Below are 55,886 nucleotides of genomic sequence, written 5' to 3'. Positions count from 1 at the left end.
ATGTCATCTGAAAATAGCGTTTTACTTCTTTCTTCCCAATTTGGATGCCTTTTATTTCTATTTCTTGCTTGATTGCTGTGGCTAGAACTATGCTTAACCGAAGTGGCAAAAGTTGGCATCCTGATCTCGTTCCTAGTCTTAGAAAGAAAGCTTTCAGTCTTTCACCATTGCATGTGATAGCTATGGGTTTCCATATACGATGATGGTCCTGTATCATGTTGAGGAAGGTCCCCCCAACTTTTTTTTTTTGAGACAGAGTCTCACTCTGTCACCCAGGCTGGGGTGCAATGGCGTGATCTTGGCTCACTGCAACCTCCACCTCCCAGGTTCAAGTGCTTCTCATGCCTCAACCTCCCAAGTAGCTGGGGTTACAGGCATGGGCCACCACACCTGGCTAATTTTTGTATTTTTAGTAGAGACAGGGTTTTGCCGTGTTGGTCAGGCTGGTCTAACACTCCTGGACTCAAGCAGTCTGCCCACCTTAGCCTCCCAAAGTGCTGAGATTATGAGCCACCACCATGCCCAACTGGAAGTTCCCTTTTAATCCTAGTTTCTTGGATATTTTGTCTTGAACTGGTGTTGAATTTGTCAAATGCTTTTTCTATGTGCAAGTACAACTTTTTTGTTGTTGTTGTTGAGATGGAGTGTCGCTCTGTCACCCAGGCTGGAGTGCAGTGGTGCGATCTCAGCTCACTGCAACCTCTGCCTCCCGGGTTCACGCCATTCTCCTGCTTCAGCCTCCCGAGTAGCTGGCACTACAAAGGCACGCTGCCATGCCCAGCTAATTTTTTTGTATTTTTAGTAGAGATGGGGTTTCACTGTGTTGCCCAGGCTGGTCTGGAACTCCTGAGCTCAGGCAATCTGCCTGCCTTGGCCTCCCAAAGTGCTGGGATTACAGGTGTGAGCCACCATGCCTGGCTGCAAGTACAACTTTTTAAAGAATTAGAAACAATACTCAGAGGTTGTCTTGTCCCTTCTCCTATTTCATGCTCAAACCATGCAGGAAAGGGAATCAAGTGTTATTTTCCACTGTGATTAACCGTAATTAGCCCTTCATGAAGTCATTAATGAAAATAATAGTTAATATTTGCCCAAGAAAATGTTTAAAGAACAACAGAGAATTTCCAGAATTCATCTTGGAAATTTGTCATGACAGAGTGAGGGTTGGGGCTGGTTGTGGTGACTTCCATCACCTGTATCATTTCACGCAGGATACACTAGGCGTTTCATATCTTGTCAACTGGATATAAATGTTACTCAAAAAAGACAATAAGGACTAGCATTTCTTTTGACTAGATGAGTTCAACTGTCAAATGGCTCAGGAAACAGCCAAATCTCCACTGGACCGTACAGGCAAACACAAGAAACTTGAAAAAGAAAAACAGAGAAAACAAGAAAATCCTCCATGACAAAATCATCTGGGAGCTGAAAAGCAATTGGGATGTAGTGCTTCATAACACAAAACATAAGCTCCTTTAAAGCAGTGAAAGTCCCATTAAGTCTTTGTGATATTTTTTCATTTCTTCGCACATGATTTAAAATTCACCTATTTCCAAAAAGAGGTACAATGAAAAAAGAAGACAATAAACAATAGAAATAGAGATAATTTATAAAATTATTACGAAGGGAAAGATATATGCAAATAATAATTAAATATGAGCCACAGTGAGATACAATGAACACTGACTGAGATGGCTATAATTTAAAAAGAAAAGAAAAAATGGAAAATAACAAATGTTGCAAGGATGTGAAGAAATTGTAACCCTTATACATTGCTGGGGGAGTGTAACATGGTGCAGCCACAGTGGAAAATGGTTAACCAGTTCCTCAATAAGTTAAACATAGAATTGTCATATGACCCAACAATTCCACTCCAAAGGAAATTAAAACAGGGACTCCACCAGGTACTTGTACGTCTATGTATTTGTAGCCTTATTTACAATAACCAAAAGATGTAAACAGCCCAAGTGTCCATCAACAGATGAATCCAGAAATAAAATGAGGTTTATATATTTCAACTGAAGATGAAAAGGGATGAAATGCTACAAGGTGGATGAACCTTGAAAACACTTTGCTAAGTGAAAATAGCTGGACACAAAAAAACAAACATTATACAATTTTACTTAAATGAATTATCTAGAATAGGAAAAACTCATGGAAAAATAAAGTTAATTAGAGGCTACCAGGGGTTGGGAGAAGGGAAAATGAGGAGTTATGGCTTCATGGTTAGACAGTTTTTGTTTGAGGTGATTTTAAAAAAAAGTTTGGGAATAGTGGTGGTGGTTGCATATGTTGTAAATGTAATTAATGCTACTGAATTGTACACTTTAAAATTTTTAAAATGACAAATTTTATGTTTATAAAACATAATATGTGTATATATATATGTGTGTGTGTGTGTGTATGTATATATATGTAAAACCACAATAAAAAATTAGACAAATTAAATACAGCTCTAAGCATCCTGACACCCAAGGCAAAGCAGGGAAATGAGGCTTCCATGCTAACAAGTTCAAGGCTGCTGGCTCTTGTCCATATGGGCTAGATACCCTCCAACTGAGGACAGTTCTGACACTAACTGTGTCGCACACCAGATCTGTAGCCCTATTCACACCCTTTGGTGACAAATTATAGCAACTGTGAATGGCTCAGGGCAAACCATTTGCCTTCATGAGAAAGAAACTCAGAGTGAGGGGGTGTGGCCTCCTTGTTGAGGTCAGTTCATTTTCCCCAAAATATGTGAAGTGGGATAATTTGGCGAGCAACAGTGAAAGCAACAGATATGCTCTGGGCCTTACCAGGCAACAGCACTTTGGGTCCACTGGAGGGATGGGGTCTGGAAGCCCCTGGAGCCTCAGGTTCCAACTCCCCACTCCTACACCCATCTTCCCTGTTTAAAAATTCCATCAGGCAGAATTGAGCTCTCTTTGGCAATTCCAATTAATCTGACCAATTCCCTCGAAATGGTTGTTCTTGTCCTTCCCCGTTGCCCTTGCCTGGGTCCTTGTTCCTTTCACTCCCCCCTTGGATCTGTGGAAATTGTCACCCAAAAGGTTTCCTCCCTTCAATGTAGTCCCAGCACTAACTCATCATATAGACTGCTGGTAAAATAATATTCCTACACATACAAATGCAAAAGGAAAATTCTGGTGCCACCGAGCAGCCTCTCTCCAACTCCCATTATAATGTGCCAACAGCCGGGAGGGGAAGGCGTCACTGCAATGGAGCTGTCGACAGTTGCTACAACAGTCACACACCTTGTGAGACTTGAGTCGCTGTTCTATTAGGTTGGTGCAAAATTAATTGCTGTTTTGCCATTCTAATAGCAACACCACAATTAATTTGCCACCAAGATGTTATACTCTACAACCAAATGAAAATGTAGTAATTTTTTTAAAAAATAAGTAAAATTAAGAGTGATTGTTTCAACTACTGGTATCAACTATGATCATGAAATCTCTGCCACCCAGCCTAAACAATTATTCAGCGTCACCTCCACCTAGATAACATTCAAGTCCCTCTTCCGCACCACTATGTCTCATTGTTCCTCACTGCTTGGGGAGCTCAGTCATTTCAACCTGGCTGTCAAAGTTCTTCCAAATCTAACTAACCACCATCTAGCTTATCCAAACCACGTGTCTGCTTTGCCCACATAAAACTCACTGTGTCACAAACTAGGGATGTTCATTCTCAAATTACTTAAGCAATTCCCTTATCTAAAGTCCTCAGCATTGTTCTTGCTCCTTTTCAAGTCCTACTACCCATGAACAACGGTTCTCACTCTACCTCCTCCAGGAAGCCTCCCCTGACTACTGTCTCCTATTGATTTTTTTCCTCATTGATTTTTTTCCTCGTAAATATGTTGTTTGAATGGAATGCTAAATTATGACCTTTCATTTGTCACGATCTTTTATCACAATGGACCTGTTGAGTGTACATTTCTTTTGTCCATTGAATTGTGTCTTCTTTATCCTACCTCATCATGATTCTTGTAGGTCAGGTTCCCTAGGACACAGACACTGAGATGGGGATTGGTATGCAGGGAATGAAGGAAGATGTGGGCCAAGGGGGAAGCTGAGGCATGACAGTTTCAACAAAAGTTGCAGCTAACCCCACTGGGAAGTTCTGAAGCTGATCAGACCCTTCTGAGCCTTAAGTTGGGGCTGGGACCTGGGCCTTTATATGCTGTGTTGATTATGTCTGAGGGCTGCTCCTGGAACAGGCAGTAGCCTTGTGTGAAGTGATTCCAAAAGAGGCTGTGTGGTGAGGTGAAGGCTGTTTGTGGAAGATTTCCCAGCAGCCAAGAAGGGGAGTGATACAGTTTGCCTGTGTCCCCACCCAAATCTCAACTTGAATTGTATCTCCCACAAAGGGACCCAGGGGGAGGTAATTGAATCATGGGGGCCAGTCTTTCCTGTGCTATTTTCAAGATAGTGAATAAGTCTCATGAGATCCTATGGGTTTATCAGGGGTTTGCACTTCTGCTTCTTCCTCATTTTCTCTTGCCATCGCCATGTAAGAAGTGCTTTTCCCCTCCTGCCATGATTCTGAGGCCTCCCCAGCCATGTGGAACTGTAACTACAATTAAACCTCTTTTTCTTCCCAGTCTCGGGTATGTCTTTATCAGCAGCATGAAAATGGACTAATACAGGGAGGGAGGGACAACACAGTCCTTCAGTCCTGAAAGGGGGATCTTGGTGTCAACTGTGATGGCCTTGAAAGAAAGAGAACAAAAGAAAAGGAGGAGAATGGATGAAAAAGAGGAAAGAAAGGAAAACATCCATCACACTTGCTTGTCAGGTCTTATTTGAAACAGAGTGTGCCAAGGCAGTCACTCCCTATAGGACAGAAGTGAGCTGCAAGAAGGCCATGGGAATAATGTGCAGAGCAATGAAGCCTCCTGCCCACAGTGACTGCACCAGCAACCTGGTGGTGACCAGGCAGGCATTTGCACCTGCTGGGCTCCAGAGCTCCCCTTCTTTCTTCACTCAGTGACAGCAAACCAAGCCTTGGGTCACATCATGGCTGGGTAAGTCTGTGGAGATGCTGAAAGAACAGTGGGAGCGAAAAGAACGAGGACCTTGAAAGTCTTCTGTGTTCTCTATAACCCTTAGAAACCAAAAGAAAATTTCACAGTAGGAAAATAATCCATTGCACAAACTGCATTTTTAAAGATGAAAGCTGGCCGGGCGCGCTGGCTCATGCCTGTAATCCCAGCACTTTGAGAGGCCAAGGCGGGTGGATCATCTGAGGTCAGGAGTTCGAGACCACCCTAGCCAACATGGCGAAATCCCATCTCTACTAAAAATATAAAAATCAGACGGGCATGGTGGTGCACGACTGCAATCCCAGCTACTCAGGAGGCTGAGGCAGGAGAACCACTTGAACCCAGGAGGTGGAGGTTGCAGTGACCTGGGATGGCGCCATTGCACCCCAGCCTGGGCAACAAGAGTGAAAACTCTGTCTCAAAAGAAAAAAAAAAAAAAAGTGAAAGGTAAGTTTGCTCAGAGGAAGGAGATCCAGAGACTGGATTTCTATAAAGTCCAGAAAAAAAGTTCAGATTTTGCAAGATAAAAAGCATGTACGTGGAATGTGCTGGAATCAGAAATTATAAACATCAAAGAAACTCTGAGGAGGAGGCGTGGTAACGACTCTCTCCTACCACCCATAGGAAATCAAATTCCAGCAAAGAGAAAGATCAATACAGGAGAAGAGAGGCTGGGCGGAGAAAGCGAGGGAGCACTGAGGGAGCCTGGGCAACTTGAAAGTATTACTCCCTCCTTCCGAATTCCAAAGTTCATTTACAGCTGCCAGTCAGCACACCAGGGAAACAGGAACCACCAGAACCTTTCTCTGCAGCTGGAGAATTTGAATTCATTTCAGAAAATTTCTAGAGGAGAAGAAAGGCAAGGGCTTCCAGAAATCAGAATACCTTCTGCCCCAGGGTCTTGGGCAGAATTGGAATTTTCATCACAGAACGTGAAGTAAGATAGTGAGTGAGGGGTTTTTCTTAGAATCTATACTTAAACTCATGCATTTTTTGAAATATTTCGTGCTTTTCTCTAAAACTTCATAGCTATCATTCACCGACAAGCAATACATGAGTAAGATATTTCTTTATGGCCCTCTATAGTCATCCTGTTAATCTACACATTAAACTTATAAGTATCATCTTATCTTGATTTATTTTCCTAATCTATACTTTTCTCAGTGATGTGTTTCTTAATTGACATTTCCAAATTACAAGCCTTGGGGTTCTTTTAATCATTTTGGTTTTTAAGCACTTTTTTATTTTGCTTCTCCGAAGTTAGTTAGAAATTGCAACTACTGGTTATTCCAGGCCTGATGGTTCAGTTACAGAATCTGGGGACTAAATTCCCTGGTACTGGCTACCCTGAACCTCACGCAGCTCTGAGTAGGGGAGTAAATTAGCCTGCAGGAGGAACGTGGGTAATTCTCCACCTCATTATAGGCCTCCTTCCCAATTTCGCCTTCCTATAAGCAGCTTAAAATGCAGGAAAGATCAGCTGAGACACATACTCTTCACGTGCTCCTCTCCCTCCCCACCTTATCCTGCTTCTATCCCCTCACCCCTCCTGATGGGGGAGGGAGGAGAGCCCAACAGGTGGAAAGATGAGCCAGTAAGAATTTCAGACCCAGGGGAGTCCCCTCCCCTGGGATGTGACCTGTTTGTGCAGGATTCTTGCAGTTATTGGGTGGTCTTTATTATCACTGCTGACTCTGGGAAACTTTTCATTCTTGACCCAGAGTCTTCATTAGAGATCTTTTCATAAGAAAAAGGGCATTTTTAAGAGCTGAGATTTGAATGCATGGAAATTTTTTAAAAACTACCTTTGGTCATGTGAAAAGAAAGCAGCTGGCAAGGTGGTGAGGGAAGGAGCCCATCTGCTAATTAAAACTCCAAGAGTAGTAGGAGGAACAATTACTCTAAGGCACTATCTCTCCCCACGTTGCTGCAAACAAATTAGCTTCAACACCCACACACAATAGGAAAACAAATGCCAATTATGCCTCGATGTTTCCTTGAACCTCTTTTCTCTTTCCTATCTCCATCTGATCCTTAACAATCCTTTGATAGTGGGTTGGAGATAAGCCCATTGCTTATCTGGAGAAATGATTTCCACCCACTTTTATTCTAAAGCAAATCCGCGGCAGTGAGGAGACTGGAACCAACATCAAACCCAGATCCGTTTCCGCACATAGAGCAAAACTCTTTTGCTTGAGTACCAACAATAGTAGTTTATAACATAGGAGAGGAGTGTGCCTTTAACTATTAAATTTCAGTGTAAAATATAATCAAAGGTTAAAACAGTTTTATGAAGGCAGATGACATTATGGCCTGTATTTATGTATAGAGGATGTGCATCCATTTATTTCCAACTGCAGATATAATGGAGCACCTGATTAAGACTAGATCAAATGATTTTGGTTTTATTCTTGGTTGCTTCCAAGTTCTGGCAAGTATGCAATTATGAATAAATGTGCTATAAACAACCATGTACAGGATTTTTTGTGTCTATAACTTTATTTTTCTCCACATGATTTTCTAAAATCTCGATGGAGACAAGCAGTGGGTGAGGAAGAAAGATGGCTAAAGTTGGCAGGCATTTTTTCAGTTTCTCTGGAGGCAGAGGTCTGAATTTCACCTGTGATGTCAAGCAATTTCTTTGTCTAAGCCTTTTGGTAATGCTAAAGTAAAGCAGCAATCCCTTCTGGAACAAAGAGGTTTAGGAGCATCAAGGAAGGAAAATGGGCTGCTTGGCCCCATAAAAGAGCATGTTTCTATATGTGGCATGCTTCTCTGCTCATCACTTTCCCTTTAGGGGAAAAAATTTATCTAAATGCGGACTTAGACTATCCCTAAAAAATTTTTGCTTGTTCCCCAGAGGTGTGTGTAGGTGTGCATGTGTGTTGGTGTGTGTACACAGCCATTCTTGTTCAGGAACTTACCCATCTGTGTGGTTAGGAGCAGAATGAAGCTATGATGGGAGTAGGAAGGATGCGGTGGTGTGTCTTCATCATGTGCTTTCTTTTTTAAACTTCGCACCAGGTATCCTGGCAGATTTAATAACTCTGACTTCAGGAAAGGTCCCTCTTTGGGAGGTTTTGCGTTGTCTAGGAAAGGGGAAGAACTAAGGCAAGGCCTTAGAAGGATCCTTTGTTTCTGATGGGAGTAGACATTCTGCGTGCCAGAATGGCTCAATGTGAGGTCTGGAAATGGGCTCAAATGTGAGGTCTGAGGAGTTGAGGCTCAGTCTTCAGGGTGGAGAGAAATCCTCCAGGGCCTTTGTGTTGAGGAGATGTTTAACCCTCTTCCAAAATTGTCATTTGGAACAGCCATAGCCAGTGTCTGGTGGTTTTCTCTGATTCCTTGTAAAAAACATTGATTCTCACATAGGCCACTAAGGCAGGGCCCGGCTGGTGCTGCAGACCTTTCTCTGGGAAACCACAGGAGGTAGGACTAAGACTTCCTGGTTGAACGGGACATTTAAGAGAGGACATGCCAGCTAGAGACATCTGAATTATCTACATCAGTCATTCTCAACAGGGTTGAATCTGCTCCTAGGAGATAACTGGTGGGGTCGGGGGTGGCTACTGGCATACAGGAAGTAGAAAACAAAGATGCTGCTAAACATCCTACAACATACTGGATAGTGCCCACCACACCCAAAACAAAGAATTATTCAGCCCAAAATCTCAACAGTGCTTACGATGACAATCCCTGACGCAGGAGGAGGTAGTAAAAACATTTAGATGTTCATACATAAATACAATAAAAGCTGAATCTCAAAAGTATGAATAACGTTGATCTAAAAAGAAAAGTTTACCTGGCAAAACACAACCCAAGGGATATTTATTGAGAGTCTACTGTGTGCCAAGTTTTCTTCCAGTTTCTAGCAACCAAGACAACTTCTCATGGAATTGATGTTCTAGTTGGGAAGGAAGACCTTTAAGATATCATGTATATTTCAGATCATAATTATAATAACAGCCCTTGTGAATTGAGTCACTTAATCCTCCCAACAACCCTACGAGATTTGTGCTGTTATAATCTCCATTTTAGAAGACACTGAGGCAGAGGTAAGTGGCTTGTCCAAGGTCCACAACAGATAGTCAGACCCCATCTGGCTTCTTCAGAGCATTTAAAGTTCCTCTTATGGTCAACGGACTTTAGAGTTTAACTAGCTACATGATGTGGGGGGTATGACTTAATTACTCTTGATTCTTCTTTCATGTGTGGCATGGAGGTAATAAAAGTGTCTCATAAGATTGTGTAAAAACTGAGTGTTTTGATTTACAGAGAATGCTTAGAACAGTGTTTGGCATTGAGAGTTAATAGGTTATATAGGGAAATGGAAAGTAGATAGAGAATGACTGAGAACCCTACTTTACACCCATGGTTCCCAAAGCATGGTCCCTGGATCAGTAGAACCAGCATCCCCTGGGTACTCATTAGAAATGCAAATTGTTGGCCCCTAGCCCATATAATGAGAAAAACCCAGAATCATACCGAAAAACCATCCCCCAAACTGAGAGGAAACATAGAAACCAAAAAGTGGCTCAAACAAGTACAGCTTGGTGAGTAGATGACTTTATTAAGACTTGCATGCAAGGCATTCCTGGGCAGCAGCAGGGCAGCTCCAGAGATACGTGCCCTCTCCCATCTCTTTATTTTTTATTTACTTTATTTTATTTTATTTTTTTTTTTTTTTGAGACGGAGTCTCGCTCTGTCGCCCAGGCTGGAGTGCAGTGGCCGGATCTCAGCTCACTGCAAGCTCCGCCTCCCGGGTTTACACCATTCTCCTGCCTCAGCCTCCCGAGTAGCTGGGACTATAGGCGCCCACCACCTCGCCCGGCTAATTTTTTGTATTTTTTAGTAGAGACGGGGTTTCACCCGGTTAGCCAGGATGGTCTCGATCTCCTGACCTCGTGATCCGCCCGTCTCAGCCTCCCAAAGTGCTGGGATTACAGGCTTGAGCCACCGCGCCCGGCCTGCCCTCTCCCATCTCTAAGCGGTTTTAAGCTAATTTTTCTGGCTGTTTGCCTACTGTGTGTGTGTGTGTGTGTGTGTGTGCGCGCGCGTGTGTGCGTGTGTGTGTGATGGGACTGTTTTCCTTAGTAGGGTCTCAGATACTCCCTGGGATGTTTGAGTTACCAGGGACACCTGCCCCTCGGTGTGGCACCATGGCCTTGGCTCATCACCTCTAGAGTTCCGGCAGCAGACACATACCCTTAAGTAATCTGATGGGGGACTCATCACATTACAGCCCAGATATGACTCTGGGGTGGCCCCAGCAATCTGCTTTAACAAGCTTCCCAGGTGACTCTGATGTTGGCTGAAGTTTGAGAACCCATGAATTAGGCCATTCTGAGGAGGTGATGTTTGGGCTATGCTACAGGAGTTTGTCTTGACCCTGCCCTAATGCCTTCCCTGACTACAAACCTTTAAAAAGAACCAAAACTCTGTATATGCCCTTCCTTCTCTTGTGCTGTTTCTTTAATTCCACTTGACTTTATGCTTAGATAGCTTCTTCTCAGCTTCTAAAACCAGATGTCTTCCCTGATATCCTTAAACACCCTCAACTGTTCTCCATCCTGAGTAAGCTGGTTCTTGGTTCTCTTCATATCTTTCCTCATTCATTCATTCATTTGAGTTTATTAAGCCTGAGCCAGGTCTTGGGTGAGGTGGAAGTGGGGTGCATGGCAGGAAAAGCTGAGAGACGCTTGGTGCCCAGCCACATCCTTGGGGAGCCTGCCATCTAGTAGAGAGGCAGAAGTGCTTCCCTGTGTCAGCACCGGCTTCTGGGGTCAGTCACAGCAGGGGCACCAGCTAGGACTGGGACGGGGGCAGATCAAGACCACCTTTTCAAAAGGGGTAACACTTGGTCTGAGACTCAATGAGCAAATAGAAATCAAAAAGCCCTGATAAAACAATATTAAAAATCATCTGGAAGAACACACAAGGGAAATAATATCGAAGAATGAATGTTTTTTAATAACAGCAAAAAAGGTAACCATGGGAGATACATGGAATTACTAAAGGCAAAGAATCAGCTGAGTGAAAATGATAGAAATGTTCTATGTATACTTTCTTTAAAATCAAAAATTGACAAGCCTGAAGTGAATGAACAGCCATCTAGTCAGCACTGGGTACTCCCTGATTATTTTTGGGGTTTTGTTTTCTTGTTGTTCTTTTGCCTCCAGGCATTGGCTCACCCTCCTCCCGCCAAGTATGCCTCCTTCCCCTTCTCCCCATACTTGCTGGTGAAAATCTTCCTCATATTTAAGGTTCAGATCAAAAGTTGCCTCCCTCAGAGGCCTTCTCTGATCCTCCTCATTGGAGGTGATTTCTATCCCCAGCAAGGCCAGAAACCCTTGTTGGTACGCTAATCAATGGTTAGCACACTTTGCTGCATTGTGAATATTCAGTAAATAGATTTTATTCTGTGATAGATGAAAGAACCTCTGGGATCAGGATAGCATCACACTTGTCTTTGTATGACCAAGATGTCTAGCCCTCAGTAACCAGTCCCTTCCCTGGATAAGATTATACACAACATGGCCAGGCACGGTGGCTCACGCCTATAATCCCAGCACTTTGGGAGGCTGAGACGGGCAGATCACGAGGTCAAGAGATTGAAACCATCCTGGCTAACACGGTGAAACCCTGTGTCTACCAAAAATACAAAAAATTAGCAGGCTATGGTGGCGGGTTCCTGTAGTCCCAGCTACGTGGGAGGCTGAGGCAGGAGAATGGCTTGAACCTGGGAGGCGGAGCTTGCAGTGAGCCGAGATCCCACCACTGCACTCCAGCCTAGGCGACAGAGCAAGACTCTGTCTCAAAAACAAAAACAAAACAAAACAAAAACGATTATACACAACATGCAGGTGAGAGGGCCAAGCCACCATCTCCTGCTACATTCAACAACCACCTCAGGTGGATCAAATAATTACACTTTTAATCTAGTCATAAACTTTAATAACACAAATGGAGGATAGGAAAGTGATTTATGATTACTAAGTTGAAGACATTAATGGAGACAAGAATTAATGTGTTTTATTATGTAAAAACTTATTCAACAAAATGTAATAAACACGAAGAGTAATAAAGAGAAATTATGTGACAAAAAACTTATTAAAATATGTTATCTAAATGCATTAAAGTTGATAAATAGTCATTAAATCAACACCCATATTCCTTTATAAAGTAGTTTAAAGTGAATAAACAGCTTTTACGCAAGAATACATAGATAATAAACACCATATGGAAATATGTAGCATTTTTAGCAATTAAAAATGCAAATCAAACCAGACAGAGTGGCTCATGCCTGTAATCCTAGCACTTCAGGAGGCCAAGGCAGATCGATCACTTGAGGTCAGGAGTTTGAGACCAACCTGGCCAATGTGGTGAAACCCCGTCTCTACTAAAAATACAAAAATCAGCTGGACGTGTTTGTGTGCGCCTGTAATCCCAGCTACTTGGGAGGCTGAGGCAGGAGAATCGCTTGAACTCGGGGGGCAGAGGTTGCAGTGAGCCAAGATCGCGCCATTGCACTTCAGTTTGGGCAACAAGAGTGAAACTCTATCTCAAAAAAAAAAAAAAAAAAAAAAAAGCAAATCAAAACAATCAAAATACATCATTATACACCAATTAAACACTGTTTTTAGTGATAAAAATTTGCTTTAGCAAGGCTGTTCATTTCTTTTTTATTTCTCTAAAGCCAGGGCTAAGAAAGCTGACACCATTAAATTTTTCTGAGGTACAATTTGAAAATGCATAAAAAGAACAGTTACACCATTCCTATATTTTAACTACATAATTAAATTCGGGAGAAAACGTATCAAGAAAACAAACCCAGGCAGCGCACCTGTAATCCCAGCACTTTGGGGGGACCACGTAGGCGGATCACTTGAGGTCAGGAGTTTGAGAGCAGCCTGGACAACATGGTGAAACCCATCTCCACTAAAAATACAACTATTAGCCCAGCGTGGTGGTGCATGGCTGTAATCCCAGCTATTTGGGTGACTGAGGCAGGAGAATCACTTGAACCCAGGAGGTAGAGGTTGCAGTGAGCCAAGAAGAAGCCACTGCACTCCAGCCTGGGTGAAAGAGGGAGAATCCATCTCAGAAAAAAAAAATAATAATACAAAAAAAGAAAAGAAACCCAAAAGAGAAAAAAATCGCGAATTGTAATTTTTAAAAATCAGTAAACTGGGAGGCCGAGACGGGCGGATCACGAGGTCAGGAGATCGAGACCATCCTGGCTAACACGGTGAAACCCCGTCTCTACTAAAAAAAAAAAATACAAAAAACTAGCCGGGCGAGGTGGCGGGCGCCTGTAGTCCCAGCTACTCGGGAGGCTGAGGCAGGAGAATGGCGTGACCCTGGGAGGTGGAGCTTGCAGTGAGCCACTGCACTCCAGCCTGGGTGACAGAGCAAGACTCCGTCACCAAAAAAAAAAAAAAAAAAAGTATGTGGATAGGGACAAAAGATGAAAGTAAAAGCACTGATACATCTGGCTAGTGCAATATGCATGTTTTTACATTTCTAATATTCTTTGCTCTTACTATAATGTTTGTTCAATAAAATGGAGAGATATAAAATATTTCAAAGGCTAGTCTTCCTTTTCTTCTAACACATTCTCTTCATCAGGTCAATTTTCTCAAAATGTTCTCAATTCCAGCTTTCTCCATGATCAAGTCCAAACTTGCTTCTTGGAGTTTGCACCTTGTATGTTTCATAGCCCCTTTCTCCCCCATTCCCAGGTCATTCAGGCACCAGCCAGGTCAGCCTGCTTGAAGTCTAACCCTTCTCACCTTGACAAGAGAAGGGGCGGTTTGGGCTCTGTGTTATGTTTCTATTCTACTCCCGGGAACACAGATTGAGATTGAGTTAATAATGATTGAAGTATTTTTTAAGTGTGAGAGGCTGGGGGAATGTCGCTTTTCTAATTGGTTCCTGCTTTTGCCCAAGGCTCAACAAAAATAACTCCAGTTTGAACCTGGATGTGAAGACATATAGTCAGGAATGTTAGAAACTGAAAGGACAGGGCTGGCTGGAGAGTGCGCGTATGTTGGAGGTAGGGGGACATGATGGGGGAGGTTAGAGTTGGCGAAGATGATGGTATAAAGGGTCCCTCTTCCAGATCTCCGCCAGATTGCTCAGGAGCCGCGTTCTTTCCGCACAGAGCCAGCGAGTGAACTTCTCAAGGCGCTACCAAGCCCTCGCCGGGCGGACTGCTGGAAACGAAGCGGCAGGATCGGGCTGGGCTTAGGAGCCTTCTGTTTTGTAAACTCCAATACCTGGGTTTCCTATTTCAGGTATAGGTAGAATCGAGATGACAGGAAACCAGAAGCCCCTGGCTGGGGCAGGGCGGTACCCTTGTTTCCCAGTGTCAAAACCGCGCCACCAGCAGGTGCGAGGGGTCCGCGGGGGTGACGGCAAGGAACTTTCTCCCCAGTAGTAAACCTTTCGCGGAGACTACCTCAGGATTCTCTCTTCTTCGCAGAGGCAGGGAAACCAGCTGGGACAGAGTTGAAGGCCCGGCTCCTATTGGTGGGTTCTCCAGCCACCCCCGGCTTCCGCCCACCCCCGCCCACTCCAGGTGCAGCTCATCTCCCGCCGCCGCTGGGTGGGGGAGGGGGCAACTCTCCAAGCACAAGCTGCGCTGGGTCACTCGGCCGCGCTGATTCCCAGCCCCCTGACAGTCGGTGGCACCCGGGACCGCTAAGAGAGGTGGTGGGAGGGACTGGTGAGGGGGAGCTAGACTGAGGGGTCCTGCTCTCTTTTACTCTTTCTACTGGAAAAGAGGGTCTACGGGGACTGCAGGCATAAGTGCCAGAGGTGGACTGTTGCCCGCAGGAGGGACCAGGGTAGGACGACCTGGACCCCTCTCCTACCCTCCCCCAGCAGGCAGTACCCCCTCCACGCCCCCACCTGCCCGGTCCACGCCGAGCTCACTGACAACTCGTGCGCTCCCTGCCCTGGAGCTTCGACCCCCAGCGCCATGGAAGCCGCTAATCTTTCAGTGGCCACCGCCAGCGTTGCCCTTGCCCTGGGACCCAAGACTTGCAGCAGTAGCCCAAGCCCGAGTGGGATACTCAGTTCGACCCCGGGTAATGCCGTCCTGCCGGGTCGGGAGCCGCCCTTCTCTGTCTTCACGGTGCTGGTGGTGACGCTACTAGTGCTGCTGATCGCAGCCACTTTCCTGTGGAACCTGCTGGTTCTGGTCACCATCCTGCGGGTCCGTGCCTTCCATCGCGTGCCGCATAACTTGGTGGCCTCGACGGCCGTCTCGGACATACTAGTGGCAGCGTTGGTGATGCCACTGAGCCTGGTGAGTGAGCTGTCTACCGGGCGACGTTGGCTACTGGGCCGGAGCCTGTGCCACGTGTGGATCTCCTTCGACGTGCTGTGCTGCACGGCCAGCATCTGGAACGTGGCGGCCATCGCCCTGGACCGCTACTGGACCATCACGCGCCATCTGCAGTACACGCTGCGCACCCGCCGCCGCGCCTCGGCGCTCATGATCGCGCTCACCTGAGCGCTGTCTGCGCTCATCGCCCTCGCGCCGCTGCTCTTTGGTTGGGGCGAGGTGTACGACGCTCGGCTCCAGCGCTTCCAGGTGAGCTAGGAACCCTCCTATGCCGTCTTCTCCACCTGCGGCGCCTTCTACCTGCCGCTTGGCGTGGTGCTATTCGTCTACTGGAAGATCTACAAGGCAGCCAAGTTTCGTTTCGGCCGCCGCGGGAGAGCTGTGCTGCCGTTGCCGGCCACCATGCAGGTGAGGGGTGGGCTGCGCAATGTTGCTTGGGGAAGGGTTTGCTAGAGAAGGAGGCAGCTTGACGAATGGGAGAGTGGGCGGAAGCTTGTACGATTGGAGCGCGCGCCTACCTGGGGCACACGAGGAAAAGTTTGCCATCAGTTCTTCTGAAGTGTACACCGAGGGGCTAGTCACCGGCGCATCTGGCACGCAATCCGGGGCTTCGCCAGCTGCGTACTTGGTGCGCGCAGAGGAAAAGGTTTCACCATCTGCACATTAGGGAGCTCGATGTGACACCGACCCACGGCGCACGATATGGCCGGTGGGGCTTGTAGGTTCAGCCTGTCTCAGTAGCGATGAGGGCACACCCTGTTACCTGCACTATCTGTTGTTTTCCCCCTGAAACGCCCCTGTCCACGTGAGTCCTGGAGCCGCGACTTCCTGGTCCCAACTAGACCTAGAGGGGATGCAGTGGACTGGGAATTCGTCTTGCAGAAATTCCTGTGGCCAATCACGCCTTATTTTCTGTCTCTACGGTACCCCAGTCTATCCCCTGCAGTTCAGAGACTATTCCCCAACTCTATTAGCCAGCACCCTGCCAAGGGGAACAGTGAGGATTTTAAAATATAATAATCGGTGTCACTTTACTTTTCTTATCTCAACCCCAGAGCTATCCTCTAGTGATTTAGGAAAGAGAACCATGGATTCAAATCCCAGCTTGGGACATTGGGACAGTTGCTTAATATCTGTGGGTCTCATTTCTTCATCTTTAAACATGTTCATTCCTCATTCATAGGGCTCTTAGTGAGGATTACGTGAGATGAAGAATGTAGAGCCCCTTGCATAGTGGCTGGCATACACTGGGTGGCAGACTGGCTGGAGAAAGAAGGGGTTCAATAGGATATTGCCCGGCAATCCATAAGGAGCAGGAAGACAATGCTAGAAATGTAATGAGATGAGCAAAATTGCAATCGGCAGATCTTCTCTCACCGTATTTATTATTCTGTCTGAAGCTTTCTGCCTTTTGGCCAGGATCTAATAGGTGCTCAGCATCCTTCTCACTCTGGAAGCCTCAACTTTCTCTTTTGAGGGTCTCAGGTATTTGAATTAACATGCTCCCAGTCCTTTAGATTAACAGGATTTGTTGCCCTTTGCAGATACAATACATGGGGGAGGGAAGCGGTGCATAGAAGAGGAAAAAAAACAAGGAAAGTTTTTTGTTGCTAGTTTTGTTTTAATTTTGGAAAATTAACTCAGGTACTTAGGCTACCAGACAAATATATGCGATTTTAAAAGTAGGCCTTTTTTCTTCTTCATTAAATGGCAGAGGAATTTTGCAGCATAAAATAGGAATGTCAAGACTATAATTGGAAAGTGTTGGTGAGGGAGAGCTTTATTCAGAATTAATGATGTTCTTTGAAAGGTCCCTTGGAAATGCCTGGGGTGATTATAGCTTTTCTGTCTGATTGCCAAGGTAGGGCTGACTTTTAATAGCTGCATCAATCCAACGTGCAGTTAGAGAAATTACAGTGAAATGGACGCCGGAAAAGCTTGCCAAGCCTTATTTTATTTTAGTGTTCATTTTTGACAGCTCCCATTCAGGCAGGTGACATAAGGAAGAGGTGACTGGATGAGAGGCTGGACAATCTGGAGTGTCTGTTGGTGGATAGAGAGAGCACAGAGAGGCAGAGGAAGTACTAAAATGTAGCCACTCCCAGCAGGAGGACCTGGGGTAAGCCCTTCCCCACTTTGGGCCTCAACTACTCTAGCATGCCGTATTGTTCTAAGTCATGTCTAAGGGCCTCGAATCACAGGATGCTGAGATTGTAGATGGAGTAGTATTCAGTTGCATGCTGCTTCTTTGGGTCGCAGCAAGCCCTCACTCAAGCTTCTAGGTAATGTTCCTGAGTCCACGTTGGCAAGCCTTCTGGCAACAAGACACCTAAACAAAAGTGTAAAACACTGTGCCAGGAATACTTTCTCTCTACTTTCCCCCACCTGCATCTTTCTACACTCCAGGGGAAATGAGTTGGATTGAGTTTAGGCTCTGCAAAGTGTCTGTACTGTTTGCTGTAGGGAACAGGAGTCTATATGAAGCTTGAAGGCCTCTGTTGATGAGGCTGTGTAAAACCTTCATCTTTTTCAGAATTCTGTGTCTAGGTCCCAACACTAAAGTATTATAAGAAAGGGGTCTTGGCCGGGCATGGTGGCTCACGCCTGTAATCCCAGCACTTTGGGAGACTGAGGGGGGTGGATCACGAGGTCAGGAGATCAAGACCATCCTGGCTAACATGGTGAAACCCCCTCTCTACTAAAAATACAAAAAATTAGCCGGGGGCGGTGGTGGGCGCCTGTAGTCCCAGCTACTCCAGAGGCTGAGGCAGGAGGATGGCGTGAACCCCAGAGGCAGAGCTTGCAGTGAGCCGAGACATCACGCCACTGCATTCCAACCTAGGCAACAAAGCAAGACTCTGTCTCAAAAAAAAAAAAAAAAAAAAGGGGGGGGTCTTATCAGAATGTACTTTTTGGGCAATGATTAATCCTTTGGGGCAAAATGCAGTTTTTGAAAGTTGAGAGGGAAAAAAAAAATGTTTACTGAGTGAATTGTCTCTTCCAGACACATTTCTGATGCTTTACATTCACCCTTTCATTTCATTCCCACAATTCAGTAAAATTGGTATTAAGTCTGTATTAGTCAGGATAAGCTAAGGCATGCTGTGGTAACATGTAACCCCAAACCAGAAGTTTATTTCACTCTGACTTAAAGTTCAATGTGGGTCTGGTGGCCTACCTGCATAGCTCTCTTCCAGGCAGTCTCTCATGAATTTGGGCCATTTATCATTTTTAGCTATGCTGTCTTGCACATTTGCCTTCCCGATATACTGTGGGAGAAGATCTACATATGGAGATATACCAGCTTTTCACTGCCTTACCCTGAACTGGAAACATGTCACCACTATTTGCAGCCCATTGGCCAGCCATTGGCAGTGAATTGGAGCAGAACATGTGGCTATCTGGTGAGCACTGTCTTTGCCAAAAGGCCCTCATTTTACAGATGAGAAAACTGCAAGAGAAAACTGTGGTAAGGCACCACAAACCTAGTTCATCCAAAACCACACAGTTACTGGGTAGAGAGGCTGAAGGTTGTACCAGATCTAAGAATCACTGTTTTCAGCCAGGCACGGTGGCTCACGCCTGTAATCCCACGCTTTGAGTGGCCAAGGCAGGCAGATCACGAGGTCAAGAGATCGAGACCATCTTGGCCAACATGGTGAAACCCCATCTCTACTAAAAATACAAAAATTAACTGGGCATGGTGGCGCACACCTGTAGTCCCAGCTACTCGGGAGGCTGAGGCTGGAGAATCCCTTGAACCTGGGAGGCAGAGGTTACAGTGAGCTGAGATCGTGCCACTGCACTCTAGCCTGACGACAGAGCAAGGCTCCAACTCAAAAAAGAAAAAAAATCACTGTTTTCATTACTCTATGCTGTCTCCAGGGACTTGACTTCTGAGGCCTGCCCCTCTGCTCATGGGTGTCTCAGTTTGAGAGGAATGAGGCAGTCATAGCCCAGTCAAGGTGGGTCCCATGAAGCAGGATCTCAAAACTCTTCATGTGAACTCTCCTTTCCAGGAGAGCTGAACACAATTGAGCACAAAAGCCTTGCCTGCTTCTGTCAGGGGACAAGTTTAATTCCTGCCCTGGTGTCTTTTCTTTCAACATGTTAAATTGAGACTCTGAGCATCCCATGTACAGTATAATCTGCTCCCCACCCCAAAGCAACCCTCATGGGTTACAATTACTTCCTACTGCCCTTTGCCCTTTACTGTTTAGAAAAGAAGAAACATTATTTCTTTGGCTTTTAAAATGTGACATCAAAAGGGTTTTGTTTTTGTTTTTGTTTTTTTTTTCTGTCTCTCTTTTCTTTGCTATTGCTTGTTTGACTTCTGTGTGCAATTTGATGCTGGGACCTAGTTATCCATCAGGCGTAGTCATACTATTGAGAACCAGAATTCTTTTAGGGACCCATAGAAATGTTTTAATTTCTTTTAAAATTAGAGGAAAAATGAATATAACACTAATGAATATATTATAATGAATCCAGTCTTGCTTATACTTGCTTATACTAGTCTTTAAATGAACATAATTTTAAGTATTTCTTAATGAAGGAAGGGATACATGAAGGCAAAGATGTCTAGGGACCACACAAATTATAATGAAACCTTGGTTAATATCTTGCCCTCATTCTTTTTTTTAATTGTACTATTGCCTTCTTTTAAAAGTTTTTAAATATATTTTTTAATAGCTTTTGGGCTACAAGTGGTTTCTGCTTACATGGATGAATTATATCATGGTTAATTCTGAGATTTTAGTGCAGTTGTCACCAGACTAGTATCCCCTTCTAAGTCTCCAAAGCCCATTATATCACTCTGTATGCCTTTGCATATATTCATAGCTTAGCTCCCACTTATAAGTGAGAACATATGGTGCTTGGTTTTCCATTCCTGAGTTACTTCTCTTAGAATAATGGCCTCTTGCTTCGTCCAAGTTGCTGTGAAGACATTATTTCATTCCTTTTTATGGCCAAATAGTATTCCATGATGTGTATCACATTTTCTTTATCTCCTCATTCGTCGATGGGCACTTAGGTTGGTTCCATATCTTTGCAATTGTGAATTGGGCTCCTGCACTCATTCTTAATCCATACATACATATTGGGAGATAATGTACACAGTGGTTAAGAGCATGGGACTTGGAAACAAAGAGACGTGGGTTTCCATTTTTTCGACTGCCACTGATTAGCACTTCAGCCAAGTGACTTAATCTACACCTACAATTCTGCATATGTAAAATGGAAATATTACCACGTGTCTTATAATAATCTTGTGAAGAGCAAATGAGATTCTAGCATATGTGGAGTCCCTCAAATAGTAAACCATAAATAATAGCTACCGCATTACTTTCGTTGTTTTTCTATTTCTCTTATAAATAATAAGAAAAGTATGATTTTATTTCTCTTATTGCTATTCCTTATAATCATAGGTAGATTATTTATTGCTTGTGTAGAAAATTATCCCACAGTTTAGTGGCTTAAAAGAACAAACATGTGTTAACTCACAGTTTCTGTGGGTTGGGCATTGGGAATGGCTTAGCTGGGTGGTTCTGACCTGACATCTCTTTTGGCTGTAGGCAAGATGTTGCATGGGGCTGCAGTCATTCGAAAGCTTGACTGGGGCTGGAAACTTTGCTTCCAAGATGGAGCACTCACATGCTTGTTGACAAGAGGCTTCAGATCCTTGAGAAAAGGACATCTCCAAAGGGCTATTTGGGTGGTACCACATGATAGCTGACTTTCCCCAGAGCAAGCCATCCAAGAGAGTGAAACAAGGAGGAAATTGCAGTGCCTTTTATGACAGTCTCAGAAGTCACATATGATTATTTTCTACTCATTAGCAGTGAGTCACTAAGTCCAGCTCACACTCAAGAAAAGAGGAATTAGGCTTCATCTTTGGGAGAAGTGTTTTCCAAAAAGTGTTGAACGTAGTGTTCAAAATTACTTGATTGACTTACTGATCTTATGTATCAGGCAATGTCCTCTGAGGTTTCTAAGAATGAATAAGCAGTTTCCTGATCCCAGTGGATTTTTAGTAGATTATAATTATAGAATTATGAATGCAATAAAGTCTTATAAGTGCTCTGCTAGAAAGCTGTCCAAAGCACAATGGTATTTGAAAGATTTAATAGTGTATGGGAAAGCACTATGTAAGTTGTGAAGAGCAAAGTAAATGTGAGGTATTGAGCTTTAGGGTTTATGTCAACTTGGAGCATAGATTTTAGATAATGCTGTATTACAAAAATTTGACTCTCTAAGTCAAATATTTTTGTTGACATTTTGTTTGAACAATGACACACTGACGTAAAGGTTACGTGCAGTAGGCCCCGAGTGACCCAAAATCTGTACAGAGCCATTTATGTTTATATATTTATTTTAAACTGACAAATAATAATTGTATATATTTATGGGATACAATGTAATTTTTAAAAATTTTGTATTTTTAATTTTTGTGAGTATACAGTAGATTTATATTTTTATAGGGCACGTGAGATATTTTGATACAGGCATGCAATGTGCAATAATTACATCAAGGTATATGGGTTATCCATCACCTCAAACATTTATCCTTTTTTGTGTTACAAACAATCCAGACCAGGTGCGGTGGCTCATGCCTGTAATCCCAGCACTTTGGGAGGCCAGGGCGGCCAGATCACAAGGTCAAGAGATCGAGACAATCCTGGCCAACATGGTAAAACCCCAAATCTACTAAAAATGCAAAAGTTAGCTGGGTGTGGTGGTGCGTGCCTGTAGTTTCAGCTATTTGGGAGGCTGAGGCAGGAGAACTGCTTGAACATGGGAAGGCGGAGGTTGCAGTGAGCTGAGATCATGCCACTGCACTCCAGCCTGGCAACAGAGTGAGACTCTGTCTCAAAAAAAAAAAAAAATCCAATTATACTATTTTAGTTATTTTTAAATGTACAATAAATTATTTTTTACTATATTCACCCTGTTGTACTATCAAATGCTAGATCATATTCATTCTATCTAACTGTATTTTTGTACCCATGAACCCTTCTCTCTTACCACCTCCCACTACCCTTCCTAGCCTCTAGTAGCTATCATTCAACTCTCTATCTCCATGAGTTCAACTGTTTAAATTTTTAGCTCCCACAAATAAGTGAGAACATGTGAATTGTGTCTTTCTGTGCCTGGTTTATTTCACTTAACATGATGACTTCCTGTCCCATCCATGCTGTTATGATGGGATATCATTGTTTGTATGTATATACCACATTTTTTTTATCCTTCATCTATGAATGACCACTTAGGTTGTTTTCAAATCTTGGCTATTGTGAATAGCACTGAAATAAACATGGGAGTGCAGATACCTCTTCTATGTACTGATTTCTTCTCTTTTCAATATATGCCTGGCAGTGAGATTGCTGAATGATATGGTAGCTCTATTTTTAGTGTTTTGAAGACCCTTCAAACAGTTCTCCAGAGTGTCTATACTCATTTACATTCTCACCAACAGTGTACAAGGGTACCCTTTTCTCCACTTCCTCACCAGCATTTGTTATTGCCTCTCTTTTGGATACAAACCATCCTAACTAGGGTGAAATGATATCTTATTGTAGTTTTGATTTGCATTTCTCTGATGAGCAATGATGTTGAGCACCTTTTAGTACACCTGTTTGCTATTTGTATGTCTTTTTTTGAGAAATGTCTATTCAAATATTTTACTCACTTTTTAATCAAATTATTTGATTTTTCTCTATAGAGTTATTTGAACCCGTTATATATTCTGGTTATTAATCCCTTGACACATGGATAGGTTGCAGATATTTTCTACCATTCTATGGGTTGTCTGTTTGTTGATTGTTTCCGTTGCTCTACAGAATCTTTTTAACTTGATGTGATCCCACTTGTCCATTTTTGCTTTGGTTGCCTGTACTTGTGGGGTATTACTCAAGAAACCTTTGCCATATCAAATGTTCTGGAGAGCTTCCCCAATGTTTTCTCGCAGTAGTTTCATAGTTTGAGGTCTTAGATTTAAGTCTTTAATCCATTTTGAATTGATTTTTACATATGACAAGAAGTAAGGGTCTAGTTTCATTCTTCTGCATACGGATATTCAGTTTTCCTAGTACCATTTATTGAAGAGACTGTCCTTTCCCCAGTGTATGTTCTTTGAACCTTTGTCAAAAATGAGTTTGCTGTAGATACATGGATTTTTTTCTGGATTCTCTATTTTGTTCCATTGGTCTTTGTGTCTGTTTTATGCCAGTACCATGCTTTGGGTTACTATAGCTTTGTAGTACAGTTTAAAGTCCAGTAATGTAATTCCTCCAGTTTTGTTGTTTTGTGTTTTTATATAAATTTTAGGATTGTTTTTTCTATTTCTGTAAAGAATGTTGTTGGTATTTTCATAAGGCTTGCATTGAACCTGAAGATTGCTTTAGGTAGTATGAACATTTTAACAATATTTATTCTTCCAATCAATGAACATGGAATACCTTTCCATTATATTGTGGAAATTTCTTTTTCTTTTTTTTTTCTTTTTTTGAGAAGGAGTCTCACCCTGTTGCCCAGGCTGGAGTACAGTGGCATGATCTCGGCTCACTGCAACCTCTGCCTCCTGTGTTCAAGTGATTCTCCTGCCTCAGCCTCTCAGGTAGCTGGGACTACATGTCATCTTCAATTTCTTTCATTAGCCTTTTATAGTTTTTATTCTAGAGATCCTTTACTTCTTTAATTCCTAGGTATTTAATTTATATGCAACTATTGTAAGTGGAATAACTTTTTAAATTTATTTTTTCAGATTATTTGCTATTGAAATATAGAAATGCTACTGATTTTTGTATGTTGATTTTGTATCTTGCAACTTTACTGAATTTGCTTTTTAGTTCCAATGGTTTTTCAGTGGAATCTTCAAGTTTTTCCAAATCTGCAAACAATGACAATGTAATTGGACTTCTTCCTTTCCAATTTGGATGCTCTTTATTTCTTCCTCTTGTCTGATTGCTCTAGCTAGGTCTTCCCATACTATGTTGAATAACAGCGGGGACAGTGTCCTTGTCATGGACACTGTCCTTGTCATGATCCAGTGTCCTTATCATGGACAATGTCCTTGTCATGTTCCAGATCTTAGAGGAAAGACTTTTAGTTTTTTCCCATTCAATATGATACCAGCAGTGTTTCTGTCTTTTATGGCTTTTATTGTGTTGAGATATGTTATTTTCTATACCTAATTTTTAAAGGGTTTTTATCATGAAAAGATGTTGAATTTTATCAAATGCTTTTTAAATATCAATTGAAATGATCGTATGGCTTTTGTCCTTCATTCTGTTGATATGATGTGTCACATTGACTGATTTGCAGATGTTGAGCCATTCTCGCATCCTGGGATAAATTCTGCTCGGTCATGATGAATGATATCTTTAATGTGTTATTGAATTTGATTTGCTAGTATTTTGTTGAGGACTTTTGCATCAACATTTATCAGGGATATTGGTCTATAGTTTTTTGTTTGTTTGTTTTAATGTGTGTTTGTCTGGTTTTGGTATCAAGATGATACTGCCCACCACAGAATGAGTTTGGAAGTATTCCTTCCTCCTTTTTTTTCAGAATAGTTAAAAAGTCGGTTTGGTATTAGTTCTTCTTTTAATGTTTGCTAAAATCCAGCAATGAAACCATTGGGTCCTGGGCTTTTCTTTGCTGGGAGACTTTTTATTATGGCTTTGTTCTTATTACTTGTTATTGATCTGTTCAAGTTTTGGATTCTTTATGGTTCAACCATGGTAGAAGGCTATCCATTTCTTCTAGGCTTTTCAATTTATTGGCATATAGTTGCTTATAGTAGCCTCTAATAATCCTTTGAATTTCTGTGCTCTCGGTTGTAATGCCCCCTTTTTCATCTCTGATCTTATTTATTTGGGTCTCCTCTCTTTTTCCTTTATCTGGTAAAGGTTTGTTGGCTTTGTTTATCTTTTCAAAAGACTAAGTCTTCATTTTCTTGATGTTTTTATTGTTTTCTTCATTTCAATTTCATTTATTTCTGGCTAGATCTTTATTGTTTATTTTCTTCTAATTTTGAGTGGGGTTTGCTCTTGCTTTTCTGGTTCTTTAAAATGCATCATTAGGGCTTTTTGTGAAAGTTTTTTTTTTTTTTTTCTTTTTTGATGTAGGCGATTACACCTATAAATTTTCCTCTTAATACTGCTTTCACTGTGTTTCATAGGTTTTGGTATATTGTGTTTCCATTATCATTTGTTAAATTTTTTTTTTTTTTTCAGACAGAGTCTCACTCTTTCACTAGGCTGGAGCGCAATGGCGGGATCTCAGCTCACTGCAACTCCATCTCCCAGGTTCAAGAGATTTCCCTGCTTCAGCCTCCTGAGTAGCTGGGATTACAGGCATGCACCACCATGCCCAGCTAATTTTTGTACTTTTAGTAGAGACAGGGTATCACCATGTTGGCCAGGATTGTCTCGATCTTTTGACCTCGTGATCTGCCTGCTTCAGCCTCCCAAAGTGCTGGGATTACAGGCATGAGCCACCGCACCCAGGGTATAAATTTTTAAATTCCTTCGTAATTTCTTCATTGACCCACTGGTCATTTGGGAGCATATTGTTTAATTTCCATGTGTTTGCATAGTTTCCAAAATTTCTGTTATTGATTTCTAGTTTTATTCCATTATGGTCAGAGAGGATACGTAACATAATTTCATTTTTTAAAAAATTAATTAACACTTGCTTTGTGGCCTAACATACTGTTTATCCATGAGAATGATCCATGTACTAAGGAGAAAAATGTATATTCTGCAACTGTTGGATGAAATGTTCTGTAAATATCTGTTAGGTTCATTTGGTCTATAGCACAGGTTAAGTCCAAAGTTGGTTTGTTGATTTTCTGTCTGGATAATTTGTCCAATAATGAAAGTAGAATGTTGAAATCTCCAACTAATATTGTTTTGTGGTCTGTCTCTCTTTTTAGCTCTACTAATATCTGCTTTATGGATCTGAGTGGTCCAATGTTGGGAGCACATAGATTTATAATTGTTATATCTTCTTGCTGAATTGAACCCTTTATTTTATATAATGACCTTTTTGTCTCTTATAGTTTTTGTCTTGAAATCTATTTAGTTGCATATAAGTATAGCTACTCCTTTTTATTTGTGTTCCTTTATTTATTTATTTATTTATTTATTTATTTATTTGAGATGGAGTCTCACCCTGTCACCCAGGCTGCAATGCAATGGTGCAGTCTCGGCTCACTGCAACCTTCACCTCTTGGATTCAATTGATTCTCCTGCCTCAGACTCCTGAGTAACTGGGATTACAGGCATTGCCACCCCGCCTGGCTAATTTTCTGTATCTTTAGTAGAGACGTGGTTTCACCATAGTGGCCAGGCTGGTCTCGAACTCCTGACCTCATGATCCTCCCACCTCGGTTTCCCAAAGTGCTGGGATTACAGGCATGAGTCACTGTGACTGGCCTCCTCCTCCTCCTCCTTCTTCTTCTTCTTCTTTTTTTTTTTTTTTTTTGGTTTCCATTTGCATGGGATATCTTTTTCCATTTCTTTATGTCTATGTGCGTCTTTATAGGTGAAGTGTATTTCTTGTGGGAAATAGATTGTTGGCTCCCGTGGTTTTTAAAAAATCATTCAGCCACTCAATCTCTTTTGATTGTAAAGTTTAGTTTATTTACATTCACTTATTATTGATAAGTGAAGACTTACTTCTGTCATTTTGTTACTTGTTTTCTGGTTGTTTTGTGGTCTCTTTTCCTTCCTTCTGGTCTTCCTTTTAGTGAAGGTGATTTTCTTTGGTGATATGTTTTAATTTCTTGCTTTTTATTTTTTGTGTTTGTGTTATGTGTTCTTTTACTTGAGGTTACCATGAGGCTTGCAAATAATATCTTATAACCCAATATTTTAAACTGATGGCAACTTAACACTGATTGCATAAGCAAACAAATAAGCAAAAAGAAAATGAATAAAAACTTTACACTTTAACTTTGTTCCCCTGCTTTTTAACTTTTGGTGTTTCTATTTATATTGTATGGTACTATGTCTTATAAAGTTGTCATAGTTTTTTTTTTTTTTTGGTTTATCTTTTAGTCTTTCTGCTCAAGATTGAGTCGTTTATACACCACAATTACAATAATATTCGGTGCTTTTCTATGTACTTAAAATTACCAGTGAATTTTGTGCCTTTGGGTGATTTCTTATTGCTTATTAACCTACCTTCCTTCCTGCCTGCCTGCCTTTCTTTTCTCTCTCTCTCTCTTTTTTTTTTTTTTTTTTTGAGGTGGAGTCTTGTTGTGTCACCCAGGATGGAGTGCAGTATCTTGACTCTCTGCAACCCCCCACTCCTGGGTTTAAGCGATCCTCTCACCTCAGTCTTCCAAGCAGCTAGTGTGAAAGGGTATCTTGGGGCCCCCAAATCACTAAACTAAAGGGAAAAGTCAAGCTGGAAACTGCTTAGGGCAAACCTGCCTCCCATTCTATTCAAAGTCACCCCTCTGCTCACTGAGATAAATTCATATCTGATTGCCTCCTTTGCAGAGGCTAATCAGAAACTCAAAAGAATGCAACCATTTGTCTCTTATCTACTTATAACCTGGAAGAATTCTCTCCACTTCAAGCTGTTCCCCCTTCCCAGACCCACCCAATGTTCATCTTACATATGTTGATTGATGTCTCATGTCTCCCTGAAATGTATAAAACCAAACTGTGCTCTGACCATCTTGGGCACATGTTGTCGGGACCTCCTGAGGCTATCATGGGTGCACATTCTCAACCTTGGCAAAATAAACTTTCTAAATTAACTGAGATCTGTCTCAGATTTTCTGGGTTCACACTAGGATTACAGGTATGCACCGCCACTCCAGGCTATTTTTTTTTTTTTTTTTTTTTTTTTTTTTTTTTTAGTAGAGATGGGGTTTTGCTATGTTGGACAAGCTAGTCTCAAACTCTTGGCCTCAAGTGATCTGCTCACCTTAGCCTCCCAAAGTGCTGGGATTACAGGTGTTTGCCACCATTCCCAGCCTATCCTTTTCTTTCTGATTGAAGAACTCCCTTTAGCATTTCTTATAGGACAGGTCTGGTGTTGAAATTTCTCAGCTTCTGTGTGGTAAAGTTTTTATTTCTTCATCATGTTTGAAGGATATTTTTGCTGGATGTGCTATCATAGGATAAAACTTATTTTCCTTCAGCATGATAAATATGCCATGACACTGTCTCCTGAACTGTAAGTTTTACACTGAAAAGTCTGCTGCCAAACGTATTGGAGCTCCCTTGTAGGTTATTTCTTTTCTCTTAATGCTTTTAAGATCTTTTCTTTATCCTTGACTTTTGATAGTTTGATTATTAAATGTCTTGAGGTAGTCTTATTTGAGCTAAGTCTGCTTGGTAATCTATAACCTTCTTGTACTGGGTATTGATATCTTTCTCTAGGATTGGGAAGTTCTCTGTTACCTCTTTGAATAAACTTTATACTTCTCTCTCTCTCTCTCCCCCCCCTCTTTCTCTCTGTGACTCCTTTTGAAGGTGAATAACTCTTAGATTTGCCCTTTTGAGGCTATTTTCTAGATCTTGTAGGTATGCTTCATTCTTTTTTATTTGTTTGTCTCTTTTGACTGTGTATTTTCAAATAGCCTGTGTTTAAGCTTACTTATTCTTTCTTCTACTTGATCAATTCTGCTGCTAACATACCCTTACATTCTTTAGTATGTCAGTTGCATTTTACAACTCCAGAATTCTGCTAGATTCTTTTTAATTATTTCAATCTCTTTGTTAAATTTATCTGATGAGATTCCAAATTCTTTCTTTGTGTTATCTTGATTTCATCGAGTTTCTTCAAAAGAGCTATTTTGAATCATCTATCTGAAAGATCACATATCTGTCTCAACAGGGTTGGTTCCTGGGGCCTTCCTTAATTGATTTGGTGAAATCATATTTCCCTGCATGGTCTTGATGCTAGTAAATGTTTGTTAGTATCTAGACATTGAAGAATTATTCATTTATTGTATTCTTCACAGTCTGGGCTTGTTTGTACCCATCCTTCTTGGGAAGGCTTTCCAGGTATCCAAAGAGACTTCAGTGTTGTAATCTAAGTTTTCAGTCACTACAGCCATATCTGAATTAGGAGGCAATGCAATCCCAGTAACGCTGTGGCTCTTGTAGGCTTGTAGAGAGGTATCACCTTGGTGGTCTTGGTTAAGATCTGGAGGAATTCTCTGAATTACCGGGAAGAACCTCTTATTCTCTTCCCTTTCTTTCAAACAAACAAAATCGCTCTGTGCTGAACTACGTGGAGGTAACACAAGTATCCCTGTGGCCACCAGCACTGGGATTGTGCTGGGTCAGACTTGAAGCCAGCACAGCACCAGGTCTTGCCCAAGGCCTGCAATAACTATGACCTTGGCTACTGCCTAGATTCAGTCAAGGCCCCAGGGCTCTGCAATCAGCAGGTGGTGAGGCCAACAAGGCTTGAGTCCTTCCCTTCAGGGCGGCAAGTTCTCCTAGGCCCTGGGCACATCCAGAGATTCTGTCCAGGAGCCAGGGCCTAGAGTCGGAAACCTTAGAAATCTACCTGGTGCTTTAATCTACTGCAGCCAAGCTTGCACCCAAGCCACAAGACCATGTTCTTCCCACTCTCCCCTCCCCTTTCCACAAGAGGAGTCCCTCTCCATGGCTACCACCACTTCACACCTGTGGCGAGTACTGCCTAGCTACTATTAATATTCACTAAGTGCCAAGGGCTCTTCAGTCAGCTTGTGGTCAATGCTGTGACACCTGTGACCCTCTCTTCAGGGCAGTGGGCTCTCCTCTGACCCAGGACAGGTCTAATAATGTTGTTCAGGAGCCAAGGTCTGGAATTGGGGACCTTAAGAGTCTGCTTGGTGCTCCACCCTACTTCGGCCAAGCTAGTACCTCAGCTGCAATACAAAAACTCCTTTACTCTTTCCTTTTCTCAATCAGAAGGAGTCTCTCCTCATAGCTGCCATAGCTGGGAATGTGCTGGGTCACACCTGAAGCCAACACATCCCTGAGTCTCATCCAAGGCCTATGGCTTGTACTGTCTGGGTATCACTCTTGATTATTCATGGCCCAAGGGCTCTTTAGTCAGCAGGTGATGAATCCTGCCAGGATTGGGTTCTTCCCTTCAAGGCAGAAGCCCCCTTCTGGCCCAGATGTGTCAAGAAATGTTGTCCAGGAGCTAGAGTCTGGAATGGGGGCCTCAAGACTCTGCCTGATGCCATATCCTACTGTGGCTGAGTTGGTATCAAAATTACAAGACAATGTCATCTTTACTCTTCCCTCTCCTCTCCTCAAGCAAAGGGGAGTTTCTCCTGAAACTGTAAGCTGTGCTGCCTAGGGTTTGCTGAGGGGTGACACAAGCAGTCCCTTGGCTGCCCTGGCTGGTGTCTCACTGGGTTACTTGCCCCCAAAGTCCACTGGCTCCAAGTCCAGCAAAGCACCAGGACTTGCCCAGGAATTAGAGTCCTTGTGGCCTAGATTGCCTTTTAAGTTTGTTTAGATCCCCAGAGCACTTTAGGCCTGCAGTGGTGGGACTTGCCAGAATTCAGGTTCTGACCACCGGTATGGGCAGTTCCCCTATGGCTAGGCTAGGGTTGGTCTAAATGCTTCCTCTGTAGGCATCAGCTGAGTTCTGCGTGGCATTGCTTTCTGCTGTGACAAGGCAACACTGAGTTTTAATGCAAAGTCTCACAATCACTGCACTTTCCCTCCAACAAGCACACAGATTCTCTCTCCACACCACATAGCCACTGCCAGGGGACACCGAAGGGGTGGTATCAGCAATTCCAGACTGTCTTTCCTATCCTCTTCAGTGCCTCTTTCAGTGATATGAAGTTAAAACCAGAAACTGTGATCACCCACTGTGATGGCTAATACTGAGTGTCCATTCGATTGGATCGAAGGATGCAAAATATTGTCCCTGGGTATGTGTGTGAGGGTGTTGCCAAAGGAGATCAACATCTGAGTCCGTGAACTGGGAGAGGCAGACCCACCCTCAGTCTGGGTGGGCACCATCTAATCAGCTGCCAATGTGGCTAGAATAAAAGCAGGCAGAAGAACATGGGAGGACTTGACTCAATGAATCTTCTGGCCTTCATCTTTCTTTCTGTGCTGGATGTTTCCAGCCCTCAAACATCTGACTCCAAATTCTTCAGTTTTCAGACTCTTGGACTTACACCAGTGATTTACCAGGGGCTCTTGGGCCTTCGGACACATCCTGAAGGCTGCACTATCAGCTTCCCTACTTTTGAGCTTTGGGGACATGGGCGGGCTTCCTTGCTTCTCAGCTGGCAGGTGGCCTACTGTAGGATGTCGCCTTGTGATCATGTGAGTCAATACTCCTTAATAAACTCCCCTTCATATATACATCTATCCTGTTAGCTCTGTCCCTCTAGAGAACCCTGACTAGTACACTCACCAAATTTTTGGTTCTTATGAAGGTGCTGCTTTGTGTGGATAGTTGTTCAATATGTTGTTCCTACAGGGGGGACAATAAATGAAGACTTCTATTTGGCCATCTTTGCTCTGCCTCTGAATGAGCAATGCAATGTTTTGGGATATATATATATATACACGTATATATACACATACACACACACACATACACAAACACATATGGATATCAAGAAAATTAACATATTTATCACTTCACATGTTTTATTTTTTGTAGTGACAAAATTTAAAATATATTGTTTTAGCAATTTTTAAATATTCATCACATTATTATTAACTATAGTCACCTTGCTATGCAACAGATTTTGAAAGTTTTTCCCTTTGTCTAACTGGAACTTTGTAGCATATAGTCAAAGTCTCTCCATTCTCCAGTCCCCCTACCCTCCACCCTCCAGCCTCTGTAGCCGCCACTCGATTTTCTACCTCTATAAGTTTGATTTTTTTTAGATTCCACATAAAAATGAGATCATGGAGTATTTACCTTTCTGTGCCTGGTTTATTTCGATTGGCATCATGTTCTCCAGCTTCAACTCTATTGCCAAAAGTAACAGAATTTCCTCCTTTTTGAAGCTAAATAGTATTTTATATATATACACACACACACACACCATATATATCATATATATACACCATATTTTTCCTATTCATCTCTTGATGGACACTTAGGTTGATTTAATATCTTGGCTATGGCGAATAATTCTGCAATGAACATAGGGGTGAAAATACCTCTTCAGTATACTGATTTCAATTCTTTTGGAATTGAAATACCCAGAAGTAGGATTATTGGATCATATGATAATTCTCTTTTCAGTTTTTTGAGTAACCTCCACACTGTTCTCCATAATGGATGTGCTAATGTAAATTCTCACCAACAATGTGCAAGCATTCTGTTCCACATCCTACCAACACTTCTCTTTCATCTTTTGATAACTGCCATTCTAACAGACATGATGTGATATCTCATTGTGATTTTAATTTGCATTCTCTGATTAGTGATGTTGATTTTTTTTTCCATAAACCTCTTGGCCATTTGTATATCTTCTATAGCAATTGAAGTCTTTTGTCCATTTTTAATCAGGTTATTTGTTTTCTTGCTGTTGAGTTTTTCAAGTTCCGTATGTATTTTATTTTATTTATTTTTTCTTTTTTTAAATTATACTTTATGTTCTAGGGTACATGCACACAACATGCATGTTTGTTACATATGTATACATGTGCCATGTTGGTGTGCTGCACCCATTAACTTGGCATTTACATTAGGTATATCTCCTAATGCTATCCCTCCCCGCCTCCACCCACCCCACAACAGGCCCCGGTGTGTGATGTTACCCTTCCTGAGTCCAAGTGATCTCATTGTTCAGTTCCCACCTATGAGTGAGAACATGCGGTGTTTGGTTTTCTCTTCTTGCAATAGTTTGCTGAGAATGATGGTTTCCAGCTGTATCCATGTTGCTACAAAGGACACGAACTCATCCTTTTTTATGGCTGTATAGTATTCCATGGTGTAAATGTGCCACATTTTCTTAATCCAGTCTGTCATTGATGGGCATTTGGATTGGTTCCAAGTCTTTGCTATTGTGAATAGTGCCACAATAAACATATATGTGCATGTGTTTTTATGGCAGCATGATTTATAATCCTTTGGGTATATACCCAGTAATGGGATGGCTAGCTCAAATGGTATTTCTAGTTCTAGATCCTTGAGGAATTGCCACACTGTCTTTCATAATGGTTGAACTAGTTTACAGTCCCACCAACAGTGTAAAAGTGTTCCTATTTCTCCACATCCTCTCCAGCACCTGTTGTTTCCTGACTTTTTAATGATTGCCATTCTAACTGGTGTGAGATGGTATCTCATTGTGGTTTTGCTTTGCATTTCTGTGATGGCTAGTGATGATGAGCATTTTTTCATGTGTCTGTTGGCTGCATAAATGTCTTCTTTTGAGAAGTGTCTGTTCATATCCTGTGCCCACTTTTTGGTGGGGTTGTTTGTTTTTTCTTGTAAATTTGTTTGAGTTCTTTGTAGGTTCTGGATATTAGCCCTTTGTCAGATGAGTAGATTGCAAAAATTTTCTCCCATTCTGTAGGTTGCCTGTTCACTCTGATGGTAGTTTCTTTTGCTGTGCAGAAGCTCTTTAGTTTAATTGGATCCCATTTGTCAATTTTGGCTTTTGCTGCCATTGCTTTTGGTGTTTTAGACATGAAGTCCTTGCCCATGCCTATGTCCTGAGTGGTATTGCCTAGGTTTCCTTCTAGGGGTTTTATGGTTTTAGGTCTAACATTTAAGTCTCTAATCCGTCTTGAATTAATTTTTGTATAAGGTGTAAGGAAGGGATCCAGTTTCAGCTTTCTACTTATGGCTAGCCAGTTTTCCAGGCACCATTCATTAAATAGGGAATCTTTTCCCCATTTCTTCTTTTTGTCAGATTTGTCAAAGATTAGATGGTTGTAGATGTGTGGTATTATTTCTGAGGACTCTGTTCTGTTCCATTGGTCTATATCTCTGTTTTGGTACAAGTACCATGCTGTTTTGGTTACTGTAGCCTTGTAGTACAGTTTGAAGTAAGGTAGTGTGATGCCTCCAGCTTTGTTCTTTTGGCTTAGGATTGTCTTGGCAATGTGGGCTCTTTTTTGGTTCCATATGAACTTTAAAGTAGTTTTTTCCAATTCTGTGAAGAAACTCATTGGTAGCTTGATGGGGATGGCATTGAATCTATAAATTACCTTGGCAGTTTTCACAATATTGATTCTTCCTATCCATGAGCATGGAATGTTCTTCCATTTGTTTGTGTCCTCTTTTATTTCATTGAGCAGTGGTTTGTTGTTCTCCTTGAAGAGGTCCTTTACATCCCTTGTAAGTTTGATTCCTCGGTATTTTATTCTCTTTTGAGCAATTGTGAATGGGAGTTCATTCATGATTTGCCTCTCTGTTTGTCTGTTATTGGTGTATAGGAATGCTTGTGATTTTTGCACACTTATTTTGTATCCTGAGACTTTGCTGAAGTTGTTTATCACTTTAAGGAGATTTCTGGCTGAGATGATGGGGTTTTCTAAATATACAATCATGTCATCTGCAAACAGGGACAATTTGACTTCCTCTTTTCCTAATCGAATACCGTTTATTTCTTTCTTTTGCCTGATTGCCCTAGCCAGAACTTCCAACACTATGTTGAATAGGAGTGGTGAGAGAGGGCATCCCTGTCTTGTGCTAGTTTTCAAGGGGAATGCTTCCAGTTTTTGCCCATTCAGTATGATATTGGCTGTGGGTTTGTCATAAATAGCTCTTATTATTTTGAGATACATTCCATCAATGCCGAATTTATTGAGAGTTTTTAGCATGAAGGGCTGTTGAATTTTGTCAAAGGCCTTTTCTGTGTCTATTGAGATAATCATGTGGTTTTTGTCTTTGGTTCTGTTTATATGCTGGATTACCTTTATTGATTTGTGTATGTTGAACCAGCCTTGCATCCCAGGCATGAAGCCCATTTGATCATGGTGGATAAGCTTCTTGATGTGCTGCTGGATTCGGTTTGCCAGTATTTTATTGAGGATTTTTGCATCGATGTTCATCAGGGATATTGGTCTAAAATTCTCTTTTTTTGTTGTGTCTCTGCCAGGTTTTGTTATCAGGATGCTGTTGGTCTCATAAAATGAGTTAGGGAGGATTCCCTCTTCTTCTATTGATTGGAATGGTTTCAGAAGGAATGGTACCAACTCCTCCTTGTACCTCTGGTAGAATTCAGCTGTGAATCCGTCTGGTCCTGGACTTTTTTTTGGTTGGTAGGCTATTAATTATTGCCTCAATTTCAGAGTCTGTTATTGGTCTATTCAGGGATTCAACTTCTACCTGATTTAGTCATGGGAAAGTGTATGTGTCCAGGAATTTATCCATTTCTTCTAGGTTTTCTAGTTTATTTGTGTAGAAGTGTTCATAGTATTCTTTTATGGTAATTTGCATTTCTCTGGGGTCAGTGGTGATATTCCCTTTCTCATTTTTTATTGCATCTATTTGATTATTCTCTTTTCTTCTTTATTAGTCTTGCTAGCGGTCTATCAATTTTGTTGATCTTTTCAAAAAACCAACTCCTGGATTCATTGATTTTTTGGAGGGTTTTTTCGTGTCTCTATCTTCTTCAGTTCTGCTCTGATCTTAGTTATTTCTTGCCTTCTGCTAGCTTTTGAATGTGTTTGCTCTTGCTTCTCTAGTTCTTTTAATTGTGATGTTAGGGTGTCAATTTTAGATCTTTCCTGCTTTCTCTTGTGGGCACTTAGTGCTATAAATTTCCCTCTACACACTGCTTTAAATGTGTCCCAAATATTATGGTATGTTGTATCTTTGTTCTCATTGGTTTCAAAGAACATCTTTATTTGTGCATTCATTTTGTTATGTACTCAGTAGTCATTCAGGAGCAGGTTGTTCGGTTTCCATATAGTTGAGCTGTTTTGAGTGAGTTTCTTAGTCCTGAGTTCTAGTTTGATTGCACTGTGGTCTGAGGGACAGTTTGCAACTTTACTGAATTTGTTTACTAGTTCCAGGGTTTTTGGTGGAGTATTATAGTTTTCTATATATAAGGTTATGTTGTCTTCTGCGCACAATGGCTTATGCCTGTAATCCCAGCACTTTTGGAGGCCGAGGCAGGCAGATCACGAGGTCAGGAGATCTAGACCATCCTGGCCAACATGGTGAAACCCTGTCTCTACTAAAAATACAAAAATTAGCTGGGTGTGGTGGTGCATGCCTGTAGTCCCAGCTACTTGGGAAGCTGAGGCAGAAGAATTGCTTGAACCCAGGAGACAGGTTGCAGTGAGCCAAGATCATGCCACTGCACTCCAGCCTGGGTGACAGAGCAAGACTCTGTCTGAAAAAAAGAAGATATGTTATTAAAAAAACACGATTTTCACTTCTTCCTTCTATATTTTGATGCCTTTTACTCCTGTCTCTCTCTCTCTTTCTTTTGTTTACCTACCTTTCTTTCTTTTTCTTTCTTTTCCCTTCCTTCCTTCCTTCCTTCCTTCCTTCCTTCCTTCCTTCCTTCCTTCCTTCCTTCCTTCCTTCCTTCCTTCCTCTCTTTCTCTCTTTCTCTCTTTCTCTCTCTCTCTCTCTCTCTCTCTTCTCTCTCTCTCTCTCTCTCTCTCTCTCTTTCTCTCTCTCTCTCTCTCTTTCTCTTTCTTTCTTTCTTTCTTTCTTTCTTTCTTTCTTTCTTTCTTTCTTTCTTTCTTTCTTTCTTTCTTTCTTTCTTTCTTTCTTTCTTTCTTTCTTTCTTTCTCTTTCTTTCTTTCTTTCCCTAATTGCTGTGGCTAGAACTTCACCAGTATTATATGTTGAAAAGAAATGAGACTGGGCATCCATGTCTTATTCCTGATATTAGAGAAAAAGGTTTCAACTTTTCACCACTGAGTATGATGTTAGCTGTGGGCTTGTCATATATGGCCTTTATTGTGTTGAGTTGAGGTACATTACTTCTATGCCTAATTTGTTGAGAATTTTTATCATGAAAAGATGTTGAATTTTGTCCAGAATTTTTTCTACATCTATTGAGATGATCATATGATTTTTGTCCTTCATTCCGTTAATGTGGTATAGCACATTTATTGACTTGTGTATGATGAACCATTCTTGCATCCCAGAGATAAATCCCACTTGATCATGGTGAATGTTCCTTTTAATGTGCTATTGAATTCAGTTTGCTAGTATTTTGTGTAGGAGTTTTGCATCTATGTTTATCAGAGATATTGGCCTGTAACTTTCTTTACTTGTAGAGTCCTTGTCTAAACCTTTTGTGTTTTTACTGCTTTTCCAATGCTTACTTGTAATCTGGATCACCTGAAAGACTGAATGGCTGGTGGGCTTGCAGATAAAACCACAAATGAGAGCTGGGTTCAGCCTGAACTCAGATATGAAAAGAGGGCGGTAGAAAATCACCACCCTTCTTCTGATTCTATTTTAAGAACTGTGGGCTCAATCATATTCTCATGCCAGACTGCAAGGTTATTTTAACTCTAGAAAATTAAATGTTATGAATCAAATTGTATCAGTGATAACAAAACATCTGGCTTATGGTTGGATTCCTTTAAGAATGGCACCTAATTGTCTGAAAATTTTCAGAAATACTTGGATGCATCAAGTATTTTCCCTACACCTTCAGAAATATCCCTGATTCTCTCAGTCTCTATAAAGTTCTTCCTTGTTCCCCCTACATCATTATGTTCATCCTGCCTCTTTACCTCTGTTTCCCTGTCTATTTTCTCTCTTATCGGATTGTTAGAGAATAATGGAGGAGGAGGGAGAGAAACAAAAGAGATATAACAAGTAAGGTATAGGGATCGTGTCTCCACATATGACCTTGCAAAAAGCTATTTCTTATATCTGTGTAGTTTTGGGAGAACTTTGGACTTCTCAGTAGAAAAATAAGACCTAAACTCCATGCTTCTTAACTTTTTGGAGTAGGTCACAAAATTCCCTTGAAAAATTAAAGGAAGCTTTGAACTTGCTACCCAGAAAGCTATGCAGCTGCTAGCTTGTCCAATTTGCATAGAACAATTCCTGAAGCCCTTCCCTGGAGGATGAAGCTCAGCCTTCTGTAGTGCTGTCTCGCCTGTTAGAAGGAACCCACAGAGGGTATTAACTAGCACTCTTGGAGGCAGGTGTAGTCTTCTGTCCTGGAACCCTGGCCCTGTAAGGCACATATAAGAACACTGAAGCTAAATAATGCATGTGAAAAACACACAACTTCCGCTCTCCCCATTGCATCTGCCCCCTGTACAAGGAATCAGCTTCCACTAGTAAAGGGGGATGATTTTAGATCAGATGATACCAGAGCTGAAAACACAAATGTACTTAAACTTAATTAACACATTTGATTACACCTTCCCCTCCTCAGCATTAACTCCAGTAGGTCTTTAGCCATGCCAAGGTGACTAAACTCCCAACAACAACAACAACAACAACAACAACAAAATCCGTGTTTTCCAAATAGCAATAGCAATTGTGCCTTATGTTATGATCATACCCAAGAGTTTAGCAAGACTACATTCTGTAGTGCCTATAATTACACTAAGGGGAAAATTTATTTTCTTCAAGCCTATCAGTGTTCTCCTTTTGTTTTTACAAGAAAATCTCCTTAAGAAACAGCTGAGAAAATTTTCTGTTTTGGGTTCTAAAATAAGCCAGTCACATTTGTTTACTTTGGGGGCTATTTTGATTAGTTATCTCTTTAAAGTGCCTTGGCGAGAAATAAGACTTGGGCTTAGTTATCTCACTAAACCTTGGACAGAGAGAATGAAGCCTCAGGTGTTCTGAGCCCTGATCCACAAGCTCTGGTGAGAAACTGTACTTTCCAGTTATAATCCAGATTGCCTTCAAGCTTAATTGGAAAGTTCTTAATGCTCTCTCCTCAGATGTGGTAGGGCTTGAGTCACTGTTAGGATTAATGTGGTCCCCTGATACCAACTTTGTAAAGCATCTTGCTATAGTCAGTGTGTGATCCTTGTGGTCACAACACAAAGTGGTAAGTTCCACAAATGATTAAGGAACTGTCCTCCTTCTTTCTGATTTTTTTCTATTTCTATTTCTTCTTCCTAAGACATTTATCTGACAACATCAGAGGATTGAAGATTTGTAGATTTTTTCCTGTGGCAGCTGGCATTTTTTAGAGGGGTGGGAAGAGATGGGTGCCATGAAGTTGACCTTTACTGAGGGCCTACTCTGTACCACTGTCTCCTTCAGTCCTTACAATGAGCCTGTGATAGAGGTAAGGTTCTTCCTGGTAGGAGATTAGAGATGGGGACCCAGCTTGGAGGTGGAGCTAATCTTTAATGTGCTCTGAGCCTTGGTTTCCTCCTTCCTTCCTTACGTGGTTGCTGTTATAACTGAGTAGGACCATGTATGGAGCCACCTAGCCAAGTGCTAGACATATGTCAAGTACTATGAAGGGTCTGAGATTTTACCCTGCCTGCAGGCTAACAGGTGAGCCTTCCATTGCTGGATGGTGGCAGAAGACATGAGGCTCTTGGGTTGGAATTGAAAGACTTTATTACACAGTGTGAGCCTCAGCTATGGATCAGTTCCCCTTTCATTCAAAGTCCCACAGGAGTGATGTGGATGGTTCTGACGGATTTGCATCACAGAAGAGAACTCCTAGATTAGGGAACCCGAATCTCTTTTGCCTGCTGTTGGACAGTAAACAAGCCTTCCTTCTGTTCTTATTTTTTGTATTATTATATTACATATTTCTTACATTATAAAAGAAGCCTGAATCTTTTATAATGGGTTGCAAGCAAGTTTAGCCTCTCTTCCACTGGGAGATAGTGTCTCTATCTTCCAGAGCTGTTTGCTCTACAAACATCCTTGAAAAACTGGTTTATAACAAAGGCTGCTAGAATCTTTGCTAGCAAAATGTGCAGGAATGCAAGAAACTCGCAAGACAATTGTCTCCCCTAGTATTTCTTTATTCAATAGATGTTTATTGAGTATTTACTGTATACCGTATATCACACCAGGTGCTAGGGATTCTTCAGTGGACAGAACACTCAAGGTCCCTACCCTTGTAGAGTGTTGGTCATGACACAATATTCTGAATGACTTCTTCAAATTCATGCCCTGCTATCAGAGTACTTATGGGAATAGTGGGACAGAATATTTAAAATTGAGACCTCATGAGAAATTTCAGTACATTGTCCCTATGCATACAGTAGGTGATCAATCCAGGTCTGAGCATTTGTTGTCTGACAGATTTGATTCCTAGTTAATGTTGAATGGAAAAGCCCTAGACTCTATAAAGACATTTAGGTGAGCTTATCTTTTAGGTCATGTTTTAGCATGGCAGAAAGAAACCCTGTGGTCCTGGAATCACAGAAACTGGACAGGTACCTTGGTTCTACCTTTCCCTGCATGTGCGGCATTGTTTATAGTGTTCCCTCTCTCCAGCCTCTGTATTCAGAGCATCCCTGCTTGTACAACAGGACCAGAAAGTGCCAGGTAGTACTGGTTGTGTGGATTCAACCATTCGTATTCTCACCTTCCCAATGAGCGGATTCTAAATCCAGGGTCAGAGGCCTCTTGAGCATGAGTGGTCATCAGACAGGTGTGCAGAGGGGCATTGAGGGCCAAAGGCTGAGGAGAGACAAGAGGAAAGAGGGACACTCTGGGTGCCCCCAGAGCTGGTTGCTAGAAGCCCCAGAAATTGCCTGAGGAGCCACAGATGCTCATTCTGCAAGCTCCCCAACATAAATATGACCCTTAAAATAGATTCCATAGGGACCCATTCAGATCAATCACTTTTACTCAAAGATGCAGAGTAACATGTAGGGGTTAAGAGTGTGGACTCTCCTTCAAATGACACAAGTTTCACTTTCAGCTCTAACAATAAGCAACTGTGTGACTTCGGACAATGGTATCTAACCTTTCATAGTGGTTTCTCAGCTGTGAAGTGGGGATGATAATATAATCCCTTAAGGGTCTGGTGTGAGGAAGAATGAAAGTCATCCATTGCAGGGATGTAGCACAGTGTCTGTTTCATAGCAGTTTCCCAGGAGTTATACTGCTTCTTGTTCATTTCTGTTGGGTTTCCTAAGAGACATTACCCATTGAACTGAAAAAACCAAGTTAGTCGTCACCTAGCAAAAAAAAAAAACAAAAAACAAAAAAAAACAAACACACAAAAATAATAATCACCCACAGTTGGCTCGTTTTCTTTGAAGCTGTTTCTGGAAAGATTCCATTGCCTTCCAGCATCACTCTGCCCAGATTGTACCAGGCTCAGGCTGAAAAGCTGTGAACACAGGTCTTCTAGCAAACAGACATCTTGACGGACCACAGGTGGACCCTGCTCAGTGCTACAGTGGTAGAGCCCAGTGTGTTCTTTTTTTTTTTTTTTTTTTTTTTTTTTTTTTTTTTTGAGACGGAGTCTCAGGCTGTTGCCCAGGCTGGAGTGCAGTGGCGCGATCTCGGCTCACTGCAAGCTCCGCCTCCCGGGTTCCCGCCATTCTCCTGCCTCAGCCTCCTGACTAGCTGGGACTACAGGCGCCCGCCACCGCGCCCGGCTAATTTTTTGTATTTTTAGTAGAGACGGGGTTTCACTGTGGTCTCGATCTCCTGACCTTGTGATCCGCCCGCCTCGGCCTCCCAAAGTGCTGGGATTACAGGGAGCCCAGTGTGTTTTAAATGAACTTTAATCAGACTTGCCTTTTCTGTTTCTCTTCCCCCAGGATTTCTTTGAACTGAACTTACCCCATCAATTTCCTTACTCTAATAGCTTAACCAGGATTTGGAATTTCATTACACAGTGGAGGAACTCAAGTGCCTGGAAGGTCATTTAAGTCAGCAGAAAAACGGCTGGAAAAGTGCCCATTAATGAGCTTAGTGGGAGAAAAATAACAACAAAATTACCTTCCACTTCCTCTCATGCTCTGATGATGTTTTTTCTCTCCTAACAAGGGACTGCTAAATATTCATGGGCTGATTTCAGGATGCCACGTTTTGTCATTCAGACTTCCTCTGGTGACTAGATGAGAGTCTACAAGAATGTGGATGTGTCAGTATTACCTCTTGTAAATGGAAAAGGTGACGTGCAGCTCCCACTGTCTGGGGACTGGGAAACCTTGGAATGGGTCATTAAAGGGGGTCTCTGGCTGGCAGGCCAGTTCTCAGCTGCCTCTTCAGAGAGTATGTGTTTGCCATCCCAGATGAGGGGGATACTGTTTGTTCTCTTTCCCTCCAAGTGGCAGGTGGGAAGGATGCTGGATGTATAGTGGCAAAAGAAAGGACTTTCTGTCCTCATCTCCATGATCTGTTTTCGAACTGGCTGAATGATTTTCCAAATTGTAGGGTAAACGCATCTGATACAGTAACTTAAGCATGCCCATAGAATGACCCTGTATGGCAGATGCACCTGAATGTGTTTTGAGCTAGGGAGTCCAGCAGTAGCCAACCTGCAGATTTGTTCCTTGTCTCTGAGGGACAGCTGAACCCCTGTCCCATCGCATCCTGTGGGACATGGGCCATACAGGGGATTCAGGCCCTGAGTTTTGGGTTACATGAAGGTTTCCAGGTGGAGGTTGTTAAGAGGAGGGTGTTAAGTGAAAATGCAATATAAACTACATGCTGTTTGCAAGAGGTTGCAGTTTTCTTGTCCAGCTCGCCTCTGAAGGCAAGATAGTTCTCCTGCCCAGCCCACCACCACCGGACTCTCTCCCCTGTATGTAAGCCCTTGATAAAACCCCATGTCTCGTTTGCTGGCTGTTGGTCTCTTCTTCAGTCTCTTGAACCTCGTGCCTTCCCAACTGAAGTCAATAAGGGTTCAGCACAACACAAATAGATCCAGGGAGTGCTGGGGGGAGTAGTAGAAGATGCAGAATCTGAAGGTAGCATTGAGAACGAGGAGTCTTGAGCTTGTGAAAGCCAGGACACCAGAGCCCCTTGCACTCACTTAGCTTTGGCCACCCTGATGCAGGTGAGAGGAGGCAAGTGTGTCAGCCATGAACAAGGTCAAGTGCCCACAGCTGAGTGGTCATCCTGATAGTTGCTTCCAGTTGTGCCTCAGAAAAGCTAGACACAGTCATTGCTGGGAGGCTCTGTGTTTGTACGGGCAGAGTACCTGAGGCCATCCCTGGCAGCATTCCGAGGAGGAAGAGAAATACAGATGCAGGTCACTCTGCTGCAACAATACATCATTAGTCATAGATATTTGCTGGGCACCCACTGGGTGCCAGTGCTGTTGCCAGGTAGGTAATATACTAGGAAGACACTGCCTTTTTTCAGCTTGACCTGGGATGGGAGAGCCAGACATCAGGCAAATAGTCACACAAATCACTGCAAAAGAAGAAAAAAGCCGGGCACGGTGGCTCACACCTGTAATTCCAGTACTTTGGGAGGCCAAGGCGGGTGGATCACGAGGTCAGGAGATTGAGACCATCCTGGCAAACACTGTGAAACCCCGTCTCTACTAAAAATACAAAAACAATTAGCCGGGCGTGGTGGTGGGTGCCTGTAGTCCCAGCTACTCGGGGGGGCTGAGGCAGGAGAATGGTGTGAACCCGGGGGACGGAGCTTGCAGTGAGTGGAGATCAGGCAACCGCACTCCAGCCTGGGCAACAGAGCTAGACTCCGCCTCAAAAAAAAAAAAAAGGCAAACATGGCACCAAACAGGGAGCCATGGTTGACTTTGGAGGATCAGGGAAGATGGCTCTGGGAGGACTGGTGGTCTTTAACCTGAGACCGAAAAGGTAAACAGGAGTTAACCAACAAGTGGAGGTGAAAGGTGTGGAGAGTAATGCCTGAGGCTCCTTAATTGGAAGGTAGTTATGATCACAAAGGCATTTACAGTCAGTTTTCTTTTTATAAAGCTGGACAGTGTAGAATTATCACCTAATTTAAACTGAATCTGTTTACCACAGTGATTATACAATCTCTTGCAATATTCATGTTTACAGACTGTCTGTCTAGCTGTAACCTTTTTGAGGGGCAAGATGAGGTTTGTTCTATTAGTGGTCCTAGTCCCAGCCTCAAGCCCACTCCATATGTACAGAATAGGTGAATACATATGCCAGGCAGTAGTGCTGGGCCCAGTCAGGCATTCTCAATTCATTGGCAGGACATCCTTAGCTGGGGAGAGGATTTTCATCACCCAGCATTGCAGCTGGAGAAACGGGCTCAGAAAGGGAGACGAGCTTTCCCTGTGGTGCTGGGACTCCAGCCTGGGTCTGACACCAAGGCTCCCGCTCTTACTCGCCCCCCTTCCTGTTTATATCATATTATTTGAGGTCATGGGGACCATCATTCTCTCTCCTTGACGAATCTTTGGATATTATTTTAACCTACAGTTTCAGTAACCTTTTCACCTAACATTGTTTGATGGGTTATGGTATAAATGCCTTTTGAATGAAGTTGGAGGAGAGGTTCTGGACAAGACTGGAGTAACCTCCCATTACTTTAATCATACAGTATTATAGTTTGTCTATGGCCATACCACCCTGAATGCATCTGAGCTCATGATAAGTACTATATTTTACTTATTTACTTAAATTAATAAAGTTAATTTTTTATAGAAGTTTTAGGTTCCCAGCAAAATTGAATGGAAAGTAAAAAGAGAGTTGCCATATACTCCCCACCTCCACACACATACAACCTCCCCCACCATCAACATCCCACACCATAGCAGCGCATTTGTTAAAATTGACAAACCCACATTGACAGTGACGATAATTATCATGAAAAGTCCATAGTTTACATGAGTGTTCACTCTTTGTGTTCACATTCTGTAGGTTTGGACAAATGTATAACGATATGTATCCACCACTGTAGTATCCTACAGAGTAGTTTTTCTGCCCTAAAAATCCTTTATGCTTTGCTTACTCATCCCAACCACTAGCAACCACTGACTCTTTATTGTCTCCGTTGTTTTGCCTTTTCCAGAATGCCATATAATTGGAATAATACAGTATGTACCCTTTTCAGATTTGCTTTTCTTTTTACTGAGTAATATGTAGTTTTCTCATTGCCTTCCCATGGCTTGATAGCTCTTTTCTGTTTGACACTGAATAATATTTCACTGTCTGGATGTACCACAGTTTATCCATCCACTTACTGAAGGGCATCTTGGTTGCTTCCATATGTTTTGGCAATTACAAATAAAGCTGCACTGCCATAAACGTCTGTGTGCAGGTTTTTGTGTGGATATTGTTTTCAATTCCTTTGGGTAAATACCAAGGGTCATGATTGCTGCATTGTATGGTAAGAGTATGCTGAGTTTTGTAAGAAGTCACAAAAGAGTCTTCCAAGGTGGCTGTACCATTTTCCATTCCCACCAGCAATAAATGAGGGTTCCTGTTGCTCCACATCCTCACCAGTGTTTGGTGCCGTCAGCATTCTGGATTTTGACTATTCTAGTAGGTGTGTAGTGGTATCTCACTGTTTTAGTTTGCTGTTTCCCTGATGACATATGCTGTGGAACACCTTTTCAAATGTTTTTATGCCATCTGTATATCTTCTTTGAGGTGTCTATTAAGGTTTCTGGCCCATTTTTTAAATGGGTTGTTCATACTCATTGAATTTTAAGAGTTCTTTGTGTATTTTGGATAACAGTATTTTATCTGATAAGTCTTTTGCAAATATTTTCTCCTAGACTGCGGCTTATCTTTCGATCCTCTTGTCAGTGTCTTTTACAGAGCAGATTTTTGTTGTTGTTTTTGATGAAGTCTAGCATGTCAATTCTTTCTTTACTGGATTGCGCCTTTAGTATTGCATCTGAGAAGTCATCACCAAACCCAAGGTCATCTAATTTTTTTTTCCTATGCTATCTTTTAGGAGTTTCATAGATTCACATTTTACATTTAGCCTATGACCATTTGCAGTTAATTTTTGTGAAGGGTGTAAGGTCTAGTTCTAGATTAATTTTTCTTTTCCTATGAATATCTAGTTGTTAAAGCACTATTTGTTGAGCAGACGATCTTTTCTCTATTGTTTATTGCCTTTCCTCCTTCATCAAAGGTCAGTTGACTGTATTTATGTGGGTCTATTTCTGGGCTCTCATTTCTGTTCTATTGATCTATTGTCACTATTTTTTCACCAATGCCACCGTCTTACTTGCTGAAGCTTTATAGTATGTCCTCAAGTCAAGTAGTATTAATCCTCCAAAATTCTTTTCCTTCAATATTGTGTTGGCTATTCTAGGTCTTTTGCTTCTCCACATAAACTTTAGAATTAGTTTGTCAATATCCACAAAATAACTTCCTGAAGTTTTGATCAGAACTGCATTGAATCAAATTGGAAAGAACTCACATCTTGACATGATTGAGTCTTCCCATCCATGAACAAGAATATCTCAGTTTATGTGGTTCTTTGATTTATTTCATTAGAGTCTTACAGTTTTTTTCATACAGATCTTCTACATATATTTTTTCTTTTTTTTTAATTTATTTTTTATTATTATTATACTTTAAGTTCTAGGGTACATGTGCATAACGTGCAGGTTTGTTACATGTGTATACTTGTGCCATGTTGCTGTGCTGTACCCATCAACTCGTCAGCACCCATCAACTCGTCATTTACATCAGGTATAACTCCCAATGCAATCCCTCCCCCCTCCCCCCTCCCCATTATAGGCCCCGGTGTGTGATGTTCCCCTTCCCGAGTCCAAGTGATCTCATTGTTCAGTTCCCACCTATGAGTGAGAACATGCGGTGTTTGGTTTTCTGTTCTTGTGATAGTTTGCTAAGAATGATGGTTTCCAGCTGCATCCATGTCCCTACAAAGGACACAAACTCATCCTTTTTTATGGCTGCATAGTATTCCATGGTGTATATGTGCCACATTTTCTTGAAAAGAGAGAAGAATCAAATAGACGCAATAAAAAATGATAAAGGGGATATCACCACCAACCCCACAGAAATACAAACTACCATCAGAGAATACTATAAACACCTCTACGCAAATAAACTAGAAAATCTAGAAGAAATGGGTAATTTCCTGGACACTTACACTCTTCCAAGACTAAACCAGGAAGAAGTTGAATCCCTGAATAGACAAATAGCAGGCTCTGAAATTGAGGCAATAATTAATAGCCTACCAACCAAAAAAAGTCCAGGACCAGATGGATTCACAGCTGAATTCTACCAGAGGTACAAGGAGGAGCTGGTACCATTCCTTCTGAAACTATTCCAATCAATAGAAAAAGAGGGAATCCTCCCTAACTCATTTTATCAGGCCAACATCATCCTGATACCAAAGCCTGGCAGAGACACAACAAAAAAAGAGAATTTTAGACCAATATCCCTGATGAACATCGATGCAAAAATCCTCAATAAAATACTGGCAAACCAGTCAGCAGCACATCAAAAAGCTTATCCACCATGATCAAGTGGGCTTCATCCCTGGGATGCAAGGCTGGTTCAACATTCGCAAATCAATAAACATAATCCAGCATATAAACAGAACCAAAGACAAGAACCACATGATTATCTCAATAGATGCAGAAAAGGCTTTTGACAAAATTCAACAGCCTTCATGCTAAAAACACTCAATAAATTCGGTATTGATGGAACGTACCTCAAAATAATAAGAGCTATTTATGACAAACCCACAGCCAATATCATACTGAATGGGCAAAAACTGGAAAAATTCCCTTTGAAAACTGGCACAAGACAGGGATGCCCTCTCTCACCACTCCTATTCAACATAGTGTTGGAAGTTCTGGCTAGGGCAATCAGGCAAGAGAAAGAAATCAAGCGTATTCAGTTAGGAAAAGAAGAAGTCAAATTGTCCCTCTTTGCAGATGACATGATTGTATATTTAGAAAATCCCATTGTCTCAGCCCAAAATCTCCTTAAGCTGATAAGCAAGTTCAGCAAAGTCTCAGGATACAAAATTAATGTGCAAAAATCACTAGCATTCTTATACACCAGTAACAGACAAACAGAGAGCCAAATCAGGAATGAACTTCCATTCACAATTGCTCAAAAGAGAATAAAATACCTAGGAATCCAACTGACAAGGGATGTTAAGGACCTCTTCAAGGAGAACTACAAACCACTGCTCAGTGAAATCAAAGAGGACACAAACAAATGGAAGAACATACCATGCTCATGGATAGGAAGAATCAATATTGTGAAAATGGCCATACTGCCAAAGGTTATTTATAGATTCAATGCCATCCCCATCAAGCTACCAATGAGTTTCTTCACAGAATTGGAAAAAACTGCTTTAAGGTTCATATGGAACCAAAAAAGAGCCTGCATTGCCAAGACAATCCTAAGTCAAAAGAACAAAGCTGGAGGCATCACGCTACCTGACTTCAAACTATACTACAAGGCTACGGTAACCAAAACAGCATGGCACTGGTACCAAAACAGAGATATAGACCAATGGAACAGAACAGAGTCCTCAGAAATAATACCACACATCTACAGCCATCTGATCTTTGACAAACCTGAGAGAAACAAGAAATGGGGAAAGGATTCCCTATTTAATAAATGGTGCTGGGAAAATTGGCTAGCCATAAGTAGAAATCTGAAACTGGATCCTTTCCTTACTCCTTATGCAAAAATTAATTCAGGATGGATTAGAGACTTAAATGTTAGACCTAATATCATAAAAACCCTAGAGGAAAACCTAGGTAGTACCATTCAGGACATAGACATGGGCAAAGACTTCATGTCTAAAACACCAAAAGCAATGGCAGCAAAAGCCAAAATTGACAAATGGGATCTAATTAAACTAAAGAGCTTCTGCACAGCAAAAGAAACTACCATCAGAGTGAACAGGCAACCTACAGAATGGGAGAAAATTTTTGCAATCTACTCATCTGACAAAGGGCTAGTATCCAGAACCTACAAAGAACTCAAACAAATTTACAAGAAAAAAAACAAACAACCCCAACAAAAAGTGGGCAAAGGATATGAACAGACATTTCTCAAAAGAAGACATTCATACACCCAACAGACACATGAAAAAATGCTCATCATCACTGGCCATCAGAGAAATGCAAATCAAAACCACAATGAGATACCATCTCACACCAGTTAGAATGGCGATCATTAGAAAGTCAGGAAACAACAGGTGCTGGAGAGGATGTGGAGAAATAGGAACACTTTTACACTGTTGGTGGGATTGTAAACTAGTTCAACCATTATGGAAAACAGTATGGCGATTTCTCAAGGATCTAGAACTAGATGTACCATATGACCCAGCCATCCCATTACTGGGTATATACCCAAAGGATTATAAATTATGCTGCTATAAAGATCTTCTACATATTTTGTTAGATTTATGCCTATTTCATTTTTCAGATGCTAATGTAAATGGCATCATTTTTACTTGTGCATTGTTAGTATACAAGAAAATGTTCAATTTTTTTTTTGTATTAACTCTGTATCCGGCAATCCTGCTATAATCACTTATTATAATAGTTCCAAGGGTGTTTTTTTTTTTGGTTGATTCTTTCAGATTTTCTACATAGATAATCATGTGATCTGTGAGAAAAAGGCAGTTTTATTTCTTCCTTCCCAATCTGTACACTTTTTATTTCCTTTTCTTGTCTTATTGCATTAGTTAGGACTTTTGAATATGATCCTGAAAAGCAGTGGTGAGGAGGGACATCCCTGCCTATCCCTGACCTCAGTGAGAAGCTTTGAGTTTCTCATCATTAAGTGTGATGGCAGCTGTAGATTTTTTGGTAGATATTCCGTATCAAGTTGATGAAGTCCCCCTACCTCTATTCCTACTTAAGAGTTTTTTTTTTTTTTTTTTTTTTTTTAAATCATGAGTAGGTGTTGGATTTTGTAAAAATGTTGTTTTTGTATCTATTACTATTATACATTTTTTTCTTTTTTAGCCTATTAATGTGCCAGATTATATTAATTGATTTTTGAATGTTGAACAAGAATTGCATACCTAGGATAAATTCCACTTGATTGTGGTGTATAATTTTCTTTTTGTACATTGTTGGATTAATTTGGTAATATTTGTTGAGAATTTTTGTATCCATGTTCATGAGATACTGATCTGTAGTTTTACTGTCCTTGGCTGATTTGGGTATTAGGATAATGTTGCCCCACAGAATGTGTTAGAAAGTATTCCCTTCAGTTTGTATTTCCTGAAAGAGATTGTTGAGAATTGGTATAATTTCTTCCTTAAAATGTTTAACGGAGTTTTCCAGTGAATCAATCTGGGCTTGGTGTTCTCTGTTTTGAAAGGTTATTAATTATTAATTCACTATATTTAGTAGCTATGGGCCTATTCAGATTTTCTATTTCTTCTTGTGTGAGTTTTGGCGGCTTATGTCTCTCAAGCTTGTGTCTTTGAAGGGATTGGTCCATTTAATCTACGTTATCAAATTTGTGAGCATAGAGTTGTTCACAGCAATCCATTGTCTTTTTTTTTTTTTTTTTTTTTTTTTTTTTTTTAATCCCGAGATGGAGTCTTGCTCTGTCACCCAGGCTGGAGTGCAGTGGCATGATCTCAGCTCACTGCAACCTCTACCTCCTGGGTTCAAATGATTCTCCTGTCTCAGCCTCCTGAGTAGCTGGGATTACAGGCACACGCCACCACAGCCAGCTAATTTTTGTATTTTTAGTAGAGATGGGGCTTCACCATGTTGGCCAGACTGGTCTCGAACTCCTGACCTTGTGATCCACCTGCCTTGGCCTCCCAAAGTGTTGGGATTACAGGCTTGAGCCACCATGCCCAGCCTCCTTTGTCCATTTAATGTCCATGGGATCTATAGTGTTATCTCCTCTTTCATTTCTGGTATTATAATTTGGTAGATTTTTTCTTAGCCTGGCTAGAGTTTATTAATTTTATTTATTTATTCAAAGAACCTGCTTTTGGTTTCATTGGTCTTCTCTATGGATTTCCTGTTTTCACACGTTGATTTCTGCTCTAATTTTTATTTTTCTTCTGCTTGTTTTGGATTTAATTTGCCCTTTTTTTCATCAGTTTCCTCAGGTGAAAGCTTAGATTGATGATTTTAGATGTTTGTTCTAATATATATATAAATATATAAAGTGTTATAAATTTTCATCTAAGTACTATTTTGCAGCATCACACAAATTTTGATGTTTGTTTTCATTTTCATTTACTTGAAAATATTTTAAAATTTTCATCAATTTTTTTCTTTGACCCATGTGCTATTTCAAAGTGATTTTTAAGTTTCCAAGTATTTGAGGATTTTCTATTCTTTTTGTGAAAGAAAGAAAGAAAAAAAGCCAGACTTTGTATGCTTTCTCTTCTTTTAAATTTGTTAAAGTGTGTTTTATGGCCAAATGTGGTCTGCCTTGGTGAATGTTCTAGGTGAGCTTGAGAGGAATGTATAATCTACTGTTGTAGGCTGTGTAGTCTATAGATGTCAATTATATTACGTGACTGATGGTGTTGTTGAGTTCAACTATGTCTTTAATGATTTTCTACCTGCTCTATTTGTCCATTTATCATACAGAAGTGTTGAAGTCTCCAACTATAATAATGAAGTCATCTGTTCCTTCTTGCAGTTCTATCAGTTTTTGCCTCATATATTTTGGTTCTGTTTTTAAGCACATACACATTAAAAATTGTTATGTCTTCTTGGAGTACTGACTTTATCATTGTGTAATGTTCCCCTCTGTCTCTGATAACTTTCTTTGCTTTGAAGTTTGCTCTGCCTGAAATGAAATTAGCTACTCCCTCTTTCTTTTGATTAGTGTTAGCATGGTATATCTTTTTCCATCCCTTTACATTTAATCTATATGTGTCTTTATGTTTAAAGTGGGTTTCTTGTAGACAACATATAGTTATCTTGTTTTATGATCCACTATGACAATCTCTTTTAGTTGGTGCCTTTAGACCAATGATGTTTGGGGTGATTACTGACATAAATAAATATTTACCATTTTTGTTACTGTTTCCTATTTGTTGTCTTTTTTCTTTGTTCCTATTTTTCTCTTGCACTCTTTTTCTGCCCCTTGTAGGTTTCTTGTTTGTTTGTTTATTTTGTTATGTTGTCCAGGCTGTTCTCAAACTCTTGAGCCTGAAGCAATCCTCCTGCCTCAGCCTCCTGAGTAGCTGGGATTATAGGTCTGTGCCACTGTGTACAGCTCTGCCCTTTATAGTTTTAATTGAGAATATTATTTCATTTCTCTCTCCTTTTTTAGCATATTAGTTACACTTCTTCACTTTTTTTTTAGTGGTTGACCCTTCAGTTTGCAATACACATTTACAACTAATCCAGGTCCATTTTCAAATAACACTATATTATTTCATGGGTAGAACACATACCTCATAATAACACAATAATTCTAATCCCTCACTCCCATTTCTTGTATCTTGCTATCATTCATTTCACTTACATATAGTTTACATAAGTGTGTTTGTGTGTGTATGTATATATATATCTTCAAATACATTGTTGCTATTATTTTTTGAACTTGTTAGATCAAATAAGAAAAATAAAAGTTTTTATTCTATCTTTACTTATTAATTATCTGATGCTCTTCCTTTCTTTACACAAATCTGAGTTTCTGATATATAATTTTCCTTTTCTGAAGAACTTCCTTTAACACTTCTTCCAAGGCAGGTCTACTGGCAACAAATTCCCTCGATTTTTGTCTGATAAATGTTTTTTTTTTTTTTCTCCTTCATTTTTAAAGGATAATTTTCCAAGATATAGAATTCTAGGTTGGTGGATTTTTTTTCTCTCAATGCTTTAAACATTTTACTTCACACTCTTCTTGCTTGTATGGTTTCTGAAGAGAAGCTGGATGTAATGGATATCTTTGCTATCTATAGGTTTTCCCTTTGGCTTCTTCCAAGATTTTTGTCTTTATTTTTGCTTTTCTCAAGTTTAAATATGACATGCCTAGGTGTCTGTATTTTATATCCGTTATTTATTCTTCTTTAACCTCCTTGGGTCTGTGGCTTGGTGTCTGATATTAACTAGGGGACATTCTCAGTCATCATTGCTTCAAATACTGCTTATATTCCTTTTGTTCTCCTTCTGGTATTCTCATTAAGTGTATTTACAACTTTTGTAGTTGTCTCACCACTCTGGACTATTCTATTTTTATACATCTTTTTTTTCTATTTGTGTTTTGGTTTCAAAAGTTTCTAATGTCATATCCTGAAGTTCAGAGATTCCTTCCTCATCTGTGCCCAGTCTACTAATGAACCTATGAAAGGGAAACTTCATTTCTGTTGGTGTTTTGATATCTAACATTTAAAAAATTCTTTTTTTAGAATTTCAATTTCTTTGCTTTACATTACTCATCTTTCTTGCATGTTGTCTTCTTTTTATTTTAAAGCTGTTATTAATCATAGTTTTATTTGTCTGATAATTCTCACATCATAGCCATCTATGACTGGTTTCATGCTTGTTCAGTCTTTTCAAACTGTGTTGTTTGCCTTTTAGTGTGCTTTGTAATTTTTTTGTTGAAAGGTAGACATGATGCACTGGGTAAAAGGAACTGTGGTAGATGGACCTTTAGTTAATATGGTGGTGAGGTATGGGAGAAGGGGAAGTGTTCTGTAGTCCTGTGATTAGGTCTCAGTTGTTTTTTAGCCTGTGTGCCTGGACTGTAAACTTCACTAGTGCTTCTCAGTCCTACTTCCCCCTTAGGTGGGGCAGGATGGCTACAGGGGACTGGAGGTGGGTATTTCCCTTCCTCCAGGTAGACTGGGCTCTGATAAAAGCCCTCAGGTTAGGCTCTGGTAAGTTAATCTCATGAGGATAGGCCCTATTAAGAACAGAATGGTTGGCCGGGCGCGGTGGCTCACGCCTGTAATCCCTGCACTTTGGGAGGCTGAGGCGAGCGGATCACGAGGTCAGGAGATGGAGACCATCCTGGCTAACACGGTGAAACCCCGTCTCTACTAAAATACAAAAAATTAGCCGGGCGCGGTGGCGGGCGCCTGTAGTCCCAGCTACTCGGGAGGCTGAGGCAGGAGAATGGCGCGAACCCGGGAGGCGGAGCTTGCAGTGAGCCAAGATGGTGCCACTGCACTCCAGCCTGGGGGACAGAGTGAAGACTCCGCCTCTAAAAAAAAAAAAAAAAAAAAAAAAAAGAACAGAATAGTTTGGCATATTCAAAATGGATTCCTTTCCCTTCCCCTTGCCAAAAGCACAAGGTGATTTTTCTCCAGTATTTACTGTGAGGACTTGATAGAGACCCTGGAAACAATAAAACATAAAAATGTACACCTCTACCCTCTACCCCACTCCATGACTAAGTCTTCCTGGATTTTTTAACTGTCAGATTTTTTCCACACTGAGCCTCCGGCAATTTGTCAGTTTAGAGCTTACGTTTTCTTACTGGTTCCTGCAGAAGTTTCTGGTTGTGGGTTTTTGCTCTGGTAAGTGGTGATGCTCTATATTCACCTGACCATTTTTGGAGCAGCATTTAGCCCTGTGATCTCACTTCTCTGACAAGTCTAAGAGGAGTTGTTGTCTTTCTGGTTTGTTCAGCTTCTTCCTTGTTTTTCTGTTTTATTTTTTAATTCCATTATTTTCTTTTTTTTTCTTTTCTTTTCTTTTTTTTTTTTGAGACGGAGTCTCGCTCTGTCGCCCAGGCTGGAGTGCAGTGGCTGGATCTCAGCTCACTGCAAGCTCCGCCTCCCGGGTTCACGCCATTCTCTTGCCTCAGCCTCCCGAGTAGCTGGGACTACAGGCGCCCGCCACCTCGCCCGGCTAGTTTTTTGTATTTTTTAGTAGAGAGGGGGTTTCACCGTGTTAGCCAGGATGGTCTCGATCTCCTGACCTCGTGATCCGCCCCTCTCGGCCTCCCAAAGTGCTGGGATTTTCTTTGTTGCAAGGTAAAGGAAGCACCTGATGAGGCCGAAATGGTGTTCACGGCACATTGCAGAGCAACGGTGGCCTTCCAGGCGAGCGGAGACTCCTGGCGGGAGCAGAAGGAGAAGCGAGCAACCATGATGGTGGGAATTCTGATTGGCGTGTTTGTGCTGTGCTGGATCCCCTTCTTCCTGACGGAGCTCATCAGTCCACTCTGTGCCTGCAGCCTGCCCTCCATTTGGAAAAGCATATTTCTGTGGCTTGGCTACTCCAATTCTTTCTTCAACCCCCTAATTTACACAGCTTTTAACAGGAACTACAACAATGCCTTCAAGAGCCTCTTTACTAAGCAGAGATGAACACAGGGATTAGAGAGACGTGGGTAGATTGTAAGGAGGAAGGAAACTTGGACTTTTTCATCAGTGATCTGAGATCCTTCCCTCCACAGCTGAGTGCTAATGCTGTCTTGAGAGTTATACCATTGGACTTGGACTGTAGAAGCAGCAGCGCCAAGGCTCTCAAGAAAGACAGCATAGGTCTGGCAGATGTTGTAACTATGCCTTCTTCCCATGTGCATGGCAGACATTGCCAATTGGTCATGGCTTGGCTCCCCACTGAGCAGGAACCTGGTCTCAGAATCCTTTCCAGGACAGCACTCTAGGCAGCTACTGTTGATTATTTAAAATTAACGCAAGAGTTGAAGCTGATTTGCTTTTCTTTTGTCAATAGTATATTCCTCAGAGGGCTATTCTCAGCACATGGCCCCAGTGGTGTGTTTGGTGGCCCACTCAGAAGA

At 41.5% G+C, this 55,886-nt stretch overlaps 1 protein-coding gene across 1 annotated transcript; it reads left to right on the top strand.

Moving 5' to 3' along the window:
* Nucleotides 1–14,663: 14,663 nt before the first annotated feature.
* LOC102141439 (5-hydroxytryptamine receptor 5B) lies at nucleotides 14,664–55,565 on the top strand. The gene is given in 2 exon segments (XM_005572959.4): nucleotides 14,664–15,807; nucleotides 55,114–55,565. Coding segments are annotated over 2 exon segments (1,113 nt in total). The 5' UTR covers nucleotides 14,664–15,030; the 3' UTR covers nucleotides 55,450–55,565.
* The last annotated feature ends 321 nt before the right edge of the window (nucleotides 55,566–55,886 follow it).

The sequence above is a fragment of the Macaca fascicularis genome, chromosome 12 (genome assembly GCF_037993035.2).
Source record: "Macaca fascicularis isolate 582-1 chromosome 12, T2T-MFA8v1.1".
Lineage (NCBI taxonomy): Eukaryota > Metazoa > Chordata > Mammalia > Primates > Cercopithecidae > Macaca > Macaca fascicularis.
The sequence above is the reverse complement of the archived record's forward strand: the minus strand, read 5'-3'. Positions and strand labels throughout refer to the sequence as shown.